The 62,559-nt window shown below is 44.7% G+C and overlaps 1 protein-coding gene across 2 annotated transcripts; it reads right to left on the bottom strand.

Moving 5' to 3' along the window:
• Positions 1-10,819: 10,819 nt before the first annotated feature.
• Positions 10,820-62,033, bottom strand: GPR137B (G protein-coupled receptor 137B). 2 transcript variants are annotated; one of them, XM_077811843.1, is made up of 7 exons: positions 61,575-62,033; positions 46,245-46,294; positions 24,747-24,969; positions 18,822-18,975; positions 16,922-17,046; positions 13,649-13,773; positions 10,820-10,954 (listed from the first exon to the last, which is right to left on the bottom strand). In XM_077811843.1, the coding sequence occupies exons 1-7, from the start codon at positions 61,941-61,943 to the stop codon at positions 10,843-10,845; spliced, it is 1,158 nt and encodes a 385-aa protein (XP_077667969.1). In that variant the 5' UTR covers positions 61,944-62,033; the 3' UTR covers positions 10,820-10,842. The 2 variants fall into 2 exon arrangements, with proteins under 2 accessions (XP_077667969.1, XP_077667970.1); XM_077811844.1 differs by lacking the exon at positions 18,822-18,975 and having other exon boundaries at positions 16,922-17,050.
• Positions 62,034-62,559: the final 526 nt, after the last annotated feature.

Below are 62,559 nucleotides of genomic sequence, written 5' to 3'. Positions count from 1 at the left end.
GCAGTTAGAGGCTCATGCACTAAGCTCTGGAGGCCCCAGGTTCGATCCCGTCTGCTAATGGGTCTGTCAGTGTTGCACCTACATTAATGTGTATCTCAAAATTCAATAATACGCTTGTGATTGAAAAAGAAAATACTGAAGGTGTACACCTACCAATCCAGGGAAAGACTCAATGCTTTGTGCTGTGCTCTGGGTGCCGCATTTTTCATATACCTGCTGATCTCTTTGAACTTACGAGCCAATTCAAGAAACCTTTTAACTTTCTGTTCTGGATGTTTTAAAGAAGTTGCTGTTATCTTAACTAGCTCCCTAGAGAGAATAATATGCCCTCAAAAGGTAGGCTTTTTAAAAGCATGCTTCAAATTTATCATTGAAATTACTGAGAGAAGTGGGGTTTTAGCCCACGAAATCTTATGCCCAAATAAATTTGTTAGTCTCTGAGTGCCACAAGTACTCATTGTTTTTGGTGATACAGACTAACATGGCTACCACTCTGAAACCTGAGAGAGAAGGATGTTCATTACCTTGCAGAGTCAAGATCTTACTTTTCAAATGTTTTGTCAAAGTAACACCCCCAAAAATTAAAGATTGGACAAAAATTTTCATCTGGCATGCTCAGTTTTGTGTTACGATTCTGTTTTTGATGTAGTTTAGCAGGAGGGAGCTGCACAAAATAGAAGCATGTCCTAGAAACTCAAGGTAATTTTTTTTTTTTAATTTTAAGACTAACTTCATAGAATCATAGAATATCAGGGTTGGAAGGGACCTCAGGAGGTCATCTAGTCCAACCCCCTGCTCAAAGCAGGACCAATCCTCAGATAAATCATCCCAGCCAGGGCTTTGTCAAGCCTGACCTTAAAAACTTCTAAGGAAGGAGATTCTACCACCTCCCTAGGTAACGCAGTCCAGTGTTTCACCACCCTCCTAGTGAAAAAGCTTTTCCCTAATATCCAACCTAAACCTCCCCCACTGCAACTTGAGACCATTACTCCTTGTCCTGTCCACTTCTACCACTGAGAATAGTCTAGAATCATCCTCTCTGGAACCACCTCTCAGGTAGTTGAAAGCAGCTGTCAAATCCCCCCTCATTCTTCTCTTCTGCAGACTAAACAATCCCAGTTCCCTCAGCCTCTCCTCATAAGTCATGTGTTCCAAACCCCTAATCATTTTTGTTGCCCTTCGCTGGACTCTCTCCAATTTATCCACATCTTTCTTGTACTGTGGGGCCCAAAACTGGACACAGTACTCCAGATGAGGCCTCACCAATGTTGAATAGAGGGGAACGATCACGTCCCTCAATCTGCTTGCTATGCCCCTACTTATACATCCCAAAATGCCATTGGCCTTCTTGGCAACAAGGGCACACTGCTGACTCATATCCAGCTTCTCGTCCACTGTCACCCCTAGGTCCTTTTCCGCAGAACTGCTGCCTAGCCATTCGGTCCCCAGTCTGTAGCTGTGCATTGGGTTCTTCCGTCCTAAGTGCAGGACCCTGCACTTATCCTTATTGAAACTCATCAGATTTCTTTTGGCCCAATCCTCCAATTTGTCTAGGTCCCTCTGTATCCTATCCCTGCCCTCCAGCGTATCTACCACTCCTCCTAGTTTAGTATCATCCGCAAATTTGCTGAGAGTGCAATCCACACCATCCTCCAGATCATTTATGAAAATATTGAACAAAACCGGCCCCAGGACCGACCCCTGGGGCACTCCACTTGACACCAGCTGCCAACTAGACATGGAGCCATTGATCACTACCTGTTAAGCCCGACAATCTAGCCAACTTTCTACCCACCTTATAGTGCATTCATCCAGCCCATACTTCTTTAACTTGCTGACAAGAATATTGTGGGAGACCGTGTCAAAAGCTTTGCTAAAGTCAAGAAACAATACATCCACTGCTTTCCCTTCATCCACTGAACCAGTAATCTCATCATAGAAGGCGATTAGATTAGTCAGGCATGACCTTCCCTTGGTGAATCCATGCTGACTGTTCCTGATCACTTTCCTCTCATGTAAGTGCTTCAGGATTGATTCTTTGAGGACCTGCTCCATGATTTTTCCCGGGACTGAAGTGAGGCTGACTGGCCTGTAGTTCCCAGGATCCTCCTCCTTCCCTTTTTTAAAGATTGGCACTACATTAGCCTTTTTCCAGTCATCTGGGATTTCCCCCGTTCGCCACGAGTTTTCAAAGATAATGGCCAGTGACTCTGCAATCACAGCCGCCAATTCCTTTAGCACTCTCGGGTGCAACTCGTCCGGCCCCAGGGACTTGTGCACGTCCGGCTTTTCTAAATAGTCCCTAACCACCTCTTTCTCCACAGAGCGCTGGCCATCTACTCCCCATGTTGTGATGCCCAGCGCAGCAGTCTGGGAGCTGACCTTGTTAGTGAAGACAGAGGCAAAAAAAGCATTGAGTACATTAGCTTTTTCCACATCCTCTGTCACTAGGTTGCCTCCCTCATTCAGTAAGGGGCCCACACTTTCCTTGGCTTTCTTCTTGTTGCCAACATACCTGAAGAAAGCCTTCTTGTTACTCTTGATATCTCTTGCTAGCTGCAGCTCCAGGTGCGATTTGATTTCATTCCTACATGCCCGAGCAATATTTTTATACTCTTCCCTGGTCATATGTCCAACCTTCCACTTCTTGTAAGCTTCTTTTTTATGTTTAAGATCCACTAGGATTTCACCGTTAAGCCAAGCTGGTCGCCTGCCATATTTACTATTCTTTCGACTCATCGGGATGGTTTGTCCCTGTAATCTCAACAGGGATTCCTTGAAATACAGCCAGCTCTCCTGGACTCCTTTCCCCTTCATGTTAGTCCCCCAGGGGATCCTACCCATCCGTTCCCTGAGGGAGTCGAAGTCTGCTTTCCTGAAGTCCAGGGTCCGTATCCTGCTGCTTACCTTTTTTCTCTGTGTCAGGATCCTGAACTCAACCACCTCAGGGTCACTGCCTCCAGATTCCCATCCACTTTTGCTTCCCCCACTAATTCTTCCCGGTTTGTGAGCAGCAGGTCAAGAAAAGCTCCCCCCTAGTTGGCTCCTCTAGCACTTGCACCAGGAAATTGTCCCCTACTCTTTCCAAAAACTTCCTGGATTGTCTATGCACCGCTGTATTGCTCTCCCAGCAGATATCAGGAAGATTAAAGTCACCCATGAGAACCAGGGTGTGCGATCTAGTAGCTTCTGCGAGTTGCCGGAAGAAAGCCTCATCCACCTCATCCCCCGGTCCAGTGATCTATAGCAGACTCCCACCACTACATCACTCTTGTTGCTCACACTTCTAAATTTAATCCAGAGACACTCAGGTTTTTCTGCAGTTTCGTACCAGAGCTCTGAGCAGTCATACTGCTCCCTTACATACAGTGCTACTCCCACACCTTTTCTGCCCTGCCTGTCCTTTCTGAACAGCTTATATCCATCCATGACAGTACTCCAGTCATGTGAGTTATCCCACCAAGTCTCTGTTATTCCAATCACGTCATAATTCCTTGACATCACCAGGACCTCCAGTTCTCCCTGCTTGTTTCCAAGGCTTTGTGCATTCTTGTATAAGCACTTGAGATAACCTGCTGATCGCCCCTCATTCTCAGTATGAGGTAGGAGCCCTCCCCTCACAGACGTTCCTGCCTCATACTGAGAATGAGGGGCGATCAGCAGCTTGACTGGTTTGGCTAAACAAATGGATTCTGGAGATCTTGAAAAGATATGTCGGGTACCTTCATTGCTGGAGTAACTTTAGCTTGTTCATCATCCAGAATTGCTCCTTAAAAATAAATCATCCGAGACTCCACAAAGGCTGTATTGAATATGAAGTTAAACATGCAGGCAGTCCTCGGACTTACGACACAATTGGTTCCTGAAAATTGCATCGAAAGTAGAAAGGTCATAACCTGGAACTGCAATCCACTTCATTGTGGGACCGAGTGTCATAAAGTCGAAACCGATTGTCAGAAGTCAAATCAGGATGTCAAATCAGAAACATAAGTGCCGTTCATTGCAAGTTGAACATCATAAAGTCGAGGACTCCCTGTATTTATTTCTGTAATATTTGTACGCACTTCTGCACCATTAGTAAATTATAGAGTAGTGCTTTCTGAGTGCTCAATACTTCAGCAGAAATGTAGGATGTAATATGTAAAATGTATATTTTCGGTATTGGGACATGTGAAAAGATGCCAGCTTGTCTGGCAAGGGAAGAGAACAGTTAGGTAAAAAACTGAGCCAGCAATCTGATCTGGTAAACAATTGAGTTAACAAACTAACCTTAGTGCTAGGCAGTAAAAGTGTTAATACAATATACATTATTTAAGGCACCTGAATGTGGGTGTGCACTTGCATTGCATTGTGCCCTGTTTCAGTGGACTGAAAGCACTGAAGCAGCAAATAAACTACATTCTTCTTCAGCTCAAGATTGTCTGTCTGAACCTGTGTGTTCTGGATGGCAGGGAAAGAATCGGTCGATAAGAAACAAGTGATTTAAAAGGAAAAAAATGGAAGATCTTTCTATCTAAAAGCTGCATCATATGGGAAGGCCAGAAGGCCATTTTTATTGGCATTCTGGGGTCTCATCCAGATTTCTAGCTTGCTCATGCTTAGCACTTTAGCTATAAGACAACCTGACCTCACCTATTTTGCATATTAATTGTTTCAAGTTGTGTGTAAGTGTCAGATTTTAATTTACTCTTATGCTGGGTATTAAACTTTAAAATGTTGTTGAATTTTCAGAGTTTGTATGATTTTTTTTTTTTTATTTTTTTGCAAGAGTGCTTATACCAATGCTTATGTGACAGCTTTCTCATGAGGCAGTATTGGAAGGTACAGATGAATTATCTGTAGAGCTCACTTGGTCTCTTTTGTACTGAGCAGACTTTCACTGCTGCCTAGTAATCTGTATTGACAACTTGTCATGTTAACTTCTTTATTGTAACATTTATTCCTACTTCAGGTGTGAAATTTTGAATGCTGAGTAATTGTTTACAACTGTGCTTGAAATGAGCACAAAGCAAAAGCATTCATATCTAAACCATAAGCAGCTACGCTATGTTGCAAAGTCATCTTTGGGACTAGAATAATTTTTAACCTTTTTACTGTGAAATTAACTTTGTTCTAATGTCATTTCTTTCAGTGTTAAATGTTGGTGGATAACATATTAATGTGATAATGCTGTTAGTAAACTAAGAATATTTTCATTTTCCCCTAATTTTTCAAAGTCTCTGTATAACAAACAGCTGCAGTAGTAGTACAACTAGCTGCTACAAACAAATTCGTAAACTAAATGAACACATGGACTAAAATCATCCCTTCAGGGTGTCCCTCTTATTTTCAGTTGGCCAGTGTTCCTTTTTTATTTCCCCAGATGGATTTTGAGAGGTATATTTAGGTTCTCTTTCAACCCTGTTGTTGGCTTTGGTCTTGCTTACTGCTTGTTGCAGTTGTACTTTTAATCTTTTGGGGGACATCCATCAAGCTGCTTGCTCTCCAAAACTGAGAATCTGAGAAATGAATTTACCATGCAAATTCTGCTTCTCTGGAGATATCCTTCAGGCTTGTCACCCATCTACCCACCTCCCATGAGTTTGGATGTTGCCTTTTGTTTAGGGGTATTTCTTTTGCATTTGTATTTCCATTTTCCTGAGGCACACTTTTTTTTAGCTTACGTTGATCTTTTTAATTGGGTTTTTATTTGCCAGAGGTTTCATAGAATCATAGAATATCAGGTTGGAAGGAACCTCAGGAGGTCATCTAGTCCAACCCCCTGCTCAAAGCAGGACCAATCCCCAACTGAATCATCCCAGCCAGGGCTTTAAGCCTGACCTTAAAAACCTCAAAGGAAGGAGATTCCACCTCCTCCCTAGGTAACGCATTTCAGTGCTAAATCAGAAGTGGGCATATGGCCCGGAGGCCGCATCAGGCCATCCAGATATTTTAATCCGTCCTTCGAGCTCCCACAGGGAAGAAGGGTCTGGGGCTTGTCCCGCTCAGGTGCTCCAGCCAGGGAGTGGGGTCGAGGTCTTGCCCCATTCCACATGGCTCCCAGAAGCAGCAGGACGTCTCCCCCTCTGGCTCCTACGCGTAGGGGCAGCCAGAGGGCTCTGCATGCTGCCACCACCCCAAGCACCGCCCCCACAGCTCCCATTGGCTGGGAACCACAGCCGGTGGGAGCTGCAGGGGCCGTGCCTGGGGACAGGGCAGTGTGCAGAGCCGCCTGGCTGTGCCTCTGCATAGGAGCCATGTGGGGGACATGCCACTGTTTCTGGGAGCTGCTTGATGTAAGAGCTGCCTGGAGCCTGCCCTCCTGACCCCCTCCCTTGCCCCAACCCCCTGCCCCAGCCCTCCATACCCCTCCCGCCCTCCATACTCCTTGGTCCCAGCCCGGAGCACCTTCCTGTACCCCTCAGCCCCCACGCCAGAGCCCACACCACCAGCTGGAGCCCTCCCGCACCCTAACTCCCAATTTCATGAGCATTCATGGCCCACCATACAATTTCCATACCCAGGTGTGGCCCTTGGGCCAAAAAGTTTGCCCACCTCTGTGTTAAATCAAAGGAACTGACCAGAATATTTAATGGGCAACATTTGCACTTGGAAGAGTGCAGCATGCAGTCACATGGGAGACTGGCACAAGCTTTGACCCCCTATTATTGCCCTGAGTGATCAAAAAATCTTATGAGCTATGGCAGTTTTGCCAGTCTCCTTCTAAGGAGCTAAGATCTAGGCGTGAGAATCCTTCCAGATATCTTTAGAGAAGCAGAATTACAAGGCAAATAATTTTCCCCCTTATTTTACCTTCATGTAGCTTTTTAGCTTAAAGACATGCTTCCTACTTTTGTTTTAACATACAGGAAAAAACTTTTGAAGTGGGAGAGAGCAGTGGAAACCCTAATATTTCTCACTTCAAGGAAAATCTAGGCTGATTATGTCTTGCAATGTGAAATGTCAAATATGTAAGATTTCCAGCATGTGTTAAAAGCCGCCTGGCTTTTTTTATTAGCTTAAAAAAACTTCATCCTTTTTCTTTTACTTCTTTGAGATACTCTAGTACAGTGGTTCTCAAACTTTTGTATTGGTGACCCCTTTCACACAGCCAGCCTGAGTGTGACCCCCTCTTATAAATTAAAAACACTTTTTATATTTTACACTATTATAAATGATGGAGGTGAAGTGGGGCTTGGGGGTGGAGGCTGATAGCTCGTGACCCCGCATGTAATAACCTTGTGACCCTCCCCACCCGTTTGAGAACCTCTGCTGTAGTAATACCCTGAAGTGGGACTGTTTATTAAATATTATATCACTGAGATTGGTTTGAGAAAATAGCTGAGATGTAGGAATGGGAAATATAGATCATATTACAGTATTTATATTTAAACTAGAAATAATTTGACCTATTTGCAAAGAGGCATCTGAGCTACTTTGAAAATCACTTCTAAAAGTTTCTCACTTCACAGTAAGGTTTGAACTTTGTGGTGCATCACTCTGCTTTACACAAAAGAGAACCATTTTCTCAAGCATGATTGAAGTTTCCAATGCTCTTTGATTTCTAGCCTTTTGAAGCTTCATGCATTTAATTCAAAGATGTCATCACATCTCCAGACAGAATTTATACCAAATTCATCCCTTGGATTTTTGTGTAGATGTGGCTGGAACAGGGGTTTCCAGATCTGCCAGATATGCTTAGTGTTTAACCCTTCCCTTTGCTCATACATGGCTTTCTACTGAAGTATTGCTGTAGCTATCCTATTTCTTGTTCTAGTAAACTGATACAGAATGAAAAGGAGTACTTGTGGCACCTTAGAGACTAACAAATTTATTTGAGCATAAGCTTTCGTGAGCTATAGCTCACTTCATTGGATGCATTCAGTGGAAAATACAGTGGGGAGATTTATATACATAGAGAACATGAAACAGTGGGTGTTTGGTTACAGTGTGTATGGTAACACCCATTGTTTCATGTTCTCTATGTATATAAATCTCCCCACTGTATTTTCCACTTTATGCATCCGATGAAGTGAGCTGTAGCTCATGAAAGCTTATGCTCAAATAAATTTGTTAGTCTCTAAGGTGCCACAAGTACTCCTTTTCTTTTTGCAAATACAGACTAACACGGCTGCTACTCTGAAACCTGATACAGGATGGGCTTCCCCGTCTTACCTTCACAAAATCTGCAGCAACGCATGATACCATGTTGATTGTGGTCTGAAAACACCGCTTGCAGCTGAAACTGTAGGGTCCATGTATAGGCCATCATGTACAGTACAAGTGAGAGATGTTTGGTCCTATGTTTGTGACCACTTCCCAAGGTCCTCACTCCATCAGACTCCTGTAGAAGTCTCCTTGTGGGAATCTGGCTCAGACCTTAAGATTTGATAAGGCCTTTGTATCATTACTTGATTATTTTCATTAACTGATGCAGTAAATATAACCCAACAATAAAATAGACCTCAATAATATCTCTTGCAACATTTTGTGGTATTTGGTATGCTTTCAGTAAAGGGAAAGGTATGTACTACTTCAAGTGTTTGTCCCTATATATATATATATATATATACACACACACACACACACACACACACTCCACTCTGGGTGGTGTGCACGTAGACTACAGAGGTCCACATTAGATTTGGGTGAACTATGGTTTTAAATTGAGTTGAGATATTAGCATGAGCAATAGGCCCAAAGCATGTGACCACAAAGAACGAGTTCATGGGAAAGGAGAAATGTTAAACCTGCAGGGGCCCTTTGAAATTCCAGTGTTATCGTATTTAAGGTTTGGGCTAAAGTAACAGAAATAAAACACTGTTAATTTAGTACCAGTTGCAATAAATAATTGGCTATATAAAAGATTGCTTCACCTGGCCTTAGCTAAGGTGAGATAATTGGCAATGACATCACTTGTTTGTTAAAGGGTATTAAAAAAAAAAAGTAAATTCGTCAGGCTGATACCTGTCTGACCAATATGGGTTATAAGCACCTTTGGGTTTAGCCTGTTTGTAAATATCTTGATCAAATGCTTATAAATGTTTTGTTACTGTGTGGATGGAGAACATTGCTTATTATTTAGGCTTTTTAGTCATGTTCAGAGCAATTGTATAAATGTCAATTGGTTTTGGGTTTAATAAAGGAATTTATGGTTAAATTGGTGTTGTGATAATACCCTGCTTAAATAATAATTCCAGCAGCATATGTGTCCAATGTGCTTGATTGCAATATTTTGACCAGCAGTGTCTTTTGGGCCATGCGTGCCCACCTTATAAAGAACAGGTACCATGGTTCTTTAAAATATTTGTCCATATACATAGATTCCATGACACACCTTCTGTTCCATCTACTACAGAATCTAATAACATCTGGATTCTGTATAAAGGAACTCAGGGGGCTGTTAGTCCCCCTGCTGTTTATCCCCTTGGATCAGGGGTGTGAGAGTATTCAGGGTGCAGGCGCAGCCCAGTGGATGCTGCTGACCAAAAGATTCTGATGTCAAGCACATGTGCACTAAGAGTGGAATATAGACCACAGATCTCGCTGGACCAAAGATACTGTCGGTTAAGTAATCATTCTTTAAAAGGTGGGGTGTATTCTGTAGTAGTTAATGACCTACATGTGACAAGCCCTTCACTTCTTTGGGAACTATGGCCCCCCTTCCTCAAAATACTTTTATCTCGCCCCTTACGCTTTCTATGAGCAAGTTCCATTTTGCATCCATCCATGTATGGTGTTCTGAGACAGCTAAACTTCTAATTATAGCAGAGCTCCTCCTCTTCTATAAACCAGGTTAAGATAGCTTTATATTTATGTCTCATGTAAAGCAGGAGTCAATGAATTACCTAATCCTACACCAGAAGCTGAAGGAGGGTTACTAATCCATCTCTTGTCTATCGGTGGTAGATTTGGCATTTGGATTGCTCTTTTATATATGTTAAAATATAGATAGCCAGCTTGGCTACTCGTGGGATTTAACAAATATGTAATCTTCCAAGGTTACTTGTAATTTGTACATGTCAGTCTGGCTGAAGTTCTGCACGTGTCACACAGCAGTGTAGATGAGTTTGATCATTTTGCTGGATCTCCCCCTACTTTTGGCAAAGCAATTCCTCTATTTTGGGTTCATCCCCACAACTGTGGAGGATGAAGGAACCAGAAAACAGTCTTTTTGGAGAAAGGCAGTATGCTGTTAGACAATAACCTTAACACAAGAGCTTCTGTCAGCCTGCGAAACGCTTCACTTGCCACGTTACACTAATTCACATTGAAGAGCAGAATTTGCTGCAAAAACACAGCAACAATTTTCAAAAATGCTGCCATTTAATGGGGGTGATGTTTTTCTTTACTGGGTTTTTATGTCTTAAAACCAAAGACTGACATGCAATTTAGGCAACTGTAATGTGTGTTATAAATGGTACGGTGTATTTTATAAAGCGAAGTATGCATTTTTAAAAGTCCTGTTCATATACACTGTAAAAATTCTCAAAGAATTTCCAGTATGTTACAGTGTTTAAGTTTATGTAAAAATCTCTTAAATAACAGAGAATGATTACATTATGCCCACTAAGGCACTTATCCTGCAACATGGGTATTTTTGTGCATAATGTTAAGCAAATGTGTATCAGTCTAAAATAACAAGGCTTAGAACAATGGAACAACTAAAATGTGGCTTCATGACATTAAACCATTACATAATCTACAACTTTCCTTGAATGCTGAGAATCCTGTGGCAAAGACCTCTATTGCTCCTTGTACAAAACAGTGCCCTTAAAAACCAACAGATAAAGGAAAATTGCTAAACTGTTTTTCAGAATATTTTTTTAATATGGAATGTCTTAATACTGTCATTGACTGGAGCTATATAGGGCTTGGTCGTTCTGTGTCCATTGTTGACTCTGGCTGCAGTGATCCTATGTAAGCCGTGAAACTGTTGTGTTGATGTCCCCAATCATAATAATCTGGAGAGAAACTAAAAAACAAAACACAAGAATTTATGGCTGATGCCTTCATTCTCTGTATGGCTCATTTACTTAAATGGGACAGACTATAACTTCATAAATATAGTTTACATAAATTCTAGAGATGCTACTAGTAGACTTTGTACTTAAGTCTCAGATCAGCTATTTAGCTCTGCATCCCTGTTCAGCAGTATTGTGGGCTCAAGGAATTGGTCATGAACTAGAGAGACTTTCATCTACTGGTTGAAATCCTGTCCAGTTCATTAATGACTGAAGGTTTTTACCACCTAATGGCTTTGCTTTCCCACATTAGGGTTCAGGGTGTTCAAGGATGTTGGACAGCAGTAGGTCGAGCCTGCCTAAATTCCTGTTCCAACAACTTGGATCCAGCTAGTAGCATTGCTGGATCTAAACATATTTTGTGTTCACATCCAACATGGTTAATACTTGGTCAGTAACTGGGAACTTGGCTCGGATGCCATATGGTTGTCTGTCTATAAACCGTTCCAAACACTTAAGATGTTCTTTGGGTGGCACTCCCTAACCAGCCCTTTGTAAGCAGTTTGGCTGATCCTCCTCTTTTCCTTCCTGGTTCTCTGGGCAGTAGGAGATCTCAGACTACACTGTCACCAGTGCTAGTATGTGTGTGACGTGCAAGCACTCTGTGGTATGCCAAAGGCTCTGTAGATTTTCCCCAAATGCAAAGATACCACCCCAGGCAGCATAGCTGTGAACAGGCAAGCTTTGTTGAACTATGGTTGCATTGTGGGTCGCAGAAAAAGCTGCACCCAACCCAACTAAGTTAATTTTTATATGCAAATAGATGGAAAAACAAGAATTGGATTCTCTATGGGTGGGAATTAGTTACTAAGGGAGCCTTCTTAAAGATTATTTCATAGTGTGCTTATTCCTCTAATAATATTTTTAAAAATAAGGGGCTGACTCATGGTGGATCTCAAATATACAGAATTCCTGTGTTTTGCAAGCAGTGGAAAAGGACACTTCCTGCACCTAAACCTAGTGCTGAGTAAAGTTTCCTCTCTTGCATGTGATTTAATAGATTCTCAGGTACAAAATAAAGAGTTATCTAGGAGCTCCTCCCCTCACTGCTTCATCCTACCAGCTCAGTCTGTTCGTAAAGTCTCATGCCCACATCTCTTCTTACTAGAGTCTTCACCACAGACCCTCTCTTTTCCAGGTCTCCTCAGTGCAGAGGTCCACACGCAGCTCTTGCCCCCTTTAGGTTTCTCCCCATACTAGGAAAAGGGTATAGGTCCTGTGCTCTACCCTGAGGCCCCCTCCTGCTTTCCCCTCATGACGTCACCCATGCTCCACCTCTTCTGGTCCCTGCTCTGCCCCTCCTTTGAGATACTTGCTGCCCGCTATGTCCCTCTGTGGAAGGGCTACACAAGACAAGACGCCAGGCCAGCCTTATGCTCTGTGCAGCCAGTGGGTGTGACATTCCCTCCCTTCCAAGCCACTGCAGGCCTGGATCACTGTGTGTGGCAGGCACCACCATGCTGTCCTCAGGACCGGTGCCAGCTAAGCTGGATGGCTGCTGAGCAGCACTGACTGCAATGGCCAGGATCCCCCTGCCACTTACACCTGGCCCAGAATCTTTCAGAGTGTTCCTGGTAAGCAGCAGGTGGCAATTAGGGGTACCTGTGGGCAGCAAATTCCCCCCCCCCAGTTTTTGTACTTGCTCAAGTTCTTCAAAGGGCAGGGAGAGTACTCAGCTTGGGGGGGAGGAGCAGAGAGCACAAGGGGCAGGGAACTGAGGGTGTGTGTAGAGGAGAGGAGGGCTTGGCAGGTGCTAGGAGTCTTCAGGGGGGAGGGGGGCCTCGGAAGAGGGGGAAAGGTGAAAATAAGTCGGTACGCCCCAGTACGGTGTACTGGCAAGGTTTTCCCAGACAGCAATTTAAAGGGCTTAGGGCTCCCAGCAGCGGCTGGAGCCCTGGGCCCTTTAAATTGCCGCCAGAGCCCCACTGCTGGAGCCCTGGGGTTGCGGCGGCAGCCAGGACCCCTGGGGCTCTGTTGGCAATTTAAAGGCCCTGCCCTCTTCCGCTTGAGGCCACGCCTCCTGCTCAGAACTCTGGGGCACCGATAAGTCCTTTAAGTTACTTTCATCCCTGGGGACGGGGCCAGAGAGGAGATTGAGTGGGGGCAGGGCCCCAGAGCAGAGCCACAGTCCAGGCACCAGAGGAGCTTCCGGTGCTCAGGCCAGCCTCCCCAAATGCCGGAGTCATGCGCTGCCCGTGGAAAAGGAGTTTGCCTTTATACCATTTCCTCTCCCGGTCTGTCTTGCTCTCAAGCTTATTGTCCTAATAGCACCCTGAACTACAAGTCTGAGAACTTCTGTCCTTAAAGAGCTGAACTCAAAACTGAAACTACTGCTCTGGTCCTACCCGTTAAAGGGCCAGCACCCTCTGTTATAGCTGTTAAATCAAGATACTCTATCTTCATTCTGTTATCCTTGTAATCTTTATGTGCTGCCATCTTTAATGCCTTGCCTCCCACCCTTACACTCACACACATGCATGTTTGTTCCCTAACGCATCCTCCTGCTGAACTCTCCTTTCTAACAGATTTTTTTCCCTACCCCTAAGTATTGTGTCTGAAATTGGTCAAAAATCATGATAAAATAAGTAGAACATTTAATCGTTCCTCACTGATCTCTTCCTCCTATAACCATCCCAATACCTCACCTGCCCTGTATGCCTTGTGGTGAAATGTTCCAGGCCAGATCATCGTCACTGTCATATCGCCGAGGGTTGTCAAAGAAATAGGATCGTGGACTGAATCCATGGCTTGGTATCATTCCTGGATTTGTCTAGGGGGGAAACCATCCATCAGTGAAAGTTACATCAATTTGTATCTGAGTGTCAGAGATGCCACCTGTTCATTTTCTAAAGAATACCCCTGAGGCGACGTCTCGCCAAAGGCTCCCAGCCAAGAGATATGGCAGGAGTCTGTTCAACTATTTTTCCCCCATCTCTCGCCTCCTGTTCTGCTTTCTCCATTTCCTCCCTTTAAACCTACCAACTCCCCACTTCCCATGAGTAGAAGTGCTCATGCTACCAGACCTGCTGCTTTACACGTCTGTTCTAGGCTCCATATAGAGTGACCAGATGTCCCGATTTTATAGGGACAGTCCTGAATTTTGGATCTTTTTCTTATATAGGTTCGTATTACCCACCACCCCGTCCCGATTTTTCACATTTGCTGTCTGGTCACCCTAGCTCCATATCAATTCCTCTCCACCCCAGTCTGCCCTTCCAATAACACCGCCCACTTGCTTCCCTTACAGAGAGCAATTTGGACCCGGCAGACAGAGGAAGAGGCATACAGTAGGATGATAAGGTTGAGGAGATGAAGAATTCCCAGGCAAAGGGATGGAGAGCTGTAGCCACCAGGCAAATGACCTCTAGTACAACCTCCCAATGTCCTGAAATTCACTCTCCTATCTTTACTGGCACAGCATCCCCTACCAGCTTCCCGTTAACCCAGGGAAACTGACCAATCTGTCCCAATGAAACTATACCCAATTAAAGGGTGGGAATAGAATGCTATTATGTCTCTCAGCAGTGATATACTTACCTCAGAGCCATGGGCCAAGCCAGGGGGAAACATCCATTGAGTGAAGGAGTGAAGGGGCCTTCACACAATTTTTCCATTTACAAAAATAAAAACCCAAACCATTTTCATTTTAGTTTAACTAGTGTGTTTTTTTTCACTCTGACCCACAGTGTGGCTCAGATTCAAGACACTGTCCTACGCATTCCCACGCACACTTGATTTTTTTTCTCTTCCATTCAGTGCCAGTATCCCCTTCCCCCCGACTCTCTGGATATGCTGGGGCAACATTTTTATTCTTGGCCCAGAGCAAGATAAAGGGTTGATCCTGCATTGTTCATTGGCATAAAACTAGTTACAGTCTTTTTTCCTTTTGTATTAAAAAAAACAGCAACCCAAAACCCAAGCAGTAAACGTGTGGGTTTTCCCCCCAGTTCACTTGCTTGACACTCTAGCAATGTTAGCATAAGAGCACTCAGTTATGCGCTACAGGCAAAAACAAATTACCAGAGACAGCAAAACAAGCGTATTATTGCCTTAACAATTCTAGGAACCAAAAGTTTATTTTTGAATAGAGCTAAGCAGTTCCTAGTTTTTAATTTTGGAGAGGAAAATGCAACCAACTCAACACTACCCCAAAGTTTTCTGTTTAAGCGATCACCATTTATAAATAAGGAAAGCAGAGCCAAATGTTGGGTTTTCACTAAAGTTTGGTTGTTTCTAGATATTTTGTGGACTAGTGGATGCAGTTTGTTTTAACAGTAATGCTTTATATATAATCTTCCTCTTTTCTTGGCAATCCTTTTCCGGCATATTAATAAGTACTTGGTAATTCTGCAACTATTAACAAATGTTTATATTACAATACTCTCCTGTGACTCTTGGACTCCATCTTGTGGCAAATTTGCATGAAAACTCATGGTGTGGCTTTACTAAAGAATCTGGAGCTTGGGCTTTTGTTGATTTTTTTGTACTGAAAGTTGTGAGCTTAACTGTAGTGGGGTTGTTTATTTAACTTTTTCAGTTTTTCTCTTGCTGTGACATAGATAAGCATAAACCTATTTGTTATTTTTCTACACACACAAAAATAAGGCATACATTTTTAAAAAGTGAGGGTAATTAACCATTGGAACAATTCACCAAGGGTTGTGGGGGATTCTCTGTCCCTGGCAATTTTTAAACCAAGATTGGTTATTTTAAAAAAAGTATTCTAGTTCAAAAGTAGTTATTTTGGGGAACTTCTGTGCCCCGTGTTAACAGGAGGTCAGACTAGATCAGTGGTTCTCAAACTGGGGATCGGGACCCCTCACAGGTTTGTGAGGTTATTACATGGGGGGGTCGTGAGCTGTCAGCCTCCACCCCAAACTGCACTTCACCTCCAGCATTTATAATAGTGCTAAATATTTTTAAAGTGTTTTTAATTTATAAGGGGGGTCGCACTCAGAGGCTAGCTGTCTGAAAGGGGTCACCAATACAAATGTTTGAGAACCACTGCCCTAGATGATCACAATTGTCCTTTCTGACCTTGAAATCTTTGAATTTATGAAAAGCGTAGTATTTGATCAGGCACATTTAACAGCAATGTTAGGTAAAGAACATAGCCCCTGTAAAAGATACCTGTAAAATGAGTGAAGTTACAGAGTTCTCTATTTAAATTAGGACTAGCTTGCTCCTCCTAACCCTACCCTACCAAACTTCTAGAGTCCTAGGGTTTTGTCTAGACAAGATATAAAGGTGTAATGTTAGAACTTGTTAGCTAATGTGTTCTTCCACTAACATTTAGCAGAAGAATGTAGTCCATAGTTGTTGTCTTGTTTAACTTCAGTGGGACTATTCATGCGTAAAGGTTTGCAGGATCAGACCCTAAATGGCAGTGCAAACTTTCCCACACATTTGCCAGTGTGTCCCACATTAATCTGGAGGGATTGCCTGCTGCTATGAGAAGATATTTTGGTTTCTCTGCCTACTTAAGTCCAACATATGTTTAGCTTTCAAACCTTGGCTTCACCACTCCGCTGAAACTGCTAACAAGATTTCAGTCAGTGCCAACTGTGGTGCTGGTTTTTGTGATATGGAAACTTCTTCAAGGAGAATTGGGCTAGGACCATCAAACCCATTTCATACGTGCCACTGAGCAGCTATCAGATGATAACTTGCAGCTGGCTTTGAATCAATGCCCTAAAAATGAAAGACACTGTACTCCATTATCAAACTCAAGTGCCAGGTAAATCTTCTACAATAACGACCTAGTAGGGGAAAGTGGTATGTTTGGATGATCTAAAGTATTTTATTTTTACTGAGAACAGTTTGAAAATAAAAAGTTAAAATGTGGAGAAATAAAAACTAACAGTAAATTGAGCTCTGAGGATTATCTGAAGGTTGTGCCTGGAAAAGGTTTTACTTACTAGGTCTTTTGTAGGGTTTCGAACACGGAAGAAGTAAACAACTAAGGAAGTGGGCAGCAGCTCCCAGATAAAGAGGATCACTCCAAATACGATGTACCCAGCATCTCCCAGCTGACATTTTAGATCTGCCTGTTGAAAAGTCAGAGCAGCATGTTAAAAAATGAGAAAGTGAGTTTGTTTTAAAAAGTATAAGAAACAAAATCAGCTTTCTTAGGGTGAAATGTATGTAAGCATAAGGGAATATGATGGAACATCTAGTAGCTGTGTATAAAAGTAAAGCAGCAGATTAACCTGGCTACAAATCGTTAACAATAAAAACCCCTTTGGAAGGATAAAAAATTCTATTTTATTTTGTACAATACCTTTCCCTTCCTCCTTTTTAAATGATCATCATCATCATCCTTAGAGTGCTTTTCTCCCCTACCCAAAAGCTACAGAGAATAGTTAAGTCTCGTGGCTACCTGCCAAGCTCTTAGACTGTCAAGAAAGTGAGACAATAAGATACTAGTGTTCTAAACTCTTTCAAGCTTTGAGAAACAAATTAAAACCTTTTGAGTTCAGTGCAAGCCCCACTAGCCCGAGTCTGTCGACGGGGTTAAGAGGCTCACTCCAAATGACTCCAAAATGTTGTGTAGACATGGGCACCCAAAAATGAAGGCACCAGAATTGCTAGTCATATTTTGCTAAATTCAGAATGAAAGATCAGTCATTGGCCATCTCTAGTTGTGAGAGCAGCCAGCATGCACTGCAATGGTCCAGCCCCCTGGTGGGCAGAAGGTATTAGGCCTTTATGTAAAAGAGGCATCACAGGCTGTCCCATGTCCCATGAAACTTCCTGCCAGGTTAGGGGAAGCACATGGACCAGGAATGTAGGTAGGATACGGCACCTCCCATTTAATTGCACTCCCCTGATTTTAAGCCAACACCCATGTACTGGGACCTGAGCATTATCCTGTTTACTTTACTTTTAAACGATGTAAACATCTGAGGTCAAAGGCTGGGATTTTCAAAAGAACCTAAGGGAGTGAAAAGAAAAGGAGTACTTGTGGCACCTTAGAGACTAACAAATTGATTTGAGCATAAGCTTTCATGAGCTACAGCTCACTTCATCGGATAGTGAGCTGTAGCTCACAAAAGCTTATGCTCAAATCAATTTGTTAGTCTCTAAGGTGCTTCAAGTACTCCTTTTCTTTTTGCGAATACAGACTAAGACGGCTGCTACTCTGAAACCTAAGGGAGTGAGGCATTCAACTCCCATTGAAATTCAACAGGAATTGTGTGAACCAGCATTCAGTCTTCGCTGTCATTTTGGTTTAATTAAAACTTGACCGATCATCATATGTTAAAACTGGTGCTATGTGAAGGGAACATGCAGCTATTCTTTATCGATAGAGCAGGAAAAATGCTTCTTTTTTAAGGGGGGATGCTGACCCCACTGAAGTCAATAGAGCTTTGACATTGACTTCGGAGGACCCACGATTTTGCCCACATGTTTAAATTGTAAATGGAGTCACCTTCTTGTCTCTACTGCTACCCAAATATGATTCAAACTATTCAGTAGTCCTTTCACTAAAGGTAAAAAACAAAACAAATCCCATACACCTGTTTTTAACAGAGGGGAGTTGCCTTTCTAAATCTTAAAAATAAATATAAATAAAGTGCAGTAACCAGAAGGTGAGTTTTTTTTATATTGTTGGTTTTGTGACTGCTTTTTCTTCTGACCGGATTATTTTTCCCTGACCATTTTATTACTGGAAAGATCATAGTCTTGGAGCAGAACAAACTTGGTGCATTTTTTTTTAATTTAAAAAATCCAAAGGATTTTATTGTATTAGTTCTTGTTTGTTGTCAATTCTGACTATACAGGATCAGTTTTCCTTGTTAGCAGTAAACTTCATACTTGCCTGATCCGATACATTGTACCAATCATAATCAAAAGAATTGACTTTCTTGGTTTGAGAAAATGATAAGATGAATAAGTTGTAACAGGCTCTTGAGGTATAAAGTAGTATAACGGTCACACCTATAGTTGTCACCTGACACACAGATGAACCCTAGAAGAGAGAGTTAAATATATTTTAGTACTTATGTCTGATAATGGCAAGAACACCGTTTTGCATGGGCTTGGTGATCTCTGCTTCACTGTGTATAATCTTGGATAAATTTACTTTTTTTTTTTTTTTTTAATCTGGGAATCTTTTTCCAAGCTTCCAGTTCTTAGCATGGTCAGCTACTATTCAATGACTCTGTCTAATACTTCAGGAAGTACTAGTCTTAAAGTACCTAAAATAAGATCAAAAAAGAGTTGTACATGGGGAATAAAACCTATTGGATAGATCATCCATTGCATCCTCACGCAAAAATAAAACCTCCAACATGACACCAGACTGAGAACTTCCTATATCAGATCTTGCACTGATACCATCATGCGATGTTGTGCATTTTACAGCTACATGCTACCCATATATTAGCCCTCTGAGTAAGTACAGAACAGCTGGTAACAGTTATTGGTAAACATATTGCACATAGGAATTCACATCCTACTCTGCAGATTTGCCCAATTTATAATTTAGTATCAACAGGAGAGTCTCATTGAGCAAAGACTAGAGGAGTAGGATGAGTGTGTGGAACAGTAAGTGAATTTGAGGTCAGGAATGTAGATTGGAATGGGGCCCTGGTCAGTGTTTTGGAAGTTAGGAGAGCTCTCTTCTGTTGGACTTGGAAATGGATAGAGTTTGTAGGGGAATGGTGTGATCCACATGCAGGATTGAGAGTAGCCAGGTTGTAGCAGAAATTCAGAGGGTAGGGATTGAGAGAGAGAGTCCATAACAGTAGGCATCACAGGTACTGAGACAAGATCTGATTAAATCTCTGGGCACAGACAGGACTAGGCTAAGGATCAATGTTAGTTCTGTCCTAGAGACAGGCACATATACAGACAAGATAACAGATGGAGGGGAAGAGGCTCAAGAAGGACTCTGTGGGGCTGGCCTGGTGGCAGCCTTTTACACAACCAAATGAGAGAGAACAAAGTTGTCCTGAGCTCTCTGGATGAGCAGAGGTAAGGCTTTCAACCCCTGTAGGGAAGGGAAAACCCTTGTTTCCATCTCACATGACTCCCTCTCCTTCCCACAATGGAGGCATATAGTACAATAAATGGGCTCCAGAGCCTGACAGAGTTGGAAGTTGCCCACCTCATCATGGGCCCTTTTACAATATTGTGGGAGATAGGAGGGCCTACCCGGGCAGAAGCATAACTCCAAGATGTCTAGCCTGGGTTACAAAGTCTAAAGGCAAGCAGTAGTGGGATCAAAGGCTTAGGACAAGGAGGATACAATTACTTAAGCATCATGTCATTTCACCAGGTTATAGTGGTCCAAACCTTCACATAAAATATTTCTTCCTCTACGTTTCTATTGAGGCCTTTTCAGCTGTATAGTTGTGGCAGAATGGAAGGGGCATGGTTTCATGAGACCCCAAATAACTCTGACCAGCTGTACAAGGATGCACTGTTTTCTTTGTACACAGGAATGCAGCATGGTATAGTGGGAGTGCTTTCCCTTGAGATGCCACATTCCGTTGCCTTGTTGCGCTGATGTTACACTTTTATAAATGTCACGTCAATGCAGTATTGACCTTTTTCTGCCTTCTGTGAGAATTTGTGTTCCTAACTCTGACAGTCTGAGGGTGCTTTCTGCTTCAGAGTTTCCCTTGGCACTCTGAGCAGTAGAGTCTTCTCAAGCAGTGGCCTGCCGGGCTGGTTTTTTGGGGGTTATCTCATAGCGCTCACTAGATTCACTGTCCTGTCTGCACCTTTCTCTTTGCTTCAAGCAGACCATGAGCAGCTGGGATGGAGGGAAAGGTGGGAGGAATGAGTGGAGAAAGGAAGGCTTTAGCTGTTTTTTTCCCTCATAGTATTGTAAAAACTGAGCTCATTCAATATATTGTATATGAAGCTGGCCAACAGCAGAGTTAAAAATTGTCCTTGAGAGAGAATATAGTTATGCCAACATTGATCATCTCCCTTCACAAGCAGTATTTTTTCCTACCAACACAAGAAGCCTGGGTCAGCCCCTACATTTGGGAATTATATCACCATTTATGAAAAACTAGCTAGCACACCCTTCGCAGCAAAACGACTTAAGACATTGATTCATCTGATACACTGTGTCCCGGGTACTACTCAGCCTGCTTGACATCCTGGATGTGAGTTCATAACTTTGTAGATCAGCATGACTGACTATCTAATTAGATGGATGCTGCAAATACTGCTAGACTTGCCTGTCAACGGGAGCATAATATGGTGGCAGGCCTGGCTTGCAGTGACATTTGTGCTGACTTCAGAGACTCAGATATTTATAAGAGGATTGAAACCAGAAATACGGTACGTAGCTGTGAAAGCTGTGGTGAGACCATAGCAAACGACAGGAAATGCTGTAAAGAGGAAACAGTTGTTATGTACTTCTCTATTCGCACTCTGTGTTGGAGAATCAACTATGCTGTTATGGAAACAGAGGAGGAAGCTGCTGACTCAGACATCACAGCTCAGTTCTCCATGCTGCAGGTACCAGAAGACAGAAGAAAGCAGCTGGCATTTTTCAGTGCTGTTTTTGCCAGAATACAGGGAAGGCTAGTGCAGTATAATATTTAAATATGTTGTAGCTTTAATCACTTTGAGCTCAACAAATAAAATAGCATGATAAAAATGTTTTGTCCACTATGGGCCAAATCCTCAGAGCAGTGTCCAGCCTAAGTAGGTGGGTGCTGGGAAGATACACAGGGAGAGTAGGGGAAGGGGACTCCTTCCTCACAGGCCACAAAGGTTGCTTAACCCTATTAGCTGCAATAGGTTTACATGCCCTCTTCAGAGGGCTGAGGATACCTGAAGTGGCAAGACTCTAGTCATGCACTCGCTGCTTGTGCCATGCAAGGAATCTCCAAAGAATGGGGCTCTGCCTATGTGAGTGCTGTGTACCCCACATTTGGCCCTCCCACTCCTGCCCCAACTTTGCACAGTAGAACTAAAAGAGTTCCACTTCCTGAGGCTCTGTGACTATGCAGGAGAATGCAGGAGGATTTACCCCTGTGCACTTTATCACCCCTGTGATATTTGAACAGAGGGAGATAGCAGATGTGAGAGTCAAATGGAAGGGTGCCAAATCTCCAAATACCACAATGTGGGCATTTCTGCCATTTAGGGTTACCAGGTGTCTGGTTTTCGACTGGTACACCCAGTCAAAAAGGGACCCTGGCATCTCCGGTCAGCACCGCTGCCAGGCTGTTAAAAGTGTGGTTGGTGCAGCGCTGGCAGGCTCCCTACATGGCTCCCCTAGGCTCCCCAGAAGCAGCGACATGTCCCTTGAGTGGCATGGGGTGGTCATGGGGGCTTCGCATGCTGCTCCCACCCCAAATGCTGGGAACCGTGACAAATAGGAGCTGCAGGGGTGGTGGGTGCAGGCAGAGCCCCCTGGCCGCCTCTGTGCCTAGGAGTCGGACATGCCGGCTGCGTCCCGGGAGCCGCCTGAGGTAAGTGCCACCTGGAGCCTGCACCCCGAACCCCTTCCTGCATGCAAACTCCCTCCTGGAACCCCGTGCCCCAAACCTCCCCCAAACCCCTGCCCCAGCCCCTCCCGCACCCTGAACCTCTCATTTCTGGCCCCTCCCCGGAGTCCACACCCCCAGCCCAGAGCCCGTATCCCCTTCCACACCTCAACCCCCTGCCCCAGGCCAGAGCCCCCCCACACTCCAAACCCCTTGGCTCCAATCCTCAGCCCAGAGCTCCCTCCTGGACCCCAAATCCCTCATTCATGGCCCCACCCCAGAGCCCGCACCCCCAGCTGGAGCCCTCACCCCCTCCCAACCCTCTACCCCAGCTGGGTGAAAATGAGTGAGTGAGGGTGGGGGAGAGTGAGCAACAGAGGGAGGGGCGATGGAGTGAGTGGGGGTGGGGGCATAGCCTCGGGGAAGGGGGAGTAAGGGGGCAAGGCAAGGGTGTTCACTTTAGTGCGATTAGAAAGTTAGCAACCCTACTGCCATTCCAATTTTATATCACCACATGGCATGGATTTTTACTAAGAATTTCAGAACAACTTTAACAGTTCAAGCTAAAAATCACTTGGCTACAATCTCCAGCTTTCAGAGCTATAAACTAAACACATGTAATGAAATCCTACAATAATTACACAAGCAAAACTCCCATTTTAGTTCAATAGGAGTCAATACATTAGCGGTTATTCATACTTCTAGGTTCAGCTGTTGGTGTGCATGTTGTATGTTTCCATCACCTCAACACTAATTTCAGAGTTGTTGTTCTTTGCTCATGTACGACAGATTGGATTTCCAGTGGGAAGAGAAAATGAATGAAGGAATCGATCCCAACCTCTACTTGGTAAACACCTCTCTGACAAAACCTCATGTTTTGATGATTTGCATGAGTTGGATAAACTTCCTTTCTAGTAAAACAAATCCACTGATCATGCCAGTTTGGTCAGCAAATGAAAAATCTGAAAAGCACAAAGCTGCAGATTGAAATCTACCAATCAGTCATGGGCTTTCTGTTGTATGTCCACACTGATTAAGTAGGAAAAGTAATTAGATGGCCAACCAGCAGGGAAGAATTTTATTATACGATTTTCTTCATAGTAACTGAAATTTACAGTATTGGCAGCTTCATCATGATGAGAAGGATAATATATTTTCATTAAACTCTAGTCATTTACTTCCAGACTTAAACTCCTAATGCAAGTCAGAAAGTCAAGGGATCTTTGAGAAAATAAGCCCTCCTTTACTATTTATGAATGTTACAGAATATCCTCTATTGACTTTGTGCCAAATATGTATTGGCTTCAATAGCATTACACTAACTATGAGTCTGCCCGTTTGTCTACTTAACATATCCCAAACTTGTCAACATAACAGACTATATCCTTAAAGAATACCTGCTGCAGGATCTTAAGTGAATCTCCTTTTCAACTGGACCATTTTTATAAAGTGGAAGTACTTTTAAATACAGCCTTAGGCCTGGTCTACACTGGGGGCGGGGCGGAAATCGATATAAGACATGGAACTTCAGCTATGTGAATAACGTAGCTGAAGTCGATGTACTTAGATCTACTTACCGTGGTGTTTTCACTGCAGTAAGTCGACTGCTGACGCTCCCCTGTTGACTCCGCCTGCACCGCTTGCTCCAGTGGATTACCAGGAGCAAGGAGAGGTAGGAGTGCTCAACAGGAGAGTGCTCGGCAGTCGATTTATAGCATCTTCACTAGACGCGATAAATCGACCCCTGCTGGATTGATAGCTCCGGAGGTAAGTGTAGACATGCCCTTAGTCATTGACAGAAGGACATGCACCATTCACGAAAGACAGTTCATACTTTGTGTTACTGTTTATTTTCATGGACATGCTGCTCCCTTAAAGACTTAAAGTAAATTGACAGACTGAGGGAGCCCAAAGGTGCTCTTCAACTATCTACATATAGCAGCACTGAAATGCAGCTGTGTTTGAGGTGGAGGACAGCAGCCAACTGAAATATAGCTGAGGTATGTGATAAATTCTGGCCAATGACAACTTCTGCAAACTCTTATTTAAAGTGCTATGGCATCTTTAGTAACAATGCAGAGCAGAAAGCATCTTGGTAAACTACATGGTATTCAATTGATCTGTTTTAGAAGGAAGAAAGGCTAAGTTGAAATTCCTGGAATTAATATCCTTGGTTGCAGAGTCTAAAGAATTTTTTAAACCTGAGTCTCGTTCCACTAAATTGTCTCCTTTGACCAAAACTATTCTTAAGTAAGATTTAAATGATCTCTAAAATGTACTTTACCTTGGATTCCAAGTAAATGTTGGCTAAAGACATCTTGGAAATCTTATACAGACAGATGGAGAGTGAGATGGCACACAGAACAAACAATGTGTCATTAATTGCCACCCGGACAGAGACAATGACTTTCCTCTCTGAATTCTCTGTTCTCACCAACACAGCACACGTTAAATTCACCAAGAGGAAGAGGAGACTGATGAAGAGAGAAGCCAGATAGAGAGGCAACCTGGAGAGGGAAAAACAGGCTTTTAGAACTACTGTTTAGCAAGTGTCAGCAGTGTGCTTGAAGCTGCACATAGAGCAAGGGAAGATACTGTCCCTGTGTCAAGGCTGTCACAGCTGACACACAGAGCAGTTACACCAAACTGATTCAGAATGCTCTACGTGGCCTTGAGGATGATTACAGTTGATTTCACAACTATTTTTAAAATCCAGAATAAACTGATATTCAAGCCATATACTTACTTGTAAGGGATAAAGCATGAAAGATGGGGCAGTCTTAACACATACGGGAGAAAAGCATGTATAAGACAAATGTAATATAGACAGATCTTTACATCTGTTTTAAACGGATGTGTTTACTTTGCTAGGCTCTTCACATCATATCTCTGGGGAATCCCTCTGACCATTCAACCAGACTCAGTGTGCGTGAGGAAGCCATTGTTAGCTGAACGGTCGAGCTGTGTGGAATGCTATGGCTTTAGGCCTGGGTGTTGTACACACTCAATACCATGAGTAGAACCACTGACTACCCATTTTTTAAAGTCATATTTTGTATCAAATACAGGAAGCCCTTTTTAAAGTCTAAAAGCCATGAGGCAGCTGGCTACTAAACGCTGCTTTCTCCTCCCCCAAATATCTTTGTCACATGCAGCTTCTTTGAGGGAACATTCAAAATTCTAAATATGAAAACCTGGGGCTGGCTTGGCACCTTGCAACCCGCTCCAAGTGAAGGGCAGCACATAGCTGCACTGCCCCACCTCAAGAGCAGAGCAAGGCCTGAACGGCGAGTCTGAGAGCTGTCCACTCCTCAGTCATCCAGTGAGGAGAGGGGGGTAGCAACTTGGCAGCAGGTGCTTTGCTCTCCCTCTTCTCCACACATCTCCAATGTTGCAACGCAAAGTCCATGCAGAAGGATAAGGATGCTCCTTATGCTCCTTTACTCCCATATGCAGTAGCAGAGCCAAGATCACAATCGGTCTCAGAATTTAAAAAAATAAGCAAAAGTGTTACCATTCTTATTGATTACTTATTTCAGTATTGTCAGGTTTTGTTAAGAGTTACTAACCTAGGCCAATAGAGAAGCCATTCAGGTGAGTTTGCAGTCCATCTTGCGGTCTGCTTGGAAGTTTGGCCTGGGGTTGGGATATATGCCCAGGTTCTCTTTTGAGTAATCTAAATTCAGTCTGTAAAGAATAGTTTTGCCCACCTACACAGCAGTGGAAAATATTGCCCCAAAAGGTTAATAGTGTGTAATTTATGAATCATGAGTAGGGCTGCAGGTTTGTCATGGTGTTAGAAATGTCACAGATACCAGGATATTTCTGTTTGTCTGTGCGACTTTTCTTTGTGTCTGTGATTTTAATGAAGCGGTATTTCCCAAATGGTGGGTTGTGACCCAGGAGTGCATCACAGGTAGGTTTTAAGGGTCACCAGCATGGTGCAGAGGGGAGGACTGGGAATTGGGCAGGGCTGGAAAGCTAGCTTGCCCCTTAGTAACCGCACAGTGGCAACACCTGTCCCAAAGGACTGGCCCAGCTCCCCCACTCTCAGCATTGTGTCCTGGCACATGAGGTTGCTGTGCCATTTACTCAGATTTAACACATCTGCCTTACCCACCCCCCACCTCCACCCCATCATGAGGCAGGGGCAGCTAGGCCAAACCTGAGCAGTGCTGTGACCCTGTGCACCAGGCCATAACACTCAGAGCAGGGAGCAAGAGCCAAACCCAGCCCCATGGGACAGGAGCTGCCATTGCAGAGTGAGTGCAGGGCAGGGGTCACTCTGCAACACCCTTCACCCCAGGCCAGGATTAGAGGTGTGGTGCCAGGGTGCTGCTGTGGCTGGTCAGTGCCCCGCTGGCAGGGCGAAGAGGAGGGGAGGGGAGGATTTACGTGTCCTGCATTTAAAGAAGTAGAGTTGAATGTTCATAGCTGTGACTTTACATACCACTTCCTCCTAAACGTGGCATTTCCTGAATTTACCATGGTTGCTCTGTGATTTTTATTTTTTAAATAGAAAAGGTCATGACAAATCTGCAGCCCTGATCATGATATAAAACTAAAGCACTGTTAGCTCATTTCAAAACGAGTCAGTGCTCCCTTTTGCCAGAACTGGTAATTGGAAAAGAAAGGGTGCTTCCCTGAAAGCCTTTTTATATGTAACAGGGAGAACTGAAAGAACCTAAAGCCACTACTTATGTTTATGAATCAATCCCATTTTTTCCAGTTACATTCTGCAGTTAGCATGGATGGCCTGGGGTGGAAATTACCCCTCAGAAGGAAGATAGTGCTCACTGTGAACCTTTAAGGATAGGGTATTTTCATTAATGCTATTTATAGATCAAATTCCAGCCTGCAGAAGGTTTTAGGGTGAACATTCTGAAACATCTCCATCATACCCCACAAAATAATGTCAGGGGCACGTTAGTCCTGAAGCTTTTATCTTTCACATAAATGAATTGGTCTGAAGAATTATGCTCTCTGTTCTAGTGATTGTAACTTTATGAATAAAATGTAAGCCAGGTCGCAAAAGGCTTTAAGCGATGGGCATGCCTGTTCCTTCTCCTCCCCTACCATTTCTCAATGCATGGCCCCCAACACAAAGTACTCTGCTCTTCTAGCTCAGATTAGGAAAACTATTTCCCTCAAAGGTGATGCTCTTAAATTCTACCCACAAGCCACCATTCACAATAGATTGTACAGATGTTCCAAATGTGATCATGCATGTTCTCTGAGTTCCTTTGGCTCAGCTCCCTTGCAGTGGGGTCTGAAAACTCCCATGCCTGTATGCTGTGCTAGGCTTCTTGTGCTTCAGTGATGCTTGTATGCCCTGCTAGACTTTTTGACCTTGGTTGCCCACTAGAGGGACTGAGATGCGCTCTGGGCTGTACCAGCCTTCTTGCATTTGGATCCTGGACTGGGGGCAGCCAAAAGTGTTGGTACTTTCCTGCCACTCATACAATCCTGATGTCAAGATGAGCTGTAACTCACAGTTTGTACAGCTCTTTATAATATGATCTTCCCTCCCCTTTCTTACATAATTTGAGCAGTGAAATTGACAGGTTTCATGATTTCATAGGAATTTAAGACCAGAAGGGACCAGATGATCCTTTAGATTAACCTCCTGTTCACCACAGGTCTTTACATTTCACCCAGTTACCCAGGTACTGAGCCCAATAACTTTAGTCAAACCAAAGCATTTCAGTCCTCAGCTGACTGAACAGTTCTGACAATTGAAGGGTTCTCACTGCGCCTCTGAATTAGCAACTATTGAAAAGACCGGGGCAGGTTACTCATTTCACAGGTATTGTATGAGGTTCTGAAATTGTGGACAGACACGCTGCATCACTTGTCCTCAAAAACATGAACGGAGGGTATCTCAGCAACCACAGCAGCTAGAGACTTAATTTTGGTTAATGAAAGCTTAGAGACCAGTGAACAAGAGGGCAGTGTGGAAGAGGTGCTGCCACATCATACTGCCGCACACTGGTCCAGTCCAAGCCTTGAGTCCCATGGCATATCATCTATTCAAATGGCAAGATAAAACAGAAATTTCATGGGCAACATGACTGTTTATCTCCCTTGGGGATTTCCAAATGCTGGATCTCAGTATTGTATCAGCTCAGCCTCTTCCCATGGACCCCCTTGTGGCCAGGGATGATGGTGCAGTGTTTTATCTCAGTTTACCCTCTTGGTTCCTCAGTAACTCACAAAGAGGCTTTCACAAGTCCAGTAATAGCTCTTGTTGGAGCTTTTATAAAACAAAGTTCCAAAATAAACAAAAAAAGGCCCTTGAACCCAGCTGTAATCTGGGCTCAGTCCCTCCTCCCTGAGAAACCGCCTCTTCCTCTGTTCCCTAAATCTCAGGAAAAGACACAAGGCCTGGTCTAGCTTCTTTGTCTTCTCCCCACAAGGAAAACCAAGCTTCTAGCTCAGGGGTCAGCGACCTTTCAGAAGTGGTGTGCTGAGTCTTCATTTATTCACTTTAATTTAAGGTTTCACGTGCTAGTAATACATTTTAACATTTTTAGAAGGTCTCTCTCTATAAGTCAATATATTATATAACTAAACTATTGTCGTATGTAAACAAGGTTTACAAAATGTTTAAGAAGCTTCATTTAAAATTAAATTAAAATGCTGATCTTATGCCGCCGGCCTGCTCAGCCTGCTGCCAGCCTGGGGTTCCATTCACTTAGGCCGGCAGCGGGCTGAGCGGGGCTGGCGACCAGGACCCTGGCTGGCAAGAGGCTGGCAGCCAGAACCCCAGACCGGCAGTGGGCTGAGCGGGGCTGGCGGCCAGGACCCCAGCTGGTAAGGGGCCAGCAGCCAGAACCCCAGACCGGCAGTGGGCTGAGCGGGGCCGGCGGCCGGGACCCCAGACCAGCAGTGAGCTGAGCGGCTCAGCCTGCTGCCAATTAGCCCGCTGCCACTCTGGGGTCCTGGACCTGTCCACATAGAGTAAGTACCTACCTTCTCCCTGGTTCTAGCCATTTTCTTCCTCTCTCTGCACTGAGATGAGGGTCGGAGTGCGCCGAGAACAGGGCTGGGGGTGAAGGAGCAGGCTGGGGGTTGGGGTGCAGGGTCTGGCCAGGAGCTAGAATGAGGGAGGGGGCTCAGGGTTGGGGCAGGAGGTTTGGGTGTGGAGTGCTTACCTGGGCAGCTCCCATTTGGTGTGAGGGGTGCAGGTGGGAATGTGGGGTGTGTGTGTGCAGGAGCTCCCATTTGGTGCTAAGGGTGGGGGTCGGGATGTGGGGGATAGAAGAGTCAGGGCATGGGGTGTGAGGGGGCTGGGTATGTGTGGGGTTGCAGGAGTCAGGACTGGGGTTGTGGGGGGGTGCAGGGGTGAGGGCAGAAGGCTGGGAGTGTGTGAGAGGGGTGCAGGGGTCAGGGCAGAGGGCTGGGGGTGTGTGAGGGGGGTGCAGGGGTCAGGGCAGAGGGCTGGGGATGTGGGCTAGGGTTGTGGGGGTGTTCCCAGCCCCCTGCCCTGACCACCTCACGGCAGGGGGCTGGAGGGGATACGCCGATTCCACCCCCTTCCCCAAGATCCCCGGAGCAGAGAGCTGCTGCAGCTCTGCTTTTCCCTGTCCCCCTCCATAGCAAGGGCCGTCAACTGATCGGCTGCAGGGAGGGAGAGGAGGAGGGGCAGGAACCCAGCACGCTGGGGGAAGAGGCGGGAGGAGGGGGAAGCTTGCCTGCCCTGCAAAGAGAGAGTGGGGCGTGGGGGGCAGAGAAGAGCAGGTCGGGCAGGATTTTTAATGGCATGCTGCTGTCTGCCAGGGTCCGGCAGACAGCAGTGTGCCATTAAAAATTGGCTCGCATGCTGTCTTTGGCATGTGTGCCATAGGTTGCTGACCCCTGATCTAGCAGGTTCTTTCTACCCAGCCCCAACTTCAGGGACCACTGCAGGAGACATTATTTTTCCTTGCACCTTCACTCTACAACAGGGGTGGCCAACCTGAACTTGAGAAGGAGCCAGAATTTACCAATGTACATCGCCAAAGAGCCACAGTAATACATCAGCAGCCCCCCATCAACGCCCACCCGCCCCCGGCTCCCAGCACCTCCCACCCACCGGCAGCCCCACCAATCAGTGCCTCCCTCTCCCTCTCTGCACCTCCCGATCAGCTGTTTCATGGCGTGCAGGAGGCTGGGGGGAGGGGGAGGAGCGAGGGCATGGCAGGCTCACAGGACGGGGTGAGAAGGGGTGGAGTGGGGGCAGGGCCTGTGGCAGAGCCACGGGTTGAGCAATGAGCACCCCCCCGGCACATTGGAAAGTTGGCACCCATAGCTCCAGCCCCGGAGTCGGTGTCTATACAAGGAGCCGCATATTAACTTCTGAAGAGCCGCATGTGGCTCCGGAGCCACAGGTTGGCCGGCCACCCCTCCTCTACAATGTCTTCCTCTGGCTACCCACAGCCTCTGTTTTTCTACTCCCTCAGAGGCCTGGTTTAGTCACAGACCCACTGTTATGTGCATTCTCTCCACCTGGAGAGGCAAATCACCTGCAACACAGCTGAGGACTATCTCCCTCTAGAAGGGCCAGCCACCCAAGACAAGTACATTATTTATGAATGTATAGGATGCCGCCTGTTACCTTATAGTACCTTTCAGTTCTTAAGTATCAACCCAATGTCCATAACCCTGACCTTGAGGTTGGTACATAACTGGGGCTGTGCAACATTTGGGGGCTTTGCTCGGAGAGGGTCCATGCAGATGTTTTCTGTTGCTTCAGTTTCCCTTTGTGCACATTCTTTGAGTTTTGCTTTGAGCGTTTGAGTTCATTTGTTCCGAAAAACTCAAAGCAAAGTTTGGCTAAAACCACCAATTTTGTCTGGTTTAATCACATGAAACTATCAAATTTCATATGTGGTTTCCACGAGAAACCATAAATTGCCTGAGACCTGCTGGTAACAGCCTAAGCTCACAGAAAGGTGAGTTTGGCTTAAGCGTTCTCTTTGGCTATGTCTACACTACGAAATTAGGTCGAATTCATAGAAGTCAGTTTTGTAGAAAGCGTTTTTATACAGTCGATTGTGTGTGTGTCCACACAAATGCTCTAAGTGTATTTAGTCGGCAGAGTGCGTCCACAGTACTGAGGCAACCGTCGACTTCCGGAGCTTTGCACTGTGGGTGGCTATCCCACAGTTCCCGTAGTCTCCGCCACCCATTTGAATTCTGGGTAGAAATCCCAATGCCTGATGGGGCAAAAGCATTGTCACGGGTGGTTCTGGGTACATATCATCAGGCCCCCCCCTTCCCTTCCTTCCTCCGTGAAAGCAATGGCAGACAATCGTTTTGCGCCTTTTTTCCTGGGTTACCTATGCAGACGCCATACCACAGCAAGCATGGAGCCTGCTCAGCTAACCATCACCGTATGTCTCCTGGGTGCTGGCAGACGTGGTACTGCATTGCTATACAGCAGCAGCTCATTGCCTTTTGACTGGTATGACTGGTAGCCATCGTCGCCGTACTCCAGGGTGCTTTTTTAGCCGACCTCGGTGAGGTCGGTCAGGGGCGCCTAGGCAAACATGGGAGTGACTCAGCCAGGTCATTTCCCTTTGAAGTTTCATCTCATGGTGATTCAGTCCTGCCGGCAGTTCTCCTGCACCGTCTTCTAATGAGCAGCCAGGAGACGACAATGGCCAGCAGTCATACCGCACCGTCTGCTGCCAGCAAGATGTATAAAGATAGATGAAGTGGATCAAAACAAGAAAAAGACCAGATTTGTTTTGTATTCATTTTCTCCTCCCTCCCTCTCTCTGTGAAATCAACAGCCTGCTAAACCCAGGGTTTTGAGTTCTAGCCTTGAGGGGGCCATTCTGTTTCTCCTTGATGCAAAGCCACCCCCTTTGTTGATTTTAATTCCCTGTAAGCCAACCTTGTAAGCCATGTTGTCAGTCACCCCTCCCTCTGTCAGAGCAATGGCAGTCAATTGTTTCACGCCTTTTTTCAGCGCAGACGCCATAGCACTGGGAACATGGAGCCCACTCAGATCACCGCAGCAATTATGAGCACTATAAACACCGCATGCGTTATCCAGCAGGATATGCAGAACCATAACCTGCAAGAAAAGCAAAACCAGGCGAGGAGGAGGCGACTGCAGCACGGTGACAAGAGTGATGAGGACATGGACATAGACATCTCACAAAGTACGGGCCCCTGCAACGTGCACATCATGGTGTCAATCGGGCAGGTTCATGGCGTGGAACGCTGATTCTGGGCCCGGGAAACAAGCACAGACTGGTGGGACTGCATAGTGTTGTGGGTCTGGGACGATTCCCAGTGGCTGCGAAACTTTTGCATGCATAAGGGCACTTTCATGGAACTTTGTGACTTGCTTTCCCCTGCCCTGAAGCACAAGAATACCAAGATGAGAGCAGCCCTCACAGTTGAGAAGCGAGTGACGATAGCCCTGTGGCAGCTTGCAATGCCAGACAGCTACTGGTCAGTCGGTAATCAATTTGGAGTGGGCAAATCTACTGCGGGGGCTGCTGTGATGCAAGTAGCCAACGCTATCACTGAGCTGCTGATATCAAGGGTAGTGACTCTGGGAAATGTGCAGGTCATAGTGGATGGCTTTGCTGCAATGGTATTCCCTAACTGTGGTGGGGCCATAGACGGAACCCATATCCCTATCTTGGCACCGGAGCACCAAGGCAGCGAGTACATAAACCAAAAGGGGTACTAATCAATGGTGCTGCAAGCACTGGTGGATCACAAGGGACATTTCACCAACATCAACGTGGGATGGCCGGGAAAGGTACATGACGCTCACATCTTCAGGAATTCTGGTCTGTTTCAACAGCTGCAGCAAGGGACTTACTTTCCAGACCAGAAAAATAACCATTGGGGATGTTGAAATGCCTTTAGTTATCCTTGGGGACCCAGCCTACCCCTTAATGCCATGGCTCATGAAGCCATGCACAGGCACCCTAGACAGTAATCAGGAGCTGTTCAACTATAGGCTGAGCAAGTGCAGAATGGTGGTAGAATGTGCATTTGGGCATTTAAAAGCACGCTGACGCAGTTTACTGACTCGGTTAGACCTCAGCAAAACCAATGCTGAAATGAATTTGTTAGTCTCTAAGGTGCCACAAGTACTCCTTTTCGAATATTCCCATTGTTATTACTGCTTGCTGTGTGCTCCACAATATCTGTGAGAGTATGGGGGAGATGTTTATGGTGGGGTGGGAGGTTGAGGCAAATTGCCTGGCCGCTGATTATGCGCAGCCAGACACCAGGGCGGTTAGAAGAGCACAGGAGGGTGCGGTGCGCATCAGAGAAGCTTTGAAAACAAGTTTCAGGAATGGCCAGGCTACGGTGTGAAAGTTCTGTTTGTTTCTCCTTGATGGAACGTCCCCCGCCCCGACCCCGACTCTACTTTCCTGTAAGCTAAGCACCCGCCCCTCCCACCTTCGATCACCACTTGCAGAGGCAATGAAGTCATTGTTGCTTCACATTCATGCATTCTTTATTTATTCAAATCACACAAATAGGGGGATAACTGCCAAGGTAGCCCGGGAGGTGTGGTGGAGGAGGGAAGGACAAGACTACACAGCACTTTAAAACTTATTGAATGCCAGCCTTCTGTTGCTTGGGCAATCCTCTGGGATGGAGTGGCTGGGAGGTCCCCGCACCGTGTTCTTGGGCATCTGGGTGAAGAGGCTATGGAACTTGGGGAGGAGGGTGGTTGGTTACACAGGGGCTGTAGCGGCAGTCTGTGCTCCTGCTGCCTTTCCTGCAGCTCAACCATATCCTGGAGCATATGAGTTTGATCCTCCAGCAGCATGAGCATGGACTCCTGCCTTCTTTCAGCAAGCTGACACCACCTACCATCTTCAGCTCACCACCTCTCCTCGCAGTCAAATTGTGTTTTCCTGCACTCTGAGATTGTCTGCCTCCACGTATTTTGCTGTGCTCTGTCAGTGTGGGAACACAGCATGAGGTCAGAGAACATTTAATCACAAGTGCTGTTTTTTTGCCGTCTAATCTTCGCTAGCCTCTGGGAAGGAGAAACATATGCAGCTGGTGGAGGGAAAAAAAAGGGAGAGTGGTAGTTAAAAAGACACTGTCATAAATATAAGGGGAAGGGTAAACCCCTTTGAAATTCCTCCTGGCCAGGGGAAAGCTCCTCTCACCTGTAAAGGGTTAAGAAGCTAAAGGTAACCTCGCTGGCACCTGACCAAAATGACCAATGAGGAGACAAGATACTTTCAAAAGCTGGGAGGAGGGAGAGAAACAAAGGGTCTGTGTCTGTCTGTATGCTGCTTTTGCCAGGGACAGAACAGGAATGGAGTCTTAGAACTTTTAGTAAGTAATCTAGCTAGGTATGTGTTAGATTATGATTTCTTTAAATGGCTGAGAAAAGAATTGTGCTGAATAGAATAACTATTTCTGTCTGTGTATCTTTTTTGTAACTTAAGGTTTTGCCTAGAGGGGTTCTCTATGTTTTTGAATCTAATTACCCTGTAAGATATCTACCATCCTGATTTTACAGGGGGGATTTCTTTATTTCTATTTACTTCTATTTTCTATTAAAAGTCTTCTTGTAAAAAACTGAATGCTTTTTCATTGTTCTCAGATCCAAGGGTTTGGGTCTGTGGTCACCTATGCAAATTGGTGAGGCTTTTTACCAAACCTTGTCCAGGAAGTGGGGTGCAGGGTTTTGGGAAGTATTTTGGGGGGAAGGACGCGTCCAAACAGCTCTTCCCCAGTAACCAGTATTAGTTTGGTGGTGGTAGCGGCCATTCCAAGGACAACGGGTGGAATACTTTGTACCTTGGGGAAGTTTTGACCTAAGCTGGTAAAGATAAGCTTAGGAGGTTTTTCATGCAGGTCCCCACATCTGTACCCTAGAGTTCAGAGTGGGGGAGGAACCTTGACATGGTGGCATAGTGGTGGGATTAACCTGAAATCATTTTGAGATCCAGTTGAGATTTTTTGAACTAGAAATACAGATTTTAAAAAGGAATTTTTTTTTCCTGTGGCTTTGAAGCAGCTTTGAAACTGAAAGCATCTTGGGTTTTCCCTGCTTTGTGGCCAAGCAGAGACAAAAGGGGATTATCTTGTGAATTGCAGGTTTTCTTTGCCTGGAGGCAGGGTACTTAACTCCTGCAGGGAAATTCACAGTCTTCCAACCCAGAGGTTTTTTTTTTTCTTTTCTTCCTAAAAGTAAATAGGGGGTGTGTGTTCTACCCATTTGCTTTTTCTTTGGGCTGGGTAAGCAGGTTTCCAAGTAGTTTGGAGGTTTTTTGCTTTAAGTTGGGCCCAGAACAGAGACAAGGGAATTGTCTTTTTCTGTAGGCTGACAATCACTATCAGAGAATAGGTATTCTATTCCAGCACAGCAAAATTTTACAGCCAAGTTTTGTTTGTTTATTTCTAAACCTCGGGTGTAAAGTTAGTTAAAAACAGAGAGGTTAGAATGACCAAATCCTCAGCTCGACTACAGCTGGAATTAGCCAAATTTCAGGCTGAGGAAAGACAAAGGGAACATGAAAGACAGATAGAACTCATGCGGCTGAAGAAGGAACAAGAAAGGGAGGCAGAACAACACCAAGCGGCTGCTCACAGGAGAGCTATGGAAGCGAGGGACAAAGAACTGGAGGAGAAGGAAAAAGAGAGGAAGTATGTGGAGGAGATGGAGAAGATAAAGGCTCAGCAGAATATCCCAACAAACCCTAGTAATCCTTCTCCAAGTACCACTTCCCATCCCAGAAAGTTCCCCACCTACAAGGCAGGCGATGATACTGAGGCCTTCCTAGAAAACTTCGAAAGGGCCTGCCTTGGATACAACCTCTCTACTGACCAGTACATGGTAGAGCTGAGGCCGCAGCTCAGTGGACCCTTAGCTGAGGTGGCAGCTGAAATGCCTAAAGAACACATGAACAAGTATGAACTGTTTAAATCCAAGGCGAGAGTCAGAATGGGGATAACACCCGAGCAGTCTCGTCGGAGGTTCAGAGCCCTAAGGTGGAAACCAGACATGTCATTTACCCGACATGCCTACCACATTGTGAAACATTGGGATGCCTGGATATCAGGAGCAAGTGTTGAATCTCCAGTAAATTTGCCCTTCCTAATGCAAATGGAACAGTTCTTAGAGGGTGTTCCTGAGGAAATAGAAAGATACATCCTAGATGGGAAACCCAAAACTGTAATCGAGGCAGGAGAGATTGGAGCCAGATGGGTGGAGGTGGCAGAGAAGAAGAAAACTGGTCGCAGTTGGAGCGGAGACCAGAAGGGACCACCCCAGACCACACCCTATTACCGGGGGCCGCCCAAGGCCCCACCTACCTCCCAAAGAACCCTCCAGACCCCTTATCGTCCTGCCACCCCGTTCTCCAGCAACCCTCCTCGCCCCAGTGACCCGTCAGCTGGACGATGTTTTAAATGTAACGAGCTGGGGCATGTAAAGGCCAACTGCCCCAAGAACCCCAACAGATTACAGTTCATTGCACCGGAATCACACCAGAGGTCCACAGGCCCAGATACTTCCCAGATACCCTTAGAGCGGAGGGAAACTGTGAGTGTGGGCGGGAAGAAGGTCACCGCGTGGAGGGACACCGGAGCACAAGTGTCAGCTATCCATGCTTCCTTAGTGGACCCCAATTTAATCAACCCAGAGATCCAAGTGACGATTCAACCCTTCAAGTCCAACTCTTTCAATTTGCCTACAGCCAAGTTGCCTGTCCAGTACAAGGGCTGGTCAGGAATGTGGACTTTTGCAGTCTATGATGATTATCCCATCCCCATGCTGTTGGGGGAAGACTTGGCCAATCATGTGAAGCAGGCCAAGAGGGTGGGAACGGTCACCCGCAGCCAGGCTAAACAAGCCGTGAGGCCTAGCTCTGTTCCGGAAACTGCTATCAGGACCCAGTCAGAGGTGATGGACCTGGACCTTAGGCCAATGTCTGCAACAGCAGTAGTGGATCCAGTCCCAGAGACCCAGACGGAACCAGTCCCAGAACCGGAACCAGCCGAACAACCAACACCAGACCCTGTGTCAGCACTGAATCCAGTACTTGCAACCTCAACACCAGAGGGCCCCACTGAACCTGAACTGGCAGCAGCCGATAACCCTACACAAGAGGCTCAGCCGGAGCCTGAATCCCAACATAGTGCACCAGCGGAGAGCGGTTCACAGTCAACAGAAACAGCTCCATCCCCTATATTGCTTCCAGAGGGACCAAGCCTAGGTCCACAATCCAATGAGGGACTGATGTCTCCAGCATCAAGGGAACAGTTCCAGACCGAACAGGAAGCGGATGAAAGCCTCCAGAGAGCTTGGACAGCGGCACGGAGCAACCCACCGCCTCTCAGCTCTTCTAATCGATCCAGGTTTGTTGTAGAAAGAGGACTTTTATACAAGGAAACTCTTTCTGGTGGACACCAGGAAGACTGGCATCCTCAGAGACAGTTGGTAGTTCCAACTAAATACCGGGCCAAGCTCTTGAGCTTAGCCCACGATCACCCTAGTGGCCATGCTGGGGTGAACAGGACCAAAGACCGTTTGGGGGGGTCATTCCACTGGGAGGGAATGGGCAAGGATGTTTCTACCTATGTCCAGTCTTGTGAGGTGTGCCAAAGAGTGGGAAAACCCCAAGACCAGGTCAAAGCCCCTCTACAACCACTCCCCATCATTGAAGTTCCATTTCAGCGAGTAGCTGTGGATATTCTGGGTCCTTTTCCGAAAAAGACAGCCAGAGGAAAGCAGTACATACTGACTTTCATGGATTTTGCCACCCGATGGCCGGAAGCAGTAGCTCTAAGCCACACCAGGGCTAAAAGTGTATGCCAGGCACTAGCAGACATTTTTGCCAGGGTAGGTTGGCCCTCCGACATCCTCACAGATGCAGGGACTAATTTCCTGGCAGGAACTATGAAAAACCTTTGGGAAGCTCATGGGGTAAATCACTTGGTTGCCACTCCTTACCACCATCAAACAAATGGCATGGTGGAGAAGTTTAATGGAACTTTGGGGGCCATGATACGTAAATTCGTAAATGAGCACTCCAATGATTGGGACCTAGTGTTGCAGCAGCTGCTCTTTGCCTACAGAGCTGTACCACATCCCAGTTTAGGGTTTTCCCCATTTGAACTTGTATATGGCCGTGAGGTTAAGGGGCCATTGCAGTTGGTGAAGCAGCAATGGGAGGGATTTACACCTTCTCCAGGAACTAACATTCTGGACTTTGTAACCAACCTACAAAACACCCTCCGAACCTCTTTAGCCCTTGCTAAAGAAAACTTACAGGATGCTCAAAAAGAGCAAAAAGCCTGGTATGATAAACATGCCAGAGAGCGTTCCTTCAAAGTAGGAGACCAGGTCATGGTCTTAAGGGCGCTCCAGGCCCATAAAATGGAAGCATCGTGGGAAGGGCCATTCATGGTCCAGGAGCGCCTGGGAGCTGTTAATTATCTCATAGCATTCCCCACCTCCAACCGAAAGCCTAAGGTGTACCATATTAATTCTCTAAAGCCCTTTTATTCCAGAGAATTAAAGGTTTGTCAGTTTACAGCCCAGGGAGAAGATGATGCTGAGTGGCCTGAAGGTGTCTACTACGAAGGGAAATGTGCTGGTGGTGTGGAAGAGGTGAACCTCTCCATGACCCTTGGGCGTATGCAGCGACAGCAGATCCAGGAGCTGTGCACTAGCTACGCGCCAACGTTCTCAGCCACCCCAGGACTGACTGAACGGGCATACCACTCCATTGACACAGGTAATGCTCACCCAATTAGGGTCCAACCTTACCGGGTGTCTCCTCAAGCTAAAACTGCTATAGAACGGGAGATCCAGGATATGTTACAGATGGGTGTAATCCGCCCCTCTGAAAGTGCATGGGCATCTCCAGTGGTTCTAGTTCCCAAACCAGATGGGGAAATACGTTTTTGCGTGGACTACCGTAAGCTAAATGCTGTAACTCGCCCAGACAACTATCCAATGCCCCGCACAGATGAACTGTTAGAGAAACTGGGACGGGCCCAGTTCATCTCTACCTTGGACTTAACAAAGGGGTACTGGCAGGTACCGCTAGATGAATCTGCCAAGGAAAGGTCAGCCTTCATCACACATCTCGGGCTGTATGAATTTAATGTACTCCCTTTCGGGCTGCGAAATGCACCCGCCACTTTCCAAAGACTTGTAGATGGTCTCCTAGCGGGATTAGGAGAATATGCAGTCGCCTACCTTGATGATGTGGCCATATTTTCGGATTCCTGGGCAGACCACCTGGAACATCTACAAAAAGTCCTTGAGCGCATAAGGGAGGCAGGACTAACTGTTAAGGCTAAGAAGTGTCAAATAGGCCTAAACAGAGTGACTTACCTTGGACACCAGGTGGGTCAAGGAACTATCAGCCCCCTACAGGCCAAAGTGGATGCTATCCAAAAGTGGCCTGTCCCAAAGTCAAAGAAACAGGTTCAATCCTTCTTAGGCTTGGCTGGTTATTACAGACGATTTGTACCGCACTACAGCCAAATCGCTGCCCCACTGACAGACCTAACCAAAAAGAAACAGCCAAATGCTGTTCAGTGGACCGGAAAGTGTCAGAAGGCCTTTAACAAGCTTAAAGCGACACTCATGTCTGACCCTGTACTAAGGGCCCCAGACTTTGACAAACCGTTCCTAGTAACCACAGATGCATCCGAGCGTGGTGTGGGAGCAGTTTTAATGCAGAAAGGACCTGATCAAGAATTCCACCCTGTAGTGTTTCTCAGCAAAAAACTGTCTGAGAGGGAAAGCAACTGGTCAGTCACTGAAAAAGAATGTTATGCCATTGTCTACGCTCTGGAAAAGCTACGCCCATATGTTTGGGGACGGCGTTTCCACCTGCAGACCGACCATGCTGCACTAAAATGGCTTCACACCGTCAAAGAAACTAACAAAAAACTTCTTCGGTGGAGTTTAGCTCTCCAAGATTTTGATTTCGACATCCAACACATCTCAGGAGCTTCTAACAAAGTGGCTGATGCACTCTCCCGTGAAAGTTTCCCAGAGTCAACTGGTTAAAATCGTCCTTGAGATGTGGAAAATATTGTTAGTCTTTATGTACTTGGTAGTATATTTAGAGATGCATGTGTCTTATTAACTCTGTTTTTCCTAGAGCTCCAGGAAGAAATCCCAGCCAGTGTTTCACCCTAGCTGAGATTTGGGGGGCGTGTCATAAATATAAGGGGAAGGGTAAACCCCTTTGAAATTCCTCCTGGCCAGGGGAAAGCTCCTCTCACCTGTAAAGGGTTAAGAAGCTAAAGGTAACCTCGCTGGCACCTGACCAAAATGACCAATGAGGAGACAAGATACTTTCAAAAGCTGGGAGGAGGGAGAGAAACAAAGGGTCTGTGTCTGTCTGTATGCTGCTTTTGCCAGGGACAGAACAGGAATGGAGTCTTAGAACTTTTAGTAAGTAATCTAGCTAGGTATGTGTTAGATTATGATTTCTTTAAATGGCTGAGAAAAGAATTGTGCTGAATAGAATAACTATTTCTGTCTGTGTATCTTTTTTGTAACTTAAGGTTTTGCCTAGAGGGGTTCTCTATGTTTTTGAATCTAATTACCCTGTAAGATATCTACCATCCTGATTTTACAGGGGGGATTTCTTTATTTCTATTTACTTCTATTTTCTATTAAAAGTCTTCTTGTAAAAAACTGAATGCTTTTTCATTGTTCTCAGATCCAAGGGTTTGGGTCTGTGGTCACCTATGCAAATTGGTGAGGCTTTTTACCAAACCTTGTCCAGGAAGTGGGGTGCAGGGTTTTGGGAAGTATTTTGGGGGGAAGGACGCGTCCAAACAGCTCTTCCCCAGTAACCAGTATTAGTTTGGTGGTGGTAGCGGCCATTCCAAGGACAACGGGTGGAATACTTTGTACCTTGGGGAAGTTTTGACCTAAGCTGGTAAAGATAAGCTTAGGAGGTTTTTCATGCAGGTCCCCACATCTGTACCCTAGAGTTCAGAGTGGGGGAGGAACCTTGACAGACACATTTTATAGAACAATGGGTACACTCTTTTATGGTAAACCTTGCTGTTAACATTACACAGCACATGCGCTTTCATTACAAGGTTGCATTTTGCCTCTTATTGAGGGTATGCCGGTTTGGTGTGAGAGATCACTCACGCAGGGCCAGGCAGCAGAATTCGGCTTGCAGGCAGCCATGGTAAGCCACAGTCTTTTGGCTTCTTTAACCTTCATAACATGTGGGAATGGTTTCCAACATCAGCGCCCTCATTTCCCATACAAAGTAGCAGTTGGGTTGGCCATTAAAATGGGTTGGCAATTTAAAAGGAGGGGCTGCAGTTTCCGGGTTCACGGTCAGTAGAAACCCAATTAACACCCCTTCCTCCCCCCCCTGCCCCCCACACACCCAATTCTCTCGGATGATGGCTTCACCCCTCCCCCCACCACGTGGCTAACAGTGGGGAAGATTTCTGTTCAGCCACAGGCAAACAGCCCAGCAGGAATGGCCACCTCTGAATGTCCACTTACTAAAACCACCCTATTTCAACCAGGTGACCATGAATGATATCACTCTCCTGAGGGTAACACAGAGAGATAAAGAACGGATGTTGTTTGAATGCCAGCAAACACCGAGACCATATGCTACAATGCTTTGTTCTGCAATGATTCCCAACTACGTGCTACTGGCCTGGGGTGGTAAAGTGTCCTACCATGGACTAAGGCTGCCTTCCCCAGAAACCTTTTGCAAAGGCTTTGGCAGTACATCCAGGAGAGCTTTATGGAGCTGTCCCTGGAGGATTTCCGCTCCATCCCCAGACATGTTAACAGACTTTTCCAGTAGCTGTACTGGCCGCGAATGCCAGGGCAAATTAATCATTAAACACGCTTGCTTTTAAAACATGTATAATATTTACAAAGGTACACTCACCAGAGGTCCCTTCTCTGCCTTCAGGGTCCGGGAGCCTGCCTTGGGTGGGTTCAGGGGGTACTGGGTCCAGGTCCAGGGTGATAAACAGATCCTGGCTGTTGGGGAAACTGGTTTCTCTGCTTCCTTGCTGTGAGCTATCATCTTTCTCACCCCCAAAACCCGGTTCCGTGTTGCCTCCCACTCTTTGGACGGAGTCAAAGCACAGGGTTGGGCTAGTGGTGGCTGCACCCCCTAGAACGGCATGCAGCTCATCATAGAAGCGGCATGTCTGGGGCTCTGAACCGGAGCAGCCGTTTGCCTCTCTCGTTTTTTGGTAGGCTTGCCTGAGCGCCTTAATTTTCAGATGGCACTGCTGCAGATCCCCGTTATATCCTCTGTCCTTCATGCCATTGGAGATTTTTTCCAAATATTTTGGCATTTCATCTTTTTGAATGGAGTTCTGCCAGCACGGATTCATCTCCCCATACAGTGATCAAATCCTGTATCTCCCGTTCGGTCCATGCTGGAGCTCTTCAGTGATTCTGAGACTGCATGGTTACCTGTGATGATGAGCTGTGCATGGTGACCTGTGCAGGTGAGTTCACCATGCTGGCCAAACATGAAATGAGATTCAAAAGTTCGCGGGCCTTTTCCTGTATACTTGGCCAGTGCATCTGAGTTGAGAGCACTGTCCAGAGCGGTCACAACTGAGCACTCTGGGATAGCTCCCAGAGGCCAATACCGTCTAATTGCATCCACAGTACCCCAAATTCGACCCAGCAAGGCCAATTTCAGCGCTAATCCCCTCGTCAGGGGTGGAGTAAAGAAATCGATTTTAAGAGCCCTTTAAGTCGAAAAAAAGGGCTTCGTTGTGTGGACAGGTGCAGGGTTAAATTGAGATAAAGCTGCTAAATTCGACCTAAACTCATAGTGTAGACCAGGCCTTTGTAAGAAACCCCAAACCAGGGAAAACGTTTGGTAGTTTTATTACAAACATAACAATGAGCCCCTTTGCCAGAGTGTCTGATACTATTAGAGAGCAGAGGGAAGTTTTCTTTACGTGTATGCTCTGTGAAGGTGGGTTTTATTTATCTTTTTCCCATCTTGAAATCGTATCATTTCTTGATCTATATAAATACAGGGCCTGAGAACACACCCTCTCACAACTGCCTTGTTTATACAGTTATGACATCATCACATCCTGGTTACTTTGTCTTTATAGCAGATATTTTTTTAAACCGATTAAAACTAAAATGAGGAATTCAGTGTTCAGAAATAAGGACAAATCAATCCAGTTAGTACAGATTCCAGTATTACTACAGCTTTGTCTACTCACAAACATTGTACCTCTTTCACTATCCCATTATAATTAAATCAGCACAACCTCCCGAGCATACAGCTATCCTGTACCAGAAGGGGAATAACCTATATCAGTATAGGGCACACTAGGGATTACACCTATCTAGTGATACCCGTGTAAGAAAAAAAGAAAAAAATTCACATTCCTAACCAACACAGTTATTTATACATGTACAAAAACTGGGTGGAGACCATGCCTAAATGTTTTGAATGCAATAGGAAAAAATGTAGTATATGTATGAAGCTGTGTGTTGGGACAGCGTGTGCATGACTCAGGCTGCATGACTTGTCAACACTACAAACGGTTTGCTCGTCTAGCTAAAACTGGTAGAGCTATGCCGGCAGAGCTCCATAGTGTAGGTGCAGCGTATGCTGACAGAAGGAGCCTTTCTGCTAAAACCACCTCCCCCAACGACATTAGCAGTGGCAGCGGAAGCACACTTCAGTTGGCCTTGTTGCATCTACACTGGAGTCTTAGGGTCAGCATGGCTATGGCAGCTAGGGGTTGAGGTTTTCTTCCTCATACTCCTAGTTGACATCGTTATGCTGGCAAAACTGTGTAGTGTAGACTAAGCCTCAGACATATAGTACAGCTATTATGTACTTCAGAATGGAAAGTCTCTAATAACTATCCGCTCGACACAGATGCATTTCTTAAATTATGTAGAAAAATGCACTACTGTAAATATCTGTAGTTGTGGATGAAGTTCAAAGCTTCTGTTTCTCACCTTCAAACCCCTCTGCAACATTATCCTCGTTTACCTCTCTACCTTCATCTTCTCATCACCGGGCTTTGTGCAGCCTCTCTCTTTGCCACACTTTTGTTCACTCTCTGTTCTTATCTTTGCACCTTCTGTGCCAGCTGGTCTCAGCCACGTATCCTCCCTTTCTTCATTTAATTGTCTTCTCAAAAACTACCTGTTTCACACACTGTTCAACCAATATCCATGTTTAGCTGTCTCCTCACCAAGCCTTCCAATTATTGTATTAGTATTCCACCAAACAGCTCTTAAACTCCTGCTCCAGATTATTACCTGTTGAGTTGTATCCATACCAAACCTGAATGTAAGCTTTCCAGGGCAGGAAAAATGTTTTTTCTTTAATGGTCGGTAAAGCACCATGTACTACCAAATGGTAGGGATGCGGACAAACCAAATAACTAGTCAGAAAATACTGTCTTGTTTTAAAACACAAGGTGATGGTGAAATATCAACACAGCAACAGGGCTAGAACTGAAATTTGGTACCATTCTAATATGTTCTAGTCCAAACAGGAATTAATTCTGGCCTGCATTATACAGGAGGGCAGACTAGAGGATCTTTTGTATTACTTTGCGAAAATACAAAGTATAAATACAGTCATCCTTTCTGATTTTATAATCTATGAGATTAGAGTTCCAGGTAATTCCATTTTCTCAGCCTGAGTTGCTATTTTAGCTTGTAAACTCTTCAGGACAGAGGCTGCCTCTCTTACTCTGGTTTCAGAGTAGCAGCCGTATTAGTCTGTATTCGCAAAAAGAAAAGGAGGACTTGCGGCACCTTAGAGACTAACAAATTTATTTGAGCATAAGCTTTCATGAGCTACAGCTCACTTCATCAAATGCATTTCCACTGAATGCATCTGATGAAGTGAGCGGTAGCTCACGAAAGCTTATGCTCAAATAAATTTGTTAGTCTCTAAGGTGCCGCAAGTCCTCCTTTTCTTTTTTCTCTTACTCTGCTTGTACAAGAGTCAGAACAATGGGCCGCAGTCCTGATTGAGGCCTCTGGCTACTGCCTCAATAGAAATTAATTAATTAATCTCTCTCTCAGCTTCTTGGACATCCACCAGCACCTTATAATGAACCTCCTATTAATTCGGGACAATCCCTCTGGCCCCAGCAAGACACCAGCCATATCTTTCAACATAAACACTCAGCTTTTACAACCTTACCTCTGTAAATTTCTGGAAACCCAATCAAGTGCCCCCCAATTAAGTCACCAGACTGAATCCATCCTCCCTGGCTCCTTGTCCTCTCAACTTTCTTCCTCCTCTTACCAAAACATGTAACTGACTGCCCCCACCACACACACACACACCTGTTGTCAGAACCTATGCTCTGACCAAAATACAGATGATTGAATGCTCTCTTTCCTCACTTGACATAACCTTCCCCTAACTATCCCTGAGCATTCAGCTGAACCCAACTACAAAAAGCTTCTACATGAACCTGTCAGTGAGTAGCCACACTGATCCACTTTGAATGCTTTCTACTCACATCTGATTAACAATATTGAGTAGAATTGTATAAAACTGCAGATAGATAGATCTGATGACTATAGTCTTGTATAATGTCTCTGTAAACAAAAGCCAACTGTTGTAATGATTGTTTTGTTTCTGATATTTACATGGCAAGGATTTGTAGACTTGTTAAAACTTCCTAAATAAATAAATACTTAAAAAAAAATCAGGTGTTAAATATTGGCAAGTTACACCCATTCCTAAATTACCAGCAGAAGTGGGCATCAAAAGTATCATTTTAAAATATTTACCACAAGAAAGGTTTGTATAGTTCTTACCGGTATTTAAGTAGTTCTGGAGAGTACTTTGACTTAGCTTTGAAAATCACCTGGAATAATAGGGAGAAAAAATTGCATCATTCACAAAGTAAATACAAATGAACAAATACACTATGATCCTGAGGAAAAAACCATCTTATGTGTCACAGGTTATTAGGATTCATAAAATGTTTTTTGCACTTTCAGGTTATCTGAACTAGAAAATTTTGCCACTTAAACTATACCGAGTGGCAAAACCACCCTAGAGCAGATACACTGGTATAACTTAGTCCAGTTCAGGAATCGGAACTAACTAGATCAGTAGAAGGCACCTTTACACTGGTATGACTATATCCACACTAGGATATATGCTGGTATAACTATACTGGTAAATAATTATACCTCCTAACCAACATAAATATACTGGTGCAACTTTCTAGTGTAGACCAGCCATTGTTGACACCTTGGACCTGATTTGCATTTACATTAAGGTCCCTTTACCTGGCAGTGTAGCATAGCCTTAAATTGGGTATAAATGTTTGCATCCACGTTAGGGGCCCTTTACGTTGCCGGAGCAGTGTAAATGTGAATCAGGCCGAGTGTATTCTACGGAAGTTTATTCAGTTCTCTCCGGTTACATCTTAACTGCTAAAAAAGGTGTGTTTTTACAGAGAGATAGCTATGGAGCATTAGTTATCTTGCTGTAAAATCTGTTGTAATGGAATACATGAGCCCAAAGACTCAAAAGGTGTTAACACGACCCTGAGACTGTCCAACATTACACAGTTTTAAACATTATTCAGCATTTGGTATACAGAGACCTCAGCCTGCTTATTACTATGACAAACACACCATTAAAATCTTTGAAACCTTTTATTAAAAATACAGAACAGAAGGAAAAACAGTTAAAGCATTTGAAATGTAAAGTATTAAGTAAGGCCTTGTCTACACTACACAGTTTTGTTGACAAAAGTCAGCTTTCACTGACAAAACGGTGGAGGTGTACTCCTGCCGATGTAACTCCCCTGCTATGCCGAAATAATAAAACCACCTCGACAAGCAGTGTAGCGCTTTTTGCAACATAGTTAGAGCGATGCAGCATCAGTGTAGACACTCCACTTGGTTTTGTCGCCCTAACTGGCCTCCAGGAGGCATCCCACAATGCCATCCTGACCACTCTGGTCAGCACTTTGAACTTTGCTTCCCCAAAGGTACTGAGCTATGCGCCTCTCCCCCATTTAAAGGCCCAGAAATTTTTAAAGTTCCTCTTCCTATTTGCTTGGCATGCACAGTCCACGTAGCATCTGCCCAGCTGATCAGGCTGGTTTTCTGCAGCAGACGCTCTCTTGCGTGGAGCACACCGGAGCTGTTGGATCTGCTGAGTCTATAGGGAGAGGAGGCTGTGTCGTCGCAGCTTCACTCCAGCCATAGGAATATTGATACCTGTGGGCCGATTGCTGGTGGCATGTAGAAGGTGCACAAAAGGGACATGCAGCAGTGTTGTGCTAAAATCAAGGAGCTGCAGCAGGCATACCGGAAGGCAAGGGAGGCCAACCATTGCTTTGGTGTGGCACCAAAGGCATTATGCTTCTATAAGGAGCTGCACACCATCCTCAGTGGCGACCCCACCTCCACCGCCAAGAGCTCTGTGGATACGTCAGCAGGGATTGGAGGCAGCGTTCAGCAGACTCAACCCCAGTGATGAAGTGGTGGATGAGGAAGTACCACTGGAAGATGATGTGGAGCAACTGGCAGGGTTGTCCGGTAGCGTGGCAAGTCAGGACCCTTTTTCCACTCTGGAGGGGTCTAGCCAGTCCCAGCACTCCAGCTCTGGTGCGCAGGAAAGGGGAGCTCCAGTAAATGCTCATTTTGCTTTGATACTGCATGGTCAGAGGAGACTGAGCTCTCACGTACTTTGTTATATGGTAGAGGAGGGATAAGGGACAGAAATTAACAACAGAACCTATCCCTCTCTGCTCTGGGTCCATGGCAGAAAAGTTTGTTCATGTACATAGAGCAGTCCCTGCAATCCTCCATAGTGATCTCTAGGAAACTTTCCTGTAGGTATTCTGCAATCCTCTGCCAAAGGTTCCTTGGAAGAGCCGCCTTATTTCTCCCCCCATTGTAGGAAACTTTGCTGCTCCACCAAAAGTGTATTTCTGCGAGGACTAGAGCAGCACACAGGCAAGCTGCATATGAAGCCAGTCTGAACCCACACGCATGCAGGAGATGCACCCTTGCAACCTGGGTTACCCTTAGGAGTGAGATATTGGGTTTGATTGCTCTAGCTTATGAAAAAGGGTACCAATATTCAAAATAGTCTCCCTAGCTGCTTGTAGTAACCCCGTTCGTGAACCACTCTTTTCCCTTCCTGCCCTCTCCCCCATATCACCCCCCCTCCCCAATCTCACCATATTTGGGACTTGGGCCGACTTGTGTGCTAGCCCAGGAACAGCAAGAAAGAAGTGTGTATAACTTTTGTGATTCACAGCTCTGAGCACACTCACAATACTGTGTCTATTCACTGTTTCTTTGGCTTCTGCAAAGGCCTTGAGGACCCCTTCCTCCACACTAGCAGATTGCCTCTGTCAGATGAGGCGGTGAACAAAGAGGATATGTTTCACGAAGTGCTGCAGTCAATAGATACAGCACATAGCGAAACAAGAGAGGAGGGAGAAAATTAATGAAAAACGCAGCTTGAATAGCCTGGAAAGGATTTAGGAACAGGAGCGGATGATAAAGCTCCTGGAGGGCTAGACAGAGATGATGAAGTCCCTTATTCACCCTGCAATCTGAGCACATCCAGGCACAGCTCCCCCTGCAGCCACTACAGAACTCTGCTTCACGCCCTCCCCAAATTCCCCCACCGCATTCCTCGCACGTACCCCATGCACTCCATGCCTAGGGATTGGTTTCCCAATGAAAGCTGGAGTTACACACATCTGTGAGAGCCCTAACCACAAGCCTGTTCCTCATTGCATTGTTCCCTGTTTGACCAAAATTGTGTTTTTTCCTGTTATTAAAGTGAAATCTTTGAAATAAAATGAGTCTTTATTTTTGAAATACACATATTGATCACTGCTAACATTGAAACACAGTGGCTATAGGTAGGAATATTTGCTCACTACAATTAACACTCAGGAAGCAAGCACTACAGAGGTAATAAGGCAGCAAATAATCATTGCCTGACTGAATGCATCACTGGGAATCATTGTCAAAATGCTCATTCAAAGCCTCCCTGTTTCAAATAGCCTCCCGCTGTGCACCCTAATTGCCCTTGTATCTGGCGGCTCTAAATCAGGAACCAGTTGATCAGCCTCAGCAGTCCACCCCAGGGGAAACTTTTGTCCCTTCACTTTGCAAATATTATGTAGAGTACAGCAGGCCCCAATGACCATTGGAATATTTTCCTCATTGAGGTCTGTCAAGGTTCCTTCCCCACTCTGAACTCTAGGGTACAGATGTGGGGACCTGCATAAAAACCCCCTAAGCTTATTTTTACCAGCTTAGGTTAAAACTTCCCCAAGGGACAAACTACTTTGCCTTTTGCCCTTGTACTTTATCGCTGCCACCACCAAACATCTAACAGATATATAACCAGGACAGAGCCTGCTTGGAAATGTCTTTGCCCACAAAATCTTTGCAAACCCTACACCCCCTTTTCTGGGGAAGGTTTGATAAAAATCCTCACCAATTTGCATAGGTGAACACAGACCCAAACCCTTGGAACTTAAGAACAATGAAAAAGCAATCAGGTTCTTAAAAGAAGAATTTTAATAGAAGAAAAAGTAAAAGAATCACCTCTGTAAAATCAGGATAATAAATACCTTACAGGGTAATTAGATTCAAACATAGAGAATCCCTCTAGGCAAAACCTTAAGTTATGAAAAGACACAAAAACAGGAATACACATTCCATTCAGCACAGCTTATTTTCTCAGCCATTTAAAGAAAACAGAATCTAACACATATCTAGCTAGATTACTTACTAAGTTCTAAGACTCCATTCCTGTTCTGTCCCTGGCAAAAGCATCACCCAGACAGAGAGAACCTTTGTTTCTCCCCTCCTCCAGCTTTGAAAGTATCTTGTCTCCTCATTGGTCATTTTGGTCAGGTGCCAGCAAAGTTATCCTAGCTTCTTAACCCTTTACAGGTGAAAGGGTTTTTCCTCTAGCCAGAAGGGATTTTAAAGGGGTTTACCCTTCCCTTTATATTTATGACAAGGTCTAACCAGCAAAAATGATAGAGCCAGCGACCTTTTATTTGTACAAAGGCACATTCAGTGGTCATCTGGCACCTGCTGAGCCTGTTGCTGAAGCACTCCTTGCTGCTGTCTAGGTTCCCAGAGTCAGGCTTCATAAGCCACGGAAGCAAGGTGTAGGCGGGGTTCCAAGGATCACTATGTGCATTTGCACATCCCCCACTGGAATCTTCTGGTCTGGAAAGAAAGTCCCAGTGTGCACTCCAGTGTTCCTAAAGATGCATGCATCATGCACCTTCCCTGACCACTCAGGCATTGATGTCAGTGAAATAGCCCTGATGATCCATTAGCGCCTGCAAGAGAAGGAGCCCTTTCGGTTGATATACTCCATCGTAAGATGGTCGGGAGCCAAAATTTGGATATGTGTTCCATCTATCGCCCCGCCGCAGTAAGGGAATCCCATTGCCTCAAAGCCATCAATTATTTCCTGCACATTACTAAGAGCCACAGTCCTTCTTAGCAGGAGGCAATTAATGGCCCTGTACACTTGCATCACCACAACCCCCCATGGTGGACTTTCCAACCCCAAATTGATTCACGACTGAACGGTAGCAGTCTGGAGTTGCAAGCTTCCACACAGTAATTGCCACTCACTTTTCCATAGTGAGGGCAGCTCTCATTCTGTTGTCCTTGTACTGGGGCAAACTCCACACACAGTTCCAGAGAGGTGGATTTGCGCATCTGAAAGTTCTCCAGCCACTGCTCATCATCCCATACAGGCATCATGATGCGATCCCAGCACTCAGTGCTTGTTTCCCTAGCCCAGTACTGATGGTCCACCATGGCAAGCCGCTCCATGAATGCCAGCAGAAATCTTAAATTATTTGTTTCCATGGCAGAGCAGGCATCAGCAAGTCACTATTTGGCAGTGCGTGAAATACTGCAGGACCAGCTGCATTGTGTTCATAAGTCTCACTACCAGAATGATCAGCAGCTCAGGGTCCCTGCTGTCATGCAGAGGCAACAGTCACACAGTTTACAAGGGCAGTTGAAAAATGGTGCAACACGAAGTAGGAAGCCCATGGAATGATGGGACAGAAAGCACTGCATCATGGGATGGCAAGCGCGTCCCCATGATGTATCACGATCCATTCCCAGAGCTCCCAGTGGCAGAGGGTGACAGAGGGTAGTGAAAAGAAAAGGAGTGAGTTGCACAATGAGATAGCTACCCATAATGCAACACTCTCTCTGTCGATGCAAGAGCAAAAACTCTGGACGCTCTCCTCTGACACAAGGAGCATTGTGTGGACGTGCACAACCGATGTTAATAAAGAAGCTTATGACTGTTGACGTAACTTAAGTTGATTTAACTCTGTAGTGTAAACATGGCCTAAGGCTTTTATTTTAACAACTTTCCTTGTTCCCTTTAGCTGGAGAGAGTCTTTAAAAGGAACAAAACTCTTGTCTGATAGTTTCTTAGATGGTAATAACTGTCCTTTTGAAGGAAAAGAGAAAAAGTTAGCTGAGCTGAAGCTCTTGTTGTTGCTGTTAAAGTCTGATCACATTTTAGAAGATAAAACAAGACAAACACACACAAGAAGGGAGAGAAAAGAACAGCAAAGGTTCATTTTTTAAAAATGCAGCTTCTGTCTCTGGTGTTGACTTTCACTTGCAACCTCACTGCTGGAAAAGCATAGGCATGGCTCAGAGTCTTATTAGCCACCCAGAGACCTGACAAACTTGTGCCAGGCTGTAGATCGTTGCTTTTAACTGCCTTTTTCTGGTCAGAAGCTTACAGCAGCATTGGAAAATATACAATCTTGGCCAGCTAAGCCAGACTTTTATTAGACAGAAGGAAAAAGGAGTAGGATAGAAAAGAGAAATAAGGTGGGTGAGAAATAAGGAAGGAAAAGGACACACAAGAGTGAGTGGGTGTGTCAAAATCTCACATCCCAAGTCATGTCTGGAATGTAGCTGGAGGCAGTGGAGGTGGCAGTGTTATCTGGGTCCCTCTCTTGGCCCGGAGTCAGGACGTCTCTTGGGATCAGGATGACAAAGGCCCAACAGTGTTACGGTAGATCCCAGCGTCCCGGGAGACGGTGAGGGGTGGCAGCCATGATGGTAAATTTCATTGCAGTGGTTGTTGGCAGACAGCTGCATCTTCTGTTAATGTTCACCAAAAGCCTTTTCTTACTTCTCTTGTTTATCAGGCATGATTAGGGTGACCAGATGTCCCGATTTGATAGGGATAGTCCTGATATTTGGGTTTTTTTCTTATATAGTCGCCAATTACTCCCCACCTCCTGTCCCAATTTTTCACACTTGCTATCTGGTCACCCTAGGCAGGATCTTAACACAGGCCTTGAGTTATATCAATAGGCCTCTCTGTTTGGACTAATTTAGTCTGTCTTTACCTTTTCGAAGATACATTTACTGTTTTAGGTTATTGGGATACTTTATAAACATTCGTCCACTTTCCCACAGTTAGGCTCACACATGGGGTAAATTGGTAGGCCCAGTTATTACAACAAAACCTAGGCAAGGAGCTGGGATTTTTATCATGATGTAGCTAGGAGTGGGCAGCTCTGGCTAAGGGGCATAGGATTGAACTCACCAAGCTACATCTCAGTAAAAAATTCTTGTGCCTTGTCTCCACTAGGATTTTACAGCAGAATAGCTAATGCATGTTAGTTATCTTAAAAAAATAAAATGAAAAAAAAATCTTTTCTGACTGTGAGTACATACCCTGACTGAAGTGCCCACCTGCCATAATCTTCCCTTTGACTGTGCTCCATGATTGTATCTTGCATTCTGTTTCACCTTTTTAACCACATATCCTCTTTCAAATAACATTCTTTAAAAAACAAATATCCCCACACACTTTGAACACTTTCATGATTATCAAAAATGGTATGGAAGCATCATTAGTATTTCACAGGTTAAAATGTTTTCTAAGTAAATGCAATTTGTAAGGGGGAATTTAACCTCAGCTTCCTTGCCATGGACTGAAAAGGAACCTGCTCACCACTTAAAAAAAAAAACCCAACTTTAATTATGTTGCATGTTTTAGTGTGGATGATTTGCTTTTAAAACCATTTTCCTCCCACTGGTCTTTTCTTTTCCATATCACTAGAATTACTTTTTCCCTGTGCTTTAAATACAGCTGAAATAATATTTGCTGTTTTTTGTTTAACAGCTATTTACAGAATATATCTCTTATAATGGAAAATGTCTTTGTGCACTAGCCTCCTCTTCTCTGGAGATGGTGATTGTTGAGTAGAGGGAGCCTGGCTTTTCAATAGGCCCTACAAAAATAATAGCTCATTTAAAATCTGAAAGTCTAGAGAATTTTCTGCAACAGTTTCTAATCTTTTAAAAGTAAGTCAAATGTCTGGGCTGCCTACAAACCCAGGCATTATCCCTGATAGTAGTGTCATAATATTCTGTGTTCAATTATCTATGCACCCCTAATAATATGTACTCAAAGGACTTCAGAAACAGGTTTATGTTGTTTTATTTTACTTGCTGCTTAAAGGAGATAAACAAAAAGCTTATGCCTGGTTTTGCTTCTCTGTGATGTATAAACAAGGCCCAAGAGGTCTTTTGTAGGGGGTCGGGGGTTAAATTGTTTTCTTGCATGCTTTTTGCACTAGAAATTCAGCTTTTGTTTATCCAGTTTATCCTGGAAGACAACGCTCTGGATGACTGGAGAACATGTAGTATCATGACATTGCAGAGATCAGGCAAGTGACATCTAACTAAGGGGCCGATACTGCAACTGTTACTCACATGGAGTAGCACTTACACAAGCATTACCATTAATTTCAATAGGATTATTTTCATGAGCAAAGTAGTACTCAACGTGTTAAGAGCTGATGTAAAGAGTTGTTACAGGGTTGTAGATTGCCCTAATTAGCTTTGGTTACCCTACAAAAACTGGTTGCAGAATTTACCAAGAGTAGATGCTGCAGGGCAGTAAGTTGAGATGAAAGAGTGCTAAAGAGGCTGTGCTGGATTGACTGTACGTTTTAGTGGAGCTGCATCTGAATTTTATCAGAGATGATCAGTGATTTTTATTCAAACTGTTTAAAACTATGCTAGGGAAATGTGTAAATATTTCTCTGCAGTACTGCAGCTCCCAGGGTGCTAGTAATAATAGAAGATGTAGTGCAAGGGCATAGGGATTCTTACCACCATGTCACCAAAGCAGAAAAACAGAGGGTCAGATTCTGCCATTGGGTAGTATCTTACTCCATGAGTAGCCCCATTGAAATGAATGCAGCTTGTCACAGAGTAAGGTACTCTTCAGTGTGGGTAGGAGTATCAGAATCTGGCCCTTACAGATTTTCCCAGTGGAGATGCAGATTTTTGTTTTTAACACTTGTCTAACTCAAAAAGAAAAGGAGTACTTGTGGCACCTTAGAGACTAACCAATTTATTTGAGCATGAGCTTTCGTGAGCTACAGCTCACTTCATCAGATATACATCAGATGTATATCTGATGAAGTGAGCTGTAGCTCACGAAAGCTCATGCTCAAATAAATTGGTTAGTCTCTAAGGTGCCACAAGTACTCCTTTTCTTTTTGCGAATACAGACTAACACGGCTGTTACTCTGAAACTTGTCTAACTCAAACACCCTACAAGCAGTTGGAAGAAAAGATCAGCTTGTTAAAGCTTCAACAGCCCCTCCCCTTCCATGAAGGACTAAGAGAGTTCCTAGTCAACATCTGAGTCATCCAAGGTCTTTCAGCAGAATGGGGAAAGCCAGGCTAGAACAGTCTGGAAAGCAAGTAGAAAAGAGACCCTTTTAAAAAAATTCTTCAGACATCCCCAAGAAGCCAGGAGAATGGCAAGAAGGAAAACTGCGCTTGTGATCTCCCTTGCTGCTTTTCTCATGCCTAAAAAAGTTGATTTTTTAAAAGATTTTTTTCCTGCTAATTGTTCTTTACATTATAAATATCCTGCCTTGATTCCTTGTTTTTCCCCTTGAAAGACTGAAGATCTAGGATGAGAATCTCTCCCTACTCTGGCCCCTTTACCCCAGTGTAAGAGCTGGGTTCTAAAAGCCCCAGATCCAGCTAGGGAGAATTCTCTATTGCAGAAACTGGGAAAAACAGCAGCAGGTTGTCCTCTGATGAAGTACTCAAGCAAAGCTCAGTGTAGGTGGCATGCCAGTTGTGGAGCTGGGGCAGGAAGGGCTGGGGCAGTGCAACAATTCTGGGTATCTCTGCGCCCATAAGCAGCCAGGGATAACTTAGACAGTCCCATCAAAAGTTGTCTATGTTACACGACAGGTCTCTCTAGCACCACAAGTATCCCAGAATCAGGAGTATGTAAAGGTGGTTATAGCTACCTCTCACCCCCTTGGAGTTGAAAGTTGATTCAGCAAATAATCTCATTCCTAGAGTTTGTCTACAGTGGAGAAATTTTCTATCCAGTTTTAACATTGAAAATCAGGTTATTTGAAACAAGCTGATTAGAGCCACAGTGTGAGGTGACCCAACTCATTTTTACTGAACTGGATCCAAGACCACACCTCATTCTGAGGGCTAGAATAGGACTTAAGTGCAAAGGACTTAGGCTTTTGCACAGGCATGAAGTTCACTCTTCATTATCAGTTCTCATTTCAGGAACCTGTGAAGCAGTGTGTCTTTTGCCCATCTTTGCAAAAAGAAAAGGAGTACTTGTGGCACCTTAGAGACTAACCAATTTATTTGAGCATAAGCTTTTGTGAGCTACAGCTCACCTCATCGGATTCACTTTCCACAGTATGTGTCCGATGAAGTGAACTGTAGCTCACGAAAGCTTATGCTCAAATAAATGTGTTAGTCTCTAAGGTGCCACAAGTACTCCTTTTCTTTTTACAAATACAGACTAACACAGCTGTTACTCTGAAACTTGCCCATCTTTGTACTTCCTCCTCTTTCTCCATGTTCCATGCAAGTTTGTCCTCACACCCTGAAAGCACTTGGCAACACCCACTCCTGCCTATACCTCTGCCTGATTGACTCTTACCTTGTTCCACAGTATTTGTAGTACAGCAGCCACCACCAATGCTGGTAGCAATAGCATAGATGCTAGTGCAGCCAGGGCTAGGGCTATTTACCATCAAGTCATGAACATTTTCTCAGTAAAAACACCTGAGCCCTGTTTATACCAGCGACTTAGCACCTGTGCAGGTATTAATTTTTCTAATGTAGCCACCACATAGAGTGTATTGTTGTATGTCTTACAACACGTCAAGGAATATTGTCTTATGTTTTACCACCTGCAGTGTTACTCCTGGGAAGCACTGGGTACATTTAAAGTGCTCTCTAAATGAATAAGTGCTGGATAAAACTTTTTAAAAATTGTGAATTGATTTCTACTGCCTCTTTTTATTAGTGAGAAGAACCTTCTGTCCCTTACTGGCTAGATTACATTGTTAAATTCTATATAAAATAATTAGATAACTTCCCTTGTTTTCCCCTCCGAGATAACATACACATTAATTAGAATTCCATTTAGGTTATGTCACTTAAAGCCTTGCACTGGATTTTCCCTGCCCTCAGTTGCCTAAACGCTGCTTCTTGGTGGGTAATGGCAGCTGTGTGAGGCAGGGAAAACTTCCCAATCAGGATGCCAAGAGGAGAGGGGAAATGAGGAGTTGAATTGGTAGGACTGGATCTATCTAGCCATCCTTCCCTAGGGATGGAACCTCCCTCCACCTCATCACAGAGCCTCCTTCAAGTCATCTGCAATGCTTGGAAAGTGTCTGACCCTGATGGTTTAAACTTATGACCTGTTAACCAGCTTTTTGTATGTGTCCTGGGAACGAGGGAAGGTTTGGGATTTCCAGCATCTCTCTAGGTCTGCTTGACTTCATCCTCTCCACCCAACCTCTCTGCACTTGAACCTGTGTCCCCCCCACCCAAAACTTCTGTGCTGCAAGTATTACATTTAAACTCTGAAACATAACAGAACAAAATGAAACATGCCACCCTATCCCTGAATTCCTCCCAAAGGGGGGAATTTTTTAGCATCTCAGCTGACCCATAGCCTATGCCTCTAAACTCAGACTTTGAAGGATTTCTTAGGTTCTTGTGACTGCCTCCAAAACCGCAAGGCTTTTATTGGTTCAACCTTGTCAGTGACAACAAATGTAGATCAGAGAGAGAGAGAGAGAAGAAATGGACCCCGACCAGGCAGGCTGCAAATAAGAAATTTCTTGAATTCAATTAAAGTAGGAAATATATTTGTTGCTGAGTTATACAATTGTTGATGGTTTTGAACAGCTAAAATAAACCTGTGGCGTTGAGAGGGGCAGATGTCAGGCAGGCAGAACTGCAGGTTTTGCAGACACCCCTTGGAGGCAGGAATGCATATTACCATATGTTACCTGATACATCAGTTGCTCTAGCTCATTTTGTGTAATTATTTGCAGGCATCCTGCTATTGTTTTACAAAAGTAATATCCCTGCTGTTTGTTTTGTTCTTACATTAACCTGACATGTAGTTTCATAGCTTCCAAGCAGAGGAAGCTTTACTCTTAAGGAGTGGGTTATATTATTTTCTATCTTTAGGACACCAATGAATGGACACAGAAGCAGGATCTTTGTCTTCCTTATGGAAACATGTGCACTTCCTGCAGCAGCTGGGTTTGGAAGAGAAGTGATCGTTGCTTTTACGTATGCTTTCTTCTAGCACCCTTTACTACTATGCCATATCTAGGGCATCAAAAGCCCCGCACAGTAAAAGTCTGCATACTCCCAAGCGGCAGCCAGCACTCAACCCCAAGGACCCCAGTCAGTGGCAGTCAAAACCTTGATTATCTGTAACTGCTTTTCTCACTAGTCCAGCAGGTTTAACAACCTCCCCCACTGCATTACAATTTCTTTGGGGTTTTTTATTGCTGCAGGTGACGCTCAAAACTCAGGAAAACCCCTGCTGCACTGGTGCCACTTTGTCTCATTTTATCTAAGGCACAGTTGAGGCCTTATTTATAAAGGGTCCTTACTCCTGAAGAAGAGCAGTTTGTAAGCTTGATTCTCTGACCAACAGAAGCTGGTCCAATAAAAGGTATTACCTCACCCACCTTGTCTCTTTCACTCCAAAAGACAGCAGTAGCTGCTAACTCCCCTTCAAGTTCAAAGGTTTTGCAAATGATCTTTAAGCTCTTACCAGTTAATTCAGTTTTGTTGTTCAGTTGGAAGGATTTAGGAATATTCTTTCCCTCCCACCCCCTCATTTAAAAGGAGAACATTTACGAGCTTCACATCTTTCTTGCTTCTGCTAGCTACCTTCTTTTCCTCTCACTAAATAACAGTTGGCTTTCATGCAGTGAGGCACAGCTGCAGTCTACTTTTGCAAGGGGGGGGGGAAGTTGCCTCTGAACAGGTTTGTGAAGTTAAAGTGATTATTGAAAACAAATTCTCTTTCCCCACCCCTTTCACACCAGTTCGTGCTTGTCTGCCTTGGAAACGTAGGTGTACATAAAAAAGATAATCTCAACAACATGTTTAATTATAAGACAAGCCATTCCCCACATTGGTTGGAAGCAAAGAACTAATAAAAATGAACTAAAAATGTATAAATTTGTTCCATGTATTAGGTTATATTCCCACAATGGCTGTGCTTGTGTTTCTAATTTCAACTCCTTGTTTTAGCTGGGTGGAGCCTTATTACAAGTGGGACTTTCCATGGGATTAACTAGCACGGAAACAAACGGCAAGAAATACAGTAATCATTTGCTTGTCTCTAGCACCTTTCAATCATTACTCGTAAAGTGTTTTGCAAATATAATTTTAAAAGCCTCACAACACCAGGTCAGTATTATACTCCGTTGACAGAGGGGCAAAGTAAGGTCTAGGGAGCTTGTGACTTACTCATGGTGACACAGCACAATTGATGTCAAGACTGGAACCCAGGAGCCTTAACTTTGTCCCCTCCTCTAAGCACTACAGTCTAGTGCAGCAGTTCTCAAACTTCATTGCACCGCGACCTGCTTCTGACAACAAAAATTACTACATGAACCCAGGAGGGAGGACTGAAGACTGAGCCTGCAGCCCCAGGCCGGGGGCATGCAAAGCTGAAGCCCCAGGGCTTTTGCCCTGGGAGGTGGCCTGTAACATTAGCCCTGGGTAATGAGGCTTGGGTTTCAGACTTGCTGGGGCCCAGGGCCAACACCAGCCTCTCAACCCACTTTGGGGTCTAGACCCACCATTTGAGAACCCCATGTCTAGTGGATCTCAATCTATTTACCATTGTAGGCCCCATATGCAGCTCCCTATGTATTACATGGGCTGCATCTACACAATAGATATACTACTTGTATGGCCCTGAGGATGTCACATGGGCTGCAGCTGTGTGCTGATTGGGCCACAGGTTGAGAACCAATGCACTTGACCATACTCATTACATAGCTTCAAAGTGCTACCAGGCAGCAATGTTGTAATCCAAGTAAAATGAAAATGTGAGTATATATATATAAACTCCCTGTCTCTCACTTTCTCTTTTGGATTTTCTTTGAGATGAAAGGAATCAATTACCTATACTACTAATCATCATGCATTCTCCATGCTTCTAATCCATAGCTTCTTGGCTGGGAGCCAAGATATGAAATTCTCTCTCAGAAGACTTCAATGAGAGTTGCATATGTGTGTGAATTTGGCCCAAGGGTACCATTTAGAGCCAACTATGGTGACCGATGGATTTGTGTGATGCTGGACACTTGTCTCTTGGAAACAGGACCACCACCAAATTTATTACACAACGGCCAGGGAATCACCGTCTTATAATAGCAAGCTTGGGTCACTATCAGCTCTCACACTTAACACATACAGTTTTTATAATTCTTATTTGGTGGCTCTCGGTTTCAGAAGCCAGTCTCTTTTCTTCAGTAAGATTATTTATAATTTGCAGACCTACACTAGTTGTTGCCTCTGGGGAACCACTTAGAAGGTGTGTGTAAAAAGCAGTCCGGTCCCAGTCTAGGACCTAATGGATAGGTAGTCCACATCACAACTTGCACTCTAATGGATAGGTAGTCTCAGTGGAGTGTTCAAGCAGGGAGATTGATCTGCACGCTCACCCATAAGGTCCAGGTATGCTAGGAAGGTGACCCATTACTCATACAGGTAATCTAAGAGCAGAATTCAGAGGAAGGTTGGCTTTGTGGTTAAGGCATTAGGACTCAGGAAATCTAGGCTCAAATCCCAGCTTTGCTCCAAGTTTCTTGTTTGACCTTGGGCAAGTCAGGCAAACTTTCTTTGTCTCAGTTCTCCATTTGTAAAACAGGGATAACACTTTCTTCACTCAGTTCCATCTTGTCTATTCAGATTATAAGCTCTTTGAGGCAGAGGGTGTCTTTTACTGTGTGAAAAGAAAAGGAGTACTTGTGGCACCCTAGAGACTAACCAATTTATTTGAGCATTTATTTATTTATTTATTTATTTGAGTTAGTCTCTAAGGTGCCACCAAGTACTCCTTTTCTTTTTGCGAATACAGACTAACACGGCTGTTACTCTGAAACCTTTTACTGTGTGTTTGTACAGCACCTAGCACAGTGGAGCTGTTGTCTCAGTTGAGGCCCCCAAATGCTATTGTAATACAAATAAGAATAATAATTTGGACCTGCAACAGGAATCTAGTTAACAATTCTATTACACGGCTACCACTCTGAATTCTATTACTGATACACAAAGAAAAAGAGAGTCCAGCTCAATGACTCATACTGGCATTGCAGAGCCATCAGGAGTAAACAACAAAATCTCATTTTTTGTCAGTAAAACCATGCGATATGATTCTGAATGCACACAGAACAGCTGAGCCAGAAGGTTTTACAGTGTCCCTTTGAGCAGAACTGCACTTTAGACAGCCACCGTAAAATAACCCCAAGGTTTCCAGTACAATTTGTTCAGCCTTAGGTTAAATGTCACCTTTGACTAGGCAACAGATTTATTTACTGCTTCTCCCCAGGGTGGCTGTTTCATTGTTGTAGTTGTCACTTGCCTTCCAAAACACAAAGTTCCAAATTAAATACATTAAATGTACTTCTTTCCCTGCCTGGGTACATTAGGAAATCACATCTCTCTTACAAATCTTTAAAAAAGTAAAGCTTTACAATTTTGTAGTACTTAGTCAACCCAGGCACAGAAATGTCCATTCCTTACCTGAGTGAAGTAAAGATTCATCAGTGTCAGTGTGAAAAACTGGAGGCAAACTGGGAAGCAATAGAGAAGCCAGAAGATGAAGGGTCTGAGAGAGTTTGCTGTGACAAAATCTTTGAAGTAAAATGAAAAGAGCACAGTCCTAAGTGAGGCCCAAAATAGGCACAGAAACAGAAAGACAGTTTGGTAACTGAACCTCTTGTGCCTATAGTGGAGGACCAGCCAAAGCTGGACATAGATGAACACAAAGAGGAGGGAATAAAAAACAGTATATACAGTGGTCAGGCCCAGCTTCACATACGGAGGGACAGCTGGTGTCAGTGTCGGTGGCAGGGTGTCATTTTTCAGTGGGTCCCACTCAGAGGCCTCCATTTGAGATCAGAAATCGTCAAGAGTTGCTTATTAAGTTTGGCTGCTTCTGCTCCTGCTTACTCCTCCTTTCATCTTCTCACAGCAGCATAGGAACCAAGAAAGTGAGAGAAAGAAAACAAGCTGCACTTCCTCTTTGGCAGCTCACTGACGGCTGGTAGCACATGATCACAATTCAGAATGATTCATTAGGGCTGCCTGTGTCAGCAATTGGCAGGGAACGATTCTGAAGGCTGCAGTGCGCTTTGCCGATGTTTGTGGACAACCCCTGCCCATCCTTCAGAAAACAAAGAAGCTCCTCCCTGAGAAGTTTATAACCAAACCCCTTCCTAAACATGCTAATCTTGATTTAAGATGGGGTCAGTAACACTGATGTGTTATGTAGGAAGAAGTTACTTGATGTTTTTACTAGTGATAGCCAGGTCAGATGCTGTGTTCTAGTTTTTTTAACAAGCAACTTATTTGCCAGTGTTTAACTAAGAAGACTTTTAGGAACCTTTATTGAAAACACTGCAGTAAGCTGTAGTGCCCTGGATCTTTATTACAGAATCCTGCAGTGCTTGGTAGGGAAGATACAATTCACACTCCAAACTGAATGGTCATCTCATCCAATAGCCTC

Source organism: Eretmochelys imbricata, chromosome 3 (assembly GCF_965152235.1).
Source record: "Eretmochelys imbricata isolate rEreImb1 chromosome 3, rEreImb1.hap1, whole genome shotgun sequence".
In the NCBI taxonomy this organism is placed as follows: domain Eukaryota; kingdom Metazoa; phylum Chordata; order Testudines; family Cheloniidae; genus Eretmochelys; species Eretmochelys imbricata.
Note: the sequence above shows the minus strand (reverse complement) of the source record. Positions and strands in the feature narration are given on the sequence as shown.

Excerpts from the sequence above, each read along its gene's own strand:
- GPR137B (XM_077811843.1), bottom strand. The coding sequence starts at position 61,943 with ATGGAGGCCTCTGAGTGGGACCCACTGAAAAATGACACCCTGCCACCG. Across the intron at positions 46,295-61,574 it reads TGAATCTTTACTTCACTCAG|GTGATTTTCAAAGCTAAGTC; the intron begins GTAAGGAATGGA and ends CTATTATTCCAG. Across the intron at positions 24,970-46,244 it reads CCAGAACTACTTAAATACCG|GTTGCCTCTCTATCTGGCTT; the intron begins GTAAGAACTATA and ends TTCCCTCTCCAG.